The following is a 72,089-nucleotide window of genomic DNA, read 5'->3' as shown; positions in this document are numbered from 1 at the left end:
CTGGACACCACCTCGGTGCCATCCGGATCTCGGCGCGTTCGAGTCACTGTACCGCAAAAGTGACCGGAACTCAGCTGGACACGCCGTCTTTCGGCGCAGCATTGTAGGATGGCCACACCAGTGCGGCAATTTGCTGGACACCACCTCGGTGCCATCCGGATCTCGGCGCGTTCGAGTCACTGTACCGCAAGAGTGACCGCAACTCAGCTGGACACGCCATCTTTCGGCGCAGCATTGTAGGATGGCCACACCAGTGCGGCAACTTGCTGGACACCACCTCGGTGCCATCCGGATCTCGGCGCGTTGTGCTGCCTTCGGCCTACTGTAGCCGCAAGTGCGGACGCAACTCAGTTGGACGGCAAGTGAAACGCTAAGGGGCGCCCCACTGCAGCCGAGGAGCCTCCATCTTGGGGGAGACGCACAGCCCCCACTGACTGACGCGACCTCACAGGCCAACGGGGCGCCCCACGCCGACTTTCGGCGCAGCATTTTAGGATAGCCACACCAGTGCAGCAACTTGCTGGACACTAACTCTGTGCCATCCGGATCTCGGCGCGTTGTGCTGCCTTCGGCCTATTCGCACATCGGTCCGCTACTGACGCCGCCTCACGTGCCAACGGATTTTCTACGCTTTTTGTAGCCCTATGCCGCATAACAGGTCATGTGACTTGTTTATAAAACTTTTCATTGGTTCATTTTACTTTTGGTTTCCAAAAGATGGAAGGCTTGGTCATATGACCTAAAAATAACACTTTTCATTGGTTTAGAAATTTTTTTTTTCCCAAACGATGAAAGCCCCACCTTGTTTCTGGATGATTCAGACTGAAGCTGGCGTCAGCATGAGAGCACCACCATCTCGTGGCTCCGTCGTGGTCATTCCGCGAGCAATCATGGCAGCCGCTCCCCACCGGAAGCCTGCAGGAGTCGAGGGCCCCCAAGACTTTTGCAGAATCTTCACGGCTGAGGGGACGCTTTCGAGAATGGAGCCCAAGCCCTAGCAGGCAAGCGTCCGAGTTCCAAGGTGTCCCAGGGCCATTTTAGTGGACCAGGCCCAAAACCGAAGAGCCGTCCGCCATTTTAAGAGTCCTGTGGCAGCCGCCTATCGCTGCACTGCAAGAGTGGGCGGAAGACAACTACATGGTGAGCGAGACGCTGTAGCCGCAAGAGCGGGCGCAACTCAGCTGGATGGCCGCCACCTGGGGAGGCCCGTTCACGCCGCCTCCCCCACGCCCCCCCCGGGCCGCCCCACGCCAATTTTCGGAGCAGCATTGTAGGATACCAAAACCAGTGCGGCAGTTTACTGGACATCACCTGGGTGCCATCCACATCTCAGCGCGTTCTGCTGCCTTGGGACTATTCGCACAACAGACCGCTACTGACGAGGCCTCCCCCCGCACCACCCGGGACGCCCCACGCTGTTTTTCTGAGCTGCATTGTAGGAAACCAAAAACCAGTGCGGCACCCAGGTGACATCACCTGGGTGCCGTCCAGAACTCAGCACGTTGTGCTGCCTTGGGACTATTCGCACAAAAGACAGCTTCTGACCATTGTTGCTTTTTTTTATCAAAAAATGTTTAAATGTATTTACAGTTTTTGTTGCGTTCGTTATATTTAAAAGTTAATAAAGTTTTATAATCCTACTTTGTTGGAGTGCTATATATTTTTAAAAAATCGGGTGAATGGGGCCTTGAATCGGGTTATTGTCATGTGTGGGCTTTGCAAGTGTACTGCTACAGGATCGGACATTTCAAACTCAAATGCACGTTCTTTTTCTTACCTTTCCGAAGCATGGAGCGCAATAGCAGGCAGAGAAAGGGTGATGCAAGTGTTGAACACTGCCTGGCCTGGCAAGTTGCTGGCAGTGCCCCCCCCCCCTCGCCCGCTCCTGAAAGAGGGCACACACACACCGCCGCCCGAGTACTTCACAGATCTTTAAAAGACCATGCGCTTGTTCATGAGGCTTAAATGGTCTAGAGCCCCTGCATCGACCCTCTGACGTTTCCTGGAAGAATTAGCACGTAACACAATACCAAGCCCTGTCAGCTGAAACCCCCGAGGAATCGTGGGGCATATTATCAAGGGGGTTTATCTCCGCTTTTTTGGCTTTAAAAGCCAAGAAAGCGGAGATAAAATTATCTCCCTATTACCAAGCTGTGGCTAACACCAGTTAGTGACAGCTAAAAGGAGATCACGACCATCTTGGGCCCCGCTTTGCATGTCAGTGATATTTATCACTAATGACATGCAAAGTGGGCGTGCCAAGATGTTAGCGACTGGAAACAGTCCCTAACATCGCTATCTCCTATTACCAACTTTTGGAGATATTTGCGCTAAGCGCGAATATCTCCAAAAGCTAACACCTGCCCTGAGCAGTTCTTAGCCATGTTATCCAATGGGAGGTGGATAACATGGCTAAGAGCATTTGCTCGATAATGCATGAATATCGCTGACTTTTCAGCGATATTCATGCATTGCGGCCGTTTTTTATCGCATTTGCGATAAACCTTGCTAATAGCAAGGTTTATCTGCGATAAAAATCGCCGATGTGCGGCGATAATTTTTGTCTCTAAACAAGTTAGAGACAAAAATTATCGCTAGTTGTTGGTAATATGCCCCCGGGTTTTTGCTTGCAGAAATCGGGAGGCGGGAGACTAGCACTGAAATCAGTAGTCTCACGCCTGAATCGGGAGGGTTGGCATGTCTGGATTCTCTACAGCTGGGGCCATAAACTACATCCGCAGGGCTAGGTGATAGCCTGGGACCGGCCTGGCATCTAAAATGGCTGCCGTGCACGACAAAATTGTGGCATTGGAAAAAAGGCAAGATGGCGCAGACAATGTTTATCAATAAGGATTCATTTATAACAAAATATTTTATCGCACTGACAAATTGGCGGTCAACACTTCCTGAATCGAACGTTAACAGACGTCACGCAGCAAAAAAAAAAAAAAGCTCACGCACAGCCGCTGGAAGACATGTGTCAACATATATGAGCCTCCTCAGCCACCCTCAGAAAACATAAGGGTTCAGGATACGTCTCCCGCACCCCCTTATACCTAGTAATTTAATTAAAACGAAACACAAAATGGCGAATTCCCGTTTCGCTACCAGTTTGCGGCCCGGGAAGCGCTTCTACCGTGAAAAATCAATTTTTTTTCCCCACGGGACCCTTTAATAACCCCAACATCATTCCTAGGGGGTCAAGAGGGGAATACCTTGCCCCCTTTCATTAAATTCCCCCTTCGTTTTTCACCTCTTCTTCTCTCTCGATCCTACCGAGAGACAAGATGGCGCACGCACAGCCGCTGGAAGACATATATCAACATATATGAGCCTCCTCAGCCACCCTCAGAAAACATAAGGGATTAGGATACATCTCCCGCACCCCCTTATACCTAGTAATTTAATTAAAACGAAGTACAAAATGGCGAATTCCCGTTTCGCTACCAGTTTGCGGCCCAGTTCGCAGCCCGGGAAGCGCTTCTACCGTGAAAAATATTTTTTTTTTTATTTTCCCCACGGGACCCTTTAATAACCCCAACAACATTCCTAGGGGGTCAAGAGGGGTATACCTTGCCCCCTTTCATTAAATTCCCCCTTCGTTTTTCACCTCTTCTTCTCTCTCGATCCTACCGAGAGATAAGATGGCGGCCGCTCCGGACTGTTTAGAATGTTGACAGACACCGGAGAGCCAATCAGCTTCGCATCGCAAAGTTCCGTTTCGCGAAAAGTAAGCGGACCGGAGCGCAGCCCGGAGCGCTGTTACAGATATATATCTTGTTTTGAACGTTAATTTCTCAAAATCCACTGGAGCACATATATTGAGACCTAGCAAAGGCACATCGGGCTAACAGTCCCTACAATTTTGCCAAGTTTCGTGCAAATCCATTCAGCCGTTCGAGCTAAAAGTGAGGCCAACCGCCCTATGGAAATTAACATGGGGAAAACGCGTTTTGGGACCCCCCTTTTTTCTCGGCCCCCCCTTGAGGAAACCCCCCCAAAGTTTCAGGGGCTGCTCAGAAACAAAATGTGCCATTTTCCTGAAAATTTCAGCCGATTCCGTCCACAAACGCCAAAGTTATTAGACATAGAATTTTCAAAAATCCCATAGGGAAAAAATCCTAACTATATATACCTACTGGCGACACGCCAGTAGGTAATATATATATATATATATATATATATATATATATATATATATATATATATATATATATATATATATATATATATATATATATATATATATATATATATATATATATATATATATAAAAAACCTACTGGCAGACGCCAGTAGATAACTTTGGCGTCGTTTGATGACTCTTCATAAAATTTTCAAAACTAATTCTTTATTCATATCAGCTCCTATGTTTAAAGTTTGGGGGTGATTCGTCAAGTGGGGCCGAGATAAATGGGGGGTCCCAAAACGTGTGTTCTCCATGTTCATTTCCGTAGGAAACTTTAGACAAGGCTACAGGTCAAACGGGTGAACGGAATTACCCCAAATTTGTCAGGGAGGAGTGCTTTGGTCTACAAAGCACGCTTTTTTTATTTGGTGTAAATCCGTTCAGTAGATTTTTAGAAATATCAAAATTTACAGATATCGATATTTATGAATTCTGCCATCTGATTGGCTGAGGCGTTACGAGCACAAGCGTGCTGCTTATTGGCTTCAAGCGCTGCAAGTGGTTGCAACCAGGAAGTGTTGGACACCATTTTGTGATTCAGTTGAAGCGAGTAAGGGGAAAAAAAGGCAAAAAAGTTGGAAAGGAGGGTAGGAGCAGTGTAACCTATGCGGGGGAGTGTGAAGCAAAGTAGTCACTCTTACCTGTCTGAAAGTGCAGTGTTGCTCAGAGTGACATGGTGCTGATATGATATGGTGCTACACTCGGGTATGAAACCGAGAGCCTAAACCGTGAGGCCATTGCTGTAAAGAGGTGTCGCCTGGTCTTTGTAGCATACGTGTGCAAGTAGTGTTAGTAGGCGTTTATACCACACAGGGAGTGGGAAGCGAACTACTGACCGCTATTGTGCGTTTATTGTATACCGGAAGCGGGAAGTGAAGTACTCACGCTTACCGGTGTGAAGATTTGGGGATGAAACCGAGGTGATCTCTGTAAAGGGATGGGCTCTGGGCGCTGTAGTATACATGTGCAAGTAGTGTTAGTAGGCGTTTATACCATACAGGGAGTGGGAAGCGAACTACTGACCGCTACTGTGTGTTTATAGTATAGCGGAAATGGGAAGCGAAGAACTCAGCCTACCGGTGTGAAGAGTTGGGGATCAAACCGAGCTGATTGGTGTAAATTGATGGGCTCTGGGGGCTGTAGGATACTAGCTGCTGTAGTATAAGTGTGTAAGTAGTGTTAGTATGCGTTTATAGTATATAGGGAGTGGGAAGTGAACTACTCACCCCTACTGGTCTGAAGACTCAGGGATTAAACCCTGAACCTAAACTGTGAGCTCATTTCTGTAAAGTTATGTGCAATGGGTGCTGTAGCATACCTGTGGTAGTAGTGTTAGTTTGCGTTTATACGATACAGAGAGAGGGAAGCGAACTACTCACCCCTATCGGTCTCAAGACTCGTGGATGAAATCATGAGCTCATTGCTGTAAAGTCATGTGCTCAGTGTAGTATTCAAATGTAAGTCATAGTAGAATGTTAGTATGTAATTTTAATTGAATCTAAGTATGTAATGTTGGAATGAAGGGCTGTCATGAGGGGAACCTTGGGGAGTTTGTAGACGGTACTGGAGAAGACGGTTGCCTTGCTGTCAGCTCCTATTGGTGGCTGTTTCAGGTGTCTTGTTTTCCTGTAAAATATCTACTTATTGGATCCACTGCTGTCTGCCTCATCACTACATAAATTTGGTGACGAGCGGGAAAAGGTAAAAAGAAGGCTGCACTCAAAAATATTTCAAAATTGCTTGCGTTGTGCTGAAGACCCATTTTCTTTGTGTAGCTGTTTCTACTCATGCCAGGGTCGTCGGCTCATTGAACTATGTAATCCGACTACTGGTAGGATTTATATTTTTCGATTTTGCGCTTCCTCTGCTTCTTCACTACATTCTGGTCACTGTACTACATGTGTGTAACTAGCATTAGTATTCGTTTATACTAACAAATGCATCATGGTCCTAGGGAGGGCGACTTCTCAGGCGCAGCTCATACAATGTCCTATTTGTGTTTGCTATTAGAGGGTGGATGCATGGCTTCCACCCTGTGATAGCAAATCCTTGTTTGACTACTTGAAGCGAGAGGAGGAAAAACTCGTATCGCTTTAATAGAGGGGATGCGGAAACCCTTTCAGAGAGAGGTCACACACGAAATGGATCCAAAACTTCTTTAATATCATCAGCTTGCCAGCAGGCTTCCAGCACCGGTATCAACAAAGAAATTGCTTGCCAGACGCGTTTCGAGAGCTGAGCTCTCTTCTTCAGTGGCAAAGGCTACCAGTCACACAAGAAAGCCTTCAAATTACGCACATATTTAAACCTTCCTGCCCACTGGGCATGTTCCTCACAGCGGCGTTATGGGATCTGTAGTGCCACATTATATTCCAAGAGGATGCATTCTCGCATTAATAAAACCAAATCTAGTCCCAGTGGATGTGTATATATATTCCAATCCTGGATTCCTTCGTACGAAAATCTGGCGTTGACACCGTGGGAATCAAGATACCAAAGAAAAAGATTTAATCCATACGATTAGCTTGATGCATTTCGGCGGCAAAACCGCCTTCTTCCCAACATCATAACACTGAAAGTGAAGTGCATTATATACAAGTGATTGGCCTGGCAGTAGGCTACGTGGGTTGCCATGGAAACTTCCCTCATACAACAGGCATGGAAAAGGTGTGCTCTGTGACATATGGTGAGTCATGGTATGTCATGCAGTATTACTTCTAGCATTATCTACTATTTGTAATGCTGTTATTTATGTTTTGTTATTAGTGTAAAATATGTAACTTAACCAGGCAAAACAAAATAAATTGATTGTGGAACGGAAATGTTATAGGCACATTTTAAAATCCGCATTTGTGTGGAGGGAAACGTTTGAATTCTGGCATTTGTTACCTTTAAGAAAACATACGTGCAGTATATGCAATGTGCTTACTGTATTTCTTTTTACACAAAGAAGAAGAAAGATTACATTTATGCATTTACCATGGTACAACCTTTCACATATTGGAGTACTTGATATGATGTTGCATTAGATGGGTATACCCATGAATGTCGGGCCAATTACAGTACATACCAATTCATGATTAGAATGGCTAATGTTCCATGGTTACAGAGTCTCTACCTGTTTGTTGGTCTGCATCCGTCAATTTATGTGTTTGCATGGCTAGAAAATCCTCAGAGGCATGTGTGCTGCTCTTGACTATTGTTTGATGCTCGTGAATTGACTGTTGGATACACAACCAGAAGGCATGTGCGTCCCTTGTTGCCCAAGTGGACATGCGTGACACAGATGTGTCGCAGGTCAGAGACATTTGGGACATAAGTGCTGTTCAGTGTGCGGTCACTTGAGTTTTGGCATGGGAATAAGTGCATAATGTAAGGGTTTAAAAGGATTGAATTATAAAACTTAACCAAAGTAATGTTTGTTTCTGCCACCAAGCCAGAAATGGAGGATTTATTAAGAAAAAGAGTAAAATGTTTCTGTGTTTTAAGCACTTGTGTTAAAATGTTTATTGAGAAGTTAGTCCAGGGAAGGAGAGGTGTATTGGACTAATTACTATATATGAGTGTTAGGTGGGTTCCATGCGGTTTCAGAGATGGACACTCATTGCTTTTTCAGTGAAAAAAAAATATATATATATATAGTTTTTATTTATTTTTTTCACTGAAAAATCCATAGGTTTCAGGCACGTTATAGTTAGGTTGACATTTCACTCATACAAAACCAGAGAAATTCAGCTGTTATAGTTAGCTGAGCTAACTATAACTTGAGCCCCCGCATTACACTGCTGATGACATCACATATTACATCACTCATGACATGGTGAGTGACATCACTGATGACATCTCAAATGACATCACTGATGGCATCACTGATGACATCATCCAGTGACTGAGTGTTTCTAAAAACTTTAAGAATGTTATTTATAGATACGCAAAGGTGTATTGAAGAATGAGCTTGTGTATGAGTGTCTGAATGGATGATTTAGTTAGTGCGTGACTAACTGTATAAGTGAGTGATTAAACGTGTGTGAATGGGTGAATGACTAATCGGTGTGATTGTCTGTATCATTGGTGTATAAGTGGCTGCATGGGTTGGTGAGTAGCTACATATGTGTTATCGATTAGTTGTCTGAGTACCTGTATGGGTGCCTGAGTATCTGTGTGGATGGGTGGGGGTGTGTTTGACTCCCTGCACGGATGTCTGTGTGGGTGATTCACAGGGTATATGGGTTTATGAATGCATGTGTTAGGGACTGTATGGGTGAGTGAGTGTGCATATAGCTGGGTTGGTGAGTGAATGGATGCCTCAGTGTATATGTGTAAGTAACTACATATGTTAAAGGCAGTATATGTGAGTGTTGGAGTAGATAAGTGAATATATGTGACAGTGAGTGATTGTGAGAGTAGCTGCATGGATAAGTGTGTACTTATGTCAGTAGTTGTTGAAGAGAGTACGTATATAGTACTATCTATATGAATAAGTGAGGTGCTGTGTGTGTATAACTGTATAGGTGAGTACATGACAGTGTTATTGATTCTTTGGGCTACTTACTAGGTGTTTGCGTAACAGTTTGGGTGAGTGGCATTGTGTGAGTGTCTATATCGGTGTATGAGCGGATATATCAGTAGATGTATTGATGAATGACTAAGTATATGAGTGACTCTGTGGGTGAGTGAGCGGAAGTGTGTGTAGATGTATGAATCAGTGAGCGGGTATGTACAGACTGGTCTTGGTCTGTCTATGGTTTCAATATTTGTAGTCTGTATTTTAGAGTGTGTGTATAAAAGGTTATATAAGGGTGTGAGGAGGTGCATCAGATGATCACATGGAGGATGTCATCAGTGATGTCATTTGAGATGTCATCAGTGATGTCACTGACTATGTCATGAGTGATGTAATATGTGATGTCATCAGCAGTGCATTGGAGGGGCACGGGTTATAATTAGCTCACTATAACGGCCGAATTTCTCTGGTTTTGTGTGACTGAAATGTCAACCTAACTATAATGTCCCAGAATGCCACTGAAGAAAGTTTACACCTGAAACGCGTCTGGCATGATGTAGATTATATATATATATATATATATATATATATATATATATATATATATATATATATATATATATATATATATATTCACTGAAAAAACCATAGGTTTCACACCAGTTATAGTTAGGAATTAGCATTTAAAAAACCTATTAAATTCACTGACAAAACCATAGATTTCACACCATTTATAGTTAGCTGGAAATTTTACTGACATAAAACCATTGAAATTCCCACGTTATAGTTAGTTGGACTCACTATAACTTGCGCGCCTGTAATGCACTGCTGATGACGTCACATATTACATCACTCATGACATGGTCAGTGACATCACTCATGACATCACTGATGACACCATCCAGTGAATGTGTGTCTTTCTGAAAAATAAATTTGTTTTATATATGTATTTGTAAAGGTCGATGGAAGAATAAATGTTTAAATACGTGTGTAAATGGATTTTTTTTTTTGAAAAAAAAAATTGGTTGGGTAACTGGCTTATTACGTGTATCTTAGTGAATACATATATTAGCGAGTATTGTTTAAATATTTAAATGTTTGTATCAGTGTTTCTCTTTGTGTATAAGTGGCTGCAGGGGTTGGTGACTGACTCACTGTTTGTATGTGTTTTGAAGACAGCATATGTGCAGGACTGTATGGGTGGATGAGTGTGTATATGTGTGTGTTAGTGAGTGAATGACTGTCTCACTAGTGTCTTCATTAGTAACGACATATGTTTTAATCTAGTATATGTGAGTATTGATGTATATAAGTGAGTATAGTATATATAGTGAGAGATTGTAGAAGTTCCTGTTTAAATAAGTATGTGTTTCTATAAGTGATTGTTTAGGAGAGTAAGTATGGGTAAGTTTCCTTAGAAGTAAGGTGGTAGTGTGTGTATAAATGTATATGCAAATAAATGGATGTTCAATAGTTTATTTGCATGTGTGAGTATGTGTGTGAGTAACTTTTGGATGACTGCTGATGTGTAACAGGATGTATAGGTGTATCACTACATATGATGAGTGAGTATATATATGAGTGACTATATAGAACTGTTGGTGAATGAGTGGATGTGTATATAGATGGTGGAATTACTGAATTGGTTGTTGTTACTGGTTTGGGTATCTCCATTTTTTTGAAAATGTTTGTTTCTATTTTTGAATATGTGTTTCAAGCGTTACATTACACTGAAATTAGGTCTGTCACTCTGTCACAAGGATGGTGTCATCAGTGATGTCATGAGTGATGTCACTGACCATGTCATGAGTGATGTAATATGTGACGTCATCAGCAGTGCATTACAGGCGCGCAAGTTATAGTGAGTCCAACTAACTATAACGTGGGAATTTCAATGGTTTTATGTCAGTAAAATTTCCAGCTAACTATAAATGGTGTGAAATCTATGGTTTTGTCAGTGAATTTAATAGGTTTTTTAAATGCTAATTCCTAACTATAACTGGTGTGAAACCTATGGTTTTTTCAGTGAATTTCAAAGGTTTTTTAAATGCTAATTCCTAACTATAACTGGTGTGAAACCTATGGTTTTTTCAGTGAATTTCAAAGGTTTTTTTAATGCTAATTCCTAACTATATAAGACCTGAAAGCCCACCAGGAATCTCCAGTATGCGCCAGGGGACTGCATTGCAGAGAGGTGTAATGAAGCCACAACCCTTTTTACACCTCTCTGCAACGCAGCCCCCGTGCATGTTTGAAGAGGGGGAACTAATTCCCCTTGCATACTGGGGGCCCCTGGGGGCCAATTAGCCCACCTGGAACCTCCAGTATGCGCCAGGGGCTGCATTGCAGAGGTGTAATGAGACTATGCCCCTTGTTACACCTCTCTGCAACGCAGCCCACTGCCGCGTTTGCAGAGGGGGAACTAATTCCCCTTGCATACTGGGGCTCCCTGGGGTCAACTGGTCCACCAGGAGCCTCCAGTATGCGTGAGGGAGCTGCATTGCAGAGAAGTGTAATGAGGCCACACCCTTGTTACACCTCTCTGCAATGCAGGCCACTGGCGCGTTTGTAGAGGGGGGACTAATTCCCCTTGCATACTGGGGGTCCCTGGATCATATCTGCCCAAACACCGATATTCCGAACGATTGTAAATTACTTTTACTACTCTCTACTACTCACTCTACTATTCACTCTACTACTCTCTACTACTCACTCTCTGCTACTCTCTCTACTGCTCTCTACTACTCTCTACTACTCACTCTCTACTCTCTATTACTCACTCACTACTCTCTACCTCTCTACCTCTCTCTTCTTCTCTCTCTACTAATCTCTACCTCTCTACCGCTACCTCTCTACCTCTCTACCTCTACACCTCTACCTCTCTACCTCTCTCTACACGCACACATATACACATATATGCATATATATATATATGCATATGCATTTATATATATGTATGTGTATGTATAAAAAAAACAACAAAACATTTTTTTTTTAAACAGCTACTTTTAAAACTGTCATTCTTTTTCCCCATGGTAAGCTCCCCGGTACGCTTACCGGTGCGCGTACCGGGCGCTCACCCCGCGAAAATCAAAAAATTTTTAAATTTTTTTTTTGCTCCGCGGGGCCCTTTTATGGCCCCCACATCAAACCTAGGGGGTCAAGGGGGGTCTACTCTGCCCCCTTATGGTCATTTCCCTCTTTGTTTTGGCCACCTCTCGTGTCTCGATCCTACCGAGACACAAGATGGCGGCCGCTCCGGACTGTTTAGAATGTTTACAGACACCCCAGAGCCAATCAGCTTTCTGCGCGCAAGTCGCGGTAAGCGCCCGGTGCGCGTACCGGTGCGCGTACCGGAGCGCGGCTATAGATATATATATTTTTTTGAACCTTAATTACTCAAAATCCACTGGAGCACATATCTTGAGACATAGCAAAGGCACATCGGGCTACCAGTCCCTACAATTTTGCCAAGTTTGGTGTAAATCCATTCAGCCGTTCGGGCTAAAAGTGAAATCGACCGCCCTATGGAAATTAACATGGGGAAAACGCGTTTTGGGACCCCCCTTTTATCTCGGCCCCCGCTTGACGAATCCCCCCCAAACTTTCAGGGAAGGACCGGAACGCCGCGAGGCCATTTTGAGGAAATTTTGAGGCAGATTCGTCAACCGGCGCCAAAGTTATTCCAAATAGAATTTTGAGATTTAACATTGAAAAAAATCCTAACTATAACTACCTACTGGCGACCGCCAGTAGGTAATATATATATATATATATATATATATATATATATATATATATATATATATATATATATATATCAACCCAACTCCGGTATAGAAGAAGCCGTCTGCAGGGCGGTCCGTGGTCAGGGCACCGGAGCCCTGTACAATGTCACACCAACACTTCCTCACTCGAAAGAGATCACCACGGACACCTCACATGGATTGCAGAATGTTTAATCATAGACTGCACAGCAACGCGTTTCGACTTAACGTCTTGATCACGCTAAATAAGCTACACAGTAACACACTAACATATACTGTTGTGAGTAAACATCAACAACGGACTTACACCCAAGTAAAAAGATAGTTCATAGTGGTTCCGCCATTTTAGCCTAGTCAAAGAGAAAGAGCAATTCATTTGAAAAACATGCCCACAGGTGTCCGCTTCAATTATAAACAGTTTGTCACACTGAAATTTCAATGAAACAGAAAAACATTTAAAGCATTTAAAGCATAATGCCCGAGTGGGCAGTTTAGTTCTTTACACATATTCCAAACAGCAGTGGGCGGAGCGGAAGGTGTATTACGCTTAGTCCAAACAGCATTGGGCGACGCGGAAGGTCTTGCCCCAGTGGGCAAAATCTAGTACTATGTCACTGCACCCAAAGTCTTATATAGGCAAAGTCCAAACCACATGTCAACATAAATCGTGTGCCACCACCTGAAAATAAAGAAACAGTGCTCTAGTCATGTATATTATACACATATATATACAATGTTAAAAACAGAGAAACGGCAGCAGATAAAACATAAGATCTTATTGGATAGTCTTGCAGATAAGAGTATGCACAAGGGAAAATTAATGTAGGTGAATTGCTAATTCCTCACTGGAATTTAACCCCTGTGGCATCATAGTTTCCAGGTCTATGATGTATCTGGATTCCAGTTTGCGCAGGGCAAGCTTACGGTTTCCCCCCCCGATACTGTTGGGGACATCATCAATTACAACCATCCGCAACAACTTTTCGTTTTGGAAATGTTGCTCGAAAAAATGTCGGGCAACCGGATATTGCCTATTATTGTGCCTGATAGCCCTGATGTGTTCAAGAACACGTTTCTTAGCACAGTGTATGGTGCTGCCTATGTACGCCTTATCGCATGGGCATAATAAGGCGTACACACAGTACATAGTGTTGCAGTTCAGTTTTTTCTTGATGGAAAGTTCTTTTTTGGTGCCTGCCATATGGAAGATTTTACAGTTCGTGCTGTTACTACAGGCTTTGCAATTACTGCATCTCGTGTATCCCCCTGCTGATGTTCTGTTTGTTTGCTCCTGAGAGGTTATAAAACTCAGGCTTAATTGAATTGAAATAAATTTATTGAGCGCGGTTGCTGCCCAGGGGCGTCCAAGCGCTGAGGTGAGACAGAGAGACGAGACGGAGCACCGGGGTTAGAGCTCGAAGGTTTTGGCAAATAGTAATGTCTTCAGCTTTTTCCGGAATGAGAGCAGGTCTGGGTTGGAACAAAGTGAGAAGGGGAGGGTGTTCCAAAGCTTAGCGGTGTTCAGCGAGAACAGCCTACCCCCAGACCTGGCTCTCTTCACTCTAGGAACCACTGCTAGGAAAGCCTCAGTGGAGCGGAGATTCCTGTTTGGGTGGTAGGGGATAACAAGGTTGTTGTTGATTGCGGGTCCCGTTTTCCAAAAGGCCCGGTGCGCAATACACAGTGCCTTGAATGCCACTCTGTGCTTCACTGGCAACCAGTGAAGTCTTTTCAATGCAGGTCTAGCTGACTGAGCTCGCGGAATCTGCAGCAGGGTGCGTGCGGCGCAGTTTTGCACCACCTGCAGCTTCCGGAGAGTCATCTCGGGAGCCCCTACATATAGGGCATTATTTGAGTCCAGGCGGGACTGGATGAGACCTTGAACTGCCACCTTCTTGGCTTCTAGAGGCAGAAGTGGGAGGACTTTCCTCAAAGTTCTGAGTATGCCAAAGCAGGTGGCGGACAGCTTGGTGGCCTGGGTGGAAAAGGAAAGCTTCTTGTCCAGCCACACTCCTAGGCTTTTGACGCTTTCCTTGGGAGTTGGAGGGGCGCCCAGAATTTGGGGCCACAGGGAGATGAAAGGTACTGGCGAGGCTGGGCCTAGAAGCATGAGCTCTGTTTTTCCACCGTTCAGTTTGAGGGAGGAGTTGGTCATCCACTCCTTGACGTCCTTTAGGCAGTTCAGCAAACCTCCCTGGGGTTGCCTGATGTTCTCTTGGGCCAATGAAACTACTAACTGAGTATCGTCGGCGTATGACACAATTTTGATGCCGTACGGTTTGACGATCCCAGCCAGCGGTTTCATATAAACATTAAATAGTACAGGGCTTAGAGAAGAGCCCTGTGGTACTCCGCAACTAAGAGGTTTGCAGGTTGATACTGTGTCACCGTCGAAGATCTGAAAAGATCTGTTGGACAGGAAAGAGTCGAACCACCTTAAAGCGTCGCCTGAGACTCCGATGTCCTGGAGACGGTTCAGCAGGGTGGTATAGCTGACCGTGTCGAAGGCGGCGCTTAGATCAAGGAGGATCACTGCCACTGATCCTCCCTGGTCCAGAACCCTTCGAGATTCTTCGGCGACCGCTAATAAGGCGGTTTCGGTGCCGTGCTTCGGTCTAAAACCTGTCTGGGACGTATCCAATAAGGAGTGGTTTTCAATAAACTGGACCAGCTGGGCATTTATGTGTTTCTCCAGCACCTTACTAACCCAAGGGAGGAGTGAGATGGGGCGGTAATTGTAGTGGTCATCGGGGTCCAAGTTGGGTTTCTTCAACAGCGCCCACACCATAGCTTGCTTCCATGCTGTGGGGACTGAGCATGCGGATATGGACGCGTTTAGAAGTTCCAGGATTACAGGCAGGGTGGCTTCGTGTGCCTGTATCAAAACTTCTGGTGGGGCTGGATCACGTGGGGAACCCGATTTAACTTGGCGTGCAATTTTTCCAAGAGTGTCGAGGTCCAGAGGGAGGAAGTGCTCAAGGGTTGGCTGGTCTGGGAGGGGCGGGATTCTCGGAAAGGGTGGATCAGTTGCCTCCGGGATGTGACGATTGTTGGGAAGGTGGAGTAGATTTTCAGAACTTTATTGTGGAAGAATTCCGCAAGCTCATTACATTGGTCCTGAGTTTTGGTCGGCGGGGGGGCAGTAGTGACACTGGTACAATGTTTTATTATTAGAAAAATCTCCCTGGGCTTCGATTTGGCCTCCAGGATTTTGTCAGAATAGTAGGTCATCTTCGCCATTCTAACCCCTTCTTTGTAAGCTCTTAACTCGTCTCTGAGAGAATTGCATTTCTGGAATGTTATCTGAGGTTGTTGGTTCAGGTGTTTCTCAAGGTGCACATCAGTCAGCAGGACATGCCAATGCTTCTGCAATACCTTGCGAACTTGTGTGGCCTGGCCAGAAAATGTGGTAATAAACTGGAGGGTGTTAGTATCTCCTGGGGCCTCGATGTCAGGGTAAAGTAGTTTAGTTCTATCTACTGCATCTACTTTAACACAGGCTTCATTGATGGTCTTGTTATTGTACCCCCTCTCTCTGAACCGTTCAATCATAGTTTGTCTTTCCAGTTGGTAGTTCTCATCAGAGCTGCAGTTACGTCTGGCGCATAAAAGCTCACCATAGGGGATGCTGTATACCAGTTGCCTCGGATGAGAGCTAGCAGCATTCAGAATACTGTTGCCCTCAGTACTTTTGCGGAATAATTTTGTATGCAGGGTGTCATCCACAACTTCCACTAGAACATCCAAGAATTCTATCTTGGTGTGACTTATGTGTTCTGTGAAACCTAAATTGTACTCGTTATCATTAAGAAGTTTCACAAAATCCTTGGCGGATTGTAAATCGCCATCCCAAATCAAAAAAATGTCGTCTATGTACCTCAGCCACAAGACACAGCGATCATGATGTTCTAACTGGGCGGCCACCTGCTCCTCCCACCAGCCCATCACCAAATTGGCATAGCTGGGGGCAAAGCAGGTGCCCATCGCTGTGCCCTGTAGCTGGTGGTAGACAACATCATCAAACAGAAAAAAATTATTTTCCAAACAAAATTTAATCATACTCAAAATCATATTAGAATGGGACAAAAAGGCGATAGAGCGTCTTTTAAGGAAGTGTTCCACTGCTCTAAGTCCTAAATCATGTTTTATAGACGTGTATAAGCTACACACGTCTAATGTAATCAGGATGAAAGTCGGCTCCCAGTGGATGCCATCAATGATGGTAAGAAAATGAGTAGTATCCTTGAGATAACTGGGTAAGCTCACAACAAACGGTCTTAAATAGTGATCAATAAATCTAGATGTCATTTCTAACAGGGACCCAATTGATGACACGATGGGTCTCCCTGGTGGGTTTGTGGAGGACTTGTGAACTTTTGGTAACAGGTAAAGAACAGGGATTCGTGGGTATGGGCATTTCAAATAGTTATACTCTTCCCACTCCAAGAGACCCTGTGCTTGCCACTCACTCAACATTTCACCATACTTTTTCTGCGAGAGTAGAATACTTGATCTGTCCGATTTCACATAACAGTTCTCATCCGACAACTGCCTTATACCTTCATTGAGATATGCCTCTTTATCAAGTACTACTACGTTCCCTCCCTTATCAGATGAACGTATAACAATTGATGTGTCCGATTTTAAATTTTCTAAGGATACCAGCATCACCATCTCAGAAAGCGTTATATCTGATGGGAAAATTTCGGATGGGTCTACCAAATCGGCACCTGCAATCCCCAAACAAAAGAAGATGCCTAATTTTTTAGACCAGTTCCAAATGATTCATCAGGGAAGGACAGAACAACAATCTCAATATCAGGGCCAGAGCCAACAGAGAGGGGGCGGACGCGGAGGCAGAGGCAAAAACAGAGGAACAAACAAGCCAAAAAACGACACAAAAAAAGACGCAACCCCGGTGGGAATGGTTACAAGGGGCAAGAAAGTCCAAATATGACTGTGATGAACTTGTCCAAACGTGAACTGTCGGAGGAAGAAGTTGGACTACTGGGACTAGGTTTGTCTTTTTGCCCTACCTCTAATTTTAACTTTGCCCAAACACGTATTGACTTGTTCTACTTTTCTCGTAAATTAAAACTAAAAAAGTGGTTTGATACCAAACATCAATCAAATGTGGTTAAGAAAACCGAGACCCATAGTAATCTGAACTCGAATGATGTGGATCTACTTAACATCCTGACATCACAAGAGGACTCTAATGATATGGCTGATGTTGATTTGTTACAGTATGATCTGAGTGGGAATAGCAATCCGCAGAGTGGCTTTAAACCTAAATCAATATTCTTGCCACTGGTGGAATGTGATGCCATTGATGTCTTTGAAAAAGGTGTATTGAAAGATCTAAAGAGGATGAGGTATTGTCAGATACCGAAAGGTGATAGGAATCTCACACGAGAACAGTGGGAAGCCTTAGAAAATTTAAAATCGGACACATCAATTGTTATACGTTCATCTGATAAGGGAGGGAACGTAGTAGTACTTGATAAAGAGGAATATCTCAATGAAGGTATAAGGCAGTTGTCGGATGAGAACTGTTATGTGAAATCGGACAGATCAAGTATTCTACTCTCGCAGAAAAAGTATGGTGAAATGTTGAGTGAGTGGCAAGCACAGGGTCTCTTGGAGTGGGAAGAGTATAACTATTTGAAATGCCCATACCCACGAATCCCTGTTCTTTACCTGTTACCAAAAGTTCACAAGTCCTCCACAAACCCACCAGGGAGACCCATCGTGTCATCAATTGGGTCCCTGTTAGAAATGACATCTAGATTTATTGATCACTATTTAAGACCGTTTGTTGTGAGCTTACCCAGTTATCTCAAGGATACTACTCATTTTCTTACCATCATTGATGGCATCCACTGGGAGCCGACTTTCATCCTGATTACATTAGACGTGTGTAGCTTATACACGTCTATAAAACATGATTTAGGACTTAGAGCAGTGGAACACTTCCTTAAAAGACGCTCTATCGCCTTTTTGTCCCATTCTAATATGATTTTGAGTATGATTAAATTTTGTTTGGAAAATAATTTTTTTCTGTTTGCTGATGTTGTCTACCACCAGCTACAGGGCACAGCGATGGGCACCTGCTTTGCCCCCAGCTATGCCAATTTGGTGATGGGCTGGTGGGAGGAGCAGGTGGCCGCCCAGCTAGAACATCATGATCGCTGTGTCTTGTGGCTGAGGTACATAGACGACATATTTTTGATTTGGGATGGCAATTTACAATCCGCCAAGGATTTTGTGAAACTTCTTAATGATAACGAGTACAATTTAGGTTTCACAGAACATATAAGTCACACCAAGATAGAATTCTTGGATGTTCTAGTGGAAGTTGTGGATGACACCCTGCATACAAAATTATTCCACAAAAGTACTGTGGGCAACAGTATTCTGAATGCTGCTAGCTCTCATCCGAGGCAACTGGTATACAGCATCCCCTATGGCGAGCTTTTATGCGCCAGACGTAACTGCAGCTCTGATGATAACTACCAACTGGAAAGACAAACTATGATTGAACGGTTCAGAGTTTCGGGGGTACAATAACAAGACCATCAATGAAGCCTGTGTTAAAGTAGATGCAGTAGATAGAACTAAACTACTTTACCCTGACATCGAGGCCCCAGGAGATACTAACACCCTCCGGTTTATTACCAAATTTTCTGGCCAGGCCACACAAGTTCGCAAGGTACTGCAGAAGCATTGGCATGTCCTGCTGACTGATGTGCACCTTGAGAAACACCGGAACCAACAACCTCAGATAACATTCCAGAAATGCAATTCTCTCAGAGACGAGTTAAGCCCGAGTTTTATAACCTCTCAGGGGCAAACAAACAGAACGTCAGCAGGGGGATACACGAGATGCAGGAATTGCAAAGCCTGTAGTAACAGCACGGACTGTAAAATCTTACGTATGGCAGGCACCAAAAAAGAACTTTCCATCAAGAAAAAACTGAACTGCAACACTATGTACTGTGTGTACGCCTTATTATGCCCATGCGATAAGGCGTACATAGGCAGCACCATACATTGTGCTAAGAAACGTGTCCTTGAACACATCAGGGCTATCAGGCACAATAATAGGCAATATCCGGTTGCCCGACATTTTTTCGAGCAACATTTCCAAAACGAAAAGTTGTTGCGGATGGTTGTAATTGATGATGTCCCCAACAGTATCCGGGGGGGAAACCGTAAGCTTGCCCTGCGAAAACTGGAATCCAGATACATCATAGACCTGGAAACTATGATGCCACAGGGGTTAAATTCCAGTGAGGAATTAGCAATTCACCTACATTAATTTTCCCTTGTGCATACTCTTATCTGCAAGACTATCCAATAAGATCTTATGTTTTATCTGCTGCCGTTTCTCTGTTTTTAACATTGTATATATATGTGTATAATATACATGACTAGAGCACTGTTTCTTTATTTTCAGGTGGTGGCACACGATTTATGTTGACATGTGGTTTGGACTTTGCCTATATAAGACTTTGGGTGCAGTGACATAGTACTAGATTTTGCCCACTGGGGCAAGACCTTCCGCGTCGCCCAATGCTGTTTGGACTAAGCGTAATACACCTTCCGCTCCGCCCACTGCTGTTTGGAATATGTGTAAAGAACTAAACTGCCCACTCGGGCATTATGCTTTAAATGCTTTAAATGTTTTTCTGTTTCATTGAAATTTCAGTGTGACAAACTGTTTATAATTGAAGCGGACACCTGTGGGCATGTTTTTCAAATGAATTGCTCTTTCTCTTTGACTAGGCTAAAATGGCGGAACCACTATGAACTATCTTTTCACTTGGGTGTAAGTCCGTTGTTGATGTTTACTCACAACAGTATATGTTAGTGTGTTACTGTGTAGCTTCTTTAGCGTGATCAAGACGTTAAGTCGAAACGCGTTGCTGTGCAGTCTATGATTAAACTTTCTGCAATCCATGTGAGGTGTCCGTGGTGATCTCTCTCGAGTGAGGAAGTGTTGGTGTGACATATATATATATATATATATATATATATATATATATATATATATATATATATATATATATATATATATATATATATATATATATATATATTAGGGATGGACGTAGTTTGCGAAGTAGTGATTCACAAATCTACGCGAAGTGCACTTCCCACTTCCCACTACTCGAGCTACGCATAGCACTATGCGAACTGCATAGTAGCAAGTTCGCACTGTGCAAGATGCCGTTTTCAATGACTGCACAGTGCGGACAAGCATCCGGCATTGTGCAATCATAGAAAACAGCATCTTGCACAGTGCGAGCTGTAGTTTTCTGCCGCTCAAGGAGATTTTTACTCGAGCGACAGCTTTCTCAAGCGCACTGGTAGTTTCACATCGCGAGTGGTCGCGAGCATACGCGACCTCTCGCAATGAGAAACCAGACCTCCCCGCATTGAGAATCACGCAGGGAGGTTTATTTTCCACGCTCGCGATCGGCAACTTGATGTTGCTGATCGCGAACGAGGGAAAAGTCTCGCCAGGATGTCATTTTGCTTGCTCGCGGTTGCCAACTTGACGTTGAGGACCGCGAGCAAGCAAAAAATGACCGCTGCACTATGCTACGCTATGCGTGTTCGCACTGTGCTACGTGCAGTTTGCGTAGTGCGAAGTTGCGCAAACTACGCGAGTGTAGTGCTTTGCCCAGGCCTAATATATATATATATATATATATATATATATATATATATATATATATATATATTCACTGAAAAAACCATAGGTTAGAGACCATATATAGTTAGCTGGACATTTTATTGACATAAAACCAATGAAATTCCATATATAGTTAGTTGCACTAACTATATATCGCGCACCCGCAATCCACTGCTGATGATGTCACATATTACATCATTCATGACATGGTCAGTGACATCACTGATGACATCACTGATGACATCTCAAATGACATCACTGATGACATCACTGATGACATCTCAAATGACATCACTGATGGCATCATCTAGTGTCTGTGTGTTTTTGTAAAGTTTAAATATGTTTTACATATTGAAGAATGAGTGGATGTATGGAAGACTGAGTGTGTGTGTGGCTGGCTGGGAGGTGTGTGACTCTGTGCATATCAATGTGTACTTGTATCAGTGATTGTATAAGAGAGTAAGTATGTGTTAGTATATGTGTGAAAAGTATGGTGTTCTGTGTTTAACTGTATAGATGAGGAAATCGAAGTGTGATTGATTCTTCACAGGACTGACTAGGTGTATGAGTGCATATGATAGTCTTGTAATAATGAGTGACTGTATGTATGAGTGATTGTATGGGTGAATGAGTGAATGTGTGTGTAGACGTAGGAATCCGTGAGTGCGTATGTAGTAACTGGTATTGGTGTGTCATGATGTCATCAGTGATGTCATTTGAGATGTCATCAGTGATGTCATTTGAGATGTCATCAGTGATGTCATCAGTGATGTCACTGAAGTATGGTGTTCTGTGTTTAACTGTATAGATGAGGAAATGGAAGTGTGATTGATTCTTTACAGGACTGACTAGATGTGTGAGTAACTCCATGGATGAGTGGCAGTGTGTGAGTGTCTGCATAGGTGTATGAGTGCATATGATAGTGTTGTAATAATGAGTGACTGTATGTATGAGTGATTGTATGGGTGAATGAGTGAATGTGTGTGTAGACGTAGGAATCAGTGAGTGCGTATGTAGTAACTGGTATTGGTGTGTCATGATGTCATCAGTGATGTCATTTGAGATGTCATCAGTGATGTCATCAGTGATGTCATTTGAGATGTCATCAGTGATGTCATCAGTGATGTCACTGACCATGTCATGAATGATGTAATATGTGACATCATCAGCAGTGGATTGCGGGTGCGCGATATATAGTTAGTGCAACTAACTATATATGGAATTTCATTGGTTTTATGTCAATAAAATGTCCAGCTAACTATATATGGTCTCTAACCTATGGTTTTTTCAGTGAATTTTCAAGGTTTTGTAAATGCAAATTCCTAACTATATATGGTCTATAACCTATGGTTTTTTCAGTGAATTTCATTGGTTTTTTAAAAGCTAATATCTATAGCTGTAAAATATATTCTTTATTACGTGACGTATCACGTAGCCACGTGAGACGCCTCATGACGCGTCGCATAACCGTGACGTATCGGCTCTGCAGCGCAAACAAAACCCGTAACGTAAGCGTGCCGGAGCACGCTTACAGATATATATTTTTTTTTTAACCTTAATTAGACAAAATCCACACGTGCACATATCTTGAGGCCTTGCAAAGGCACATCAAACAAACAGTCCCTACAATTTTGTCAAGTTTGCTGGAAATCTTTTCCCTTAATTTTTTTTTTACTGTTTCTCTTGGTTTTCCCCTTGTTACGCTTACCGGGACGCTACCCGGTACGCGAACCGGACGCTCCAAAAACACAAGATGGCAGACTCCCGTTACGCTGCCGGTTAGCTGCCCGGTTCGCGTACCGGGAATCGCCTCTACCGCGAAAAATCGCGGGGGACTTTAATATCCCCCTCATCAATCCTAGGGGGTCAGGAGGGGTTTACCTTGCCCCCTTTCCTTCATTTCCCCCTTCTTTTTTCACCACATCTTGTCTCTGGAACCTACCGAGAGACAAGATGGCGGCCGCTCCGGACTGTTTACAATGTTGACAGCTACGCTGCCGGTTAGCTGCCCGGTTAGCTGCCCGGTGAGCTGCCCGGTTCGCGTACCGGGACGCGCCTCTACGGCGTAAAATCGCAAAAAAATTATTCTTTTTTTTTTTGCCCCGCGGGGCACTTTAATATCCCCCTCATCAATCCTAGGGGGTCAGGAGTGGTCTACCTTGCCCCCTTTCCTTCATTTCCCCCTTCGTTTTTCACCACATCTTGTCTCTCGATCGTACCGAGAGACAAGATGGCGGCCGTTCCGGACTGTTTAGAATGTTGACAGACACCGGAGAGCCAATCAGCTTCGCTTCGCGAAGTTCCGTTACGCGTCAGGTACGCAAACCGGGGCGCTAACCGGAGCGCTGTCACAGATATATATATTTTTTTTAAACGTTAATTTCTCAAAATCCACTGGAGCACATATATTGAGATATAGCAAAGGCACGTCGGGCAAACCATATCTACAATTTTGCCAAGTTTCATGTAAATCTATTCAGCCGTTCGAGCTAAAAGTGAGTCCAACCGCCCTACGGAAAAATGAATGGGAAAAACGTGTTTTGGGACCCCCCTTGTTTCTCGGCCCCCCCTTGACATAACCCCCCCAAATTTTCAGGGGCTGCTTGGAAACAAAATGTGCCATTTTCCTGAAAATTTCAGCCAATTCCGTCCACAAACGCCAAAGTTATTAGACATAGAATTTTCAGAAATCCCATAGAGAAAAAATCCTAACTATATATACCCACTGGCTATCGCCAGTAGGTAATATACATATATAAACATATATAATCTGCATATCTATATAAATATAAATGCATGCATACATTGACATATATGCATACATATGCATGTTATTTACATGAAAGTTTTAAAAACACTAATAAAAGCAAAGCTAAAAAGCAACCTCATTACAAACAGAATGGCTTTAACTTAAACGAGGGCGAGATCTATTGCATTTTCAATGCTTGTTTACTTTGGTTCTATCAAGAAGGCATTCAGATGTTTCACACATTTGCCATAAATTCTGAATGTTAGCACTCTAGTTGCTCATTAGATCACTGTAGTAAAGCTAGTGCTCACCAGGGAAGTCTGCTGCTAATCATGGTTTGCAGCCATTTTCCCGCATTTTTTATCCCGCAGACTTTCAGTCCGCATACCATTATCCCGCAAGGTCATTGACCTCGCATACCATTATCCCGCATTTTTTCAAAACGCATGTGCATTTATCGCGCATGCCTTTACAAAGAATTACGTTTTAAAGGCATGTATGGTAAATGCATTTGCGTTGTGAAAACCACGATGACGAGAGAGGTAAGTGGGTTTGTGTTAATGTTTTCGTGGGTTAGTGATTGTGTAGTGTAGTGTAGTGTTGTGTAGTGTAGTGTTGTGTTAGTGTAGTGTAGAGTTGTGGTGGTTGTTTAGTGTAGGGTCATGCTGGGGGTAGTGTTTTAGGGTTTAGGGTTGTGTTGTAGTGTTTGCGTAGTGTAGGGTCATGCTGGGGTGTAGTGTTTTAGGGTTTTGGGTAGTGTTGTAGTGTTTGCGTAGTGAAGGGTCATGCTGGGGGTAGTGTTTTAGGGTTTTGGGTAGTGTTGTAGTGTTTGCGTAGCGTAGGGTCATGCTGGGGGTAGTGTTTTAGGGTTTTGGGTAGTGTTGTAGTGTTTGCGTAGTGTAGGGTCATGCTGGGGGGTAGTGTTTTAGGGTTTTGGGTAGTGTTGTAGTGTTTGCGTAGTGTAGGGTCATGCTGGGGGTAGTGTTTTAGGGTTTTGGGTAGTGTTGTAGTGTTTGCGTAGTGTAGGGTCATGCTGGGGGTAGTGTTTTAGGGTTTAGGGTAGTGTTGTAGTGTTTGCGTAGTGTAGGGTCATGCTGGGGGTAGTGTTTTAGGGTTTAGGGTAGTGTTGTAGTGTTTGCGTAGTGTAGGGTCATGCTGGGGGTAGTGTTTTAGGGTTTAGGGTAGTGTTGTAGTGTTTGCGTGGTGTAGGGTCATGCTGGGGGTAGTGTTTTAGGGTTTAGGGTAGTGTTGCAGTGTTTGCGTAGTGTAGGGTCATGCTGGGGGTAGTGTTTTAGGGTTTAGGGTTGTGTTGTAGTGTTTGCGTAGTGTAGGGTCATGCTGGGGGTAGTGTTTTAGGGTTTAGGGTTGTGTTGTAGTGTTTGCGTAGTGTAGGGTCATGCTGGGGGTAGTGTTTTAGGGTTTAGGGTAGTGTTGTAGTGTTTGCGTAGTGTAGGGTCATGCTGTGGTATAGTGTTTTAGGGTTTTGGGTAGTGTTATAGTGTTTGCGTAGTGTAGGGTCATGCTGGGGGTAGTGTTTTAGGGTTTAGGGTAGTGTTGAACTGTTTGTGTAGTGTAGGGTCATGCTGGGGGTAGTGTTTTAGGGTTTAGGGTAGTTTAGTTGTTTAGTGTATGCTAAAGGCATATTCGTTCTAAAAGTTTTCGTTATTTTAATTTGCGGCCTAATAGTACCTGCGGGATTTTTTTTGCGGACTGATGGTATGCGGGATTTCGTCATATATTCGCTAATCATACTTTCTATGGCAAAATGAACCCCCTCATTTTGTTCCTTTTTAAATTAAATGTTTTAAGAGTTACCACTTTATTCCAATCAAGAGGGCTTCAGGTGTGCCATACCTTTGTAATAAGTAGGACTGTTAGCACTCTAGTTGTTCTTTAGAACACTCTGGGACATTCTGTCATTGGGCTATAGTTGGGCTACATCTGGCTGATATTTGGGCTACATTTGTTTTTTTTGTCTCTGGTGGCCATCTTTGGGCTACATTGGGCTACATTGGGCTACATTGGGCTACATTTGGGCTCCAACATATATATAGCCCAATGTAGCCCAATATATATTTTTCAAAGTTAATTTTCGTAAAAACCACTGGAGCCTATATCTTGAGACATAGCAAAGGCACATCGGGCTACCAGTCCCTACAATTTTGCCAAGTTTGGTGTAAATCCATTCAGCCATTCAGGCTAAAAGTGAGGCCAACCGCCCTATGGAAAATTGCATGGGAAAAACACGTTTTGGGACCCCCCTTTTTTCTCGGCCCCCCCTTGACGAAACCCCCCCAAATTTTCAGGGGCTGCTCAGAAACAAAATGTTCCATTTTCCTGAAAATTTCAGCCAATTCTGTCCTCAAATGCCAAAGTTATTCGACATAGAATTTTCAAAAATCCCATAGGAAAAAAATCCTAACTATATATACCTACTGGCTATCGCCAGTAGGTAATATATATATATATATATATATCACAACAACGATTCCTCGCTTCGAGGAAACATGGAGTCGCATAAACAAAGTCGTTAATCCACACCAGGTGAAGTTCTTATTTCTTTATTTCTTTATCCATGGGGTGTCAAAGCAAAGCAAAGGAAACCAACGCGTTTCGACAGCCTCCGCTGTCTTGATCATGGTTAGTTTGTGAAAGACATGCTCACAACTTATAGAAATCAAAGAAGTTTCAAACTGATTGTCACTCCCCCAAATGGGTGTTTACAAAACAAGGATCACGACTTCTACTGGTTTGCAGGGATTGTGGGTGATGTAGTTTGGATTTTTAAACAAGGTGGTTATCACATTTTTCACACGTTTTTACAAATCTTTTCTTCCGATTATTTTTGGGCGACATCACTTGGCTCCCATTTACGTGTTCAGTATGTGTTGTTTACTAAAACAATATAAGTGTGAAAAGACCCGCCCTCCAGTGGGCTATTAACATTGAACAACACACACTCTGTAACCTAGTTCAGTAGACAGTACTGCCCTCCAGTGGGCAATTGTTCTTGAACACAAACTATTCCATCCGGGATATTTTGTATGGAAATCTTGTTTCAAAGAGATTTCTAAGGTGTGAGCAATAGTTATTAAGGTGAGGGTGGTAAAAATGGGGGTTTACAAAAAAATTTAATTAAATTAAAAACGTGAGTTGTGTGTTAAGCCAGATTGTCTTTAGGAAATACATGGTTTGAATAATCTCATTACAATCATTACAAATGTATGTATAATTCTTCAGATTGGTTCAGGCCATACGGAGTCATTGTTCTGAAGTTTAGTATGTGCCTGGACTCTTTCTGTCACAGAAGTTTTTCTTTGTGACCTCCCCTGTCAGATAGAGACATTGTCTCCAGTCGCAAAAATCGCAATAGTTTCCAGTCTCCATTATGGTGGGCCTCCATGTGTTTTGCAACGGCATTGCTTCTATCTTTGTGTACCATTGCACGAACGTGTTCGAGAATGCGTTTTTTCAATTCACAGATGGTACTGCCGATGAATCTCAATTTGCAAGGGCATTCAATCATGTACACTGTATATTGACTCTTGCATGTTATGCATTCTCTGATTTGCCACATCTTTTTGTTGGGCATGGTTATTTCTGTTGTCGGTTTGGCAATATCACACACCTTGCAATTATAGCATTTTACAAAGCCTTTAGTTTTTAACCACAGTTTCTTCTTTGTTGTTTTTTTGAAATGGCTATGAACCAACTGGTCTTGTAGGTTTTTTGCTCTTCTGTAGGTGATCACCGGATGCTTGCCCATTTTGGGCCTCTGACTGGATCTAATTGCAAGATTTTCCATTTTTTTTCTTAGGATTTGGTTTATCTGTTTGGATTCTTGGCTGTAATTCAGGATTAATCTGATTGTTTCTCCTTCTGTCGGTATCTGATCTTGCTTCTTTTTCAAGCAGTCTGAGTCTTGTTGTTTCTGTGTGATTGTTGTTCACATATACCTCTGTGTCCAAAAAGATTGCTCTGGTTTGATTTATGGTGTAAGAGAAGCCCATAGCGGCCATGGATGTGATCTCTTTGTACACCAACATCGACAATGAAATGGGTCTGAATGCGTGCAGATACTTTTTGAAAGAACGAAACATCCATTACAAAGACCACAACGACATGCTGATGGAGATGATAAAGAACATACTAACTAACAACATATTTATGTTCGGTGACTTGTTGTACCGACAAAAGAATGGGGCCGCTATCGGCTTCTCCTTCAGCCCAAGCTATGCTTGTATAGCAATGGGATGGTGGGAGGAAACAACAGCATGGAATGATAAATATCAGAACTTCACCCAACACATTATAACCTGGAAAAGGTTCATTGACGATCTTTTCATAGTGTGGAATGGGAGTGAAGAGAAGTTTCTAGAATACTTCACAATACTGAACACCATTACCCCGTGCCTAAAATTCACTTACACCATAAATCAAACCAGAGCAATCTTTTTGGACACAGAGGTATATGTGAACAACAATCACATAGAAACAACTCTCCACCGAAAAAGTACAGCAACAAATGCGACTCTAGAAGCTACCAGCTTCCACCAATAGTCACTGATCTCTAGCATACCCTACGGAGAATTCCTTCGATTAAGAAGAATCTGCAGTGAAGAGACAGAGTGGAACAAACAAAGTAAGAATACCATCAAACGTTTTCAAAAGAGGAAATACAACAACAAAATTGTACAAAAATGTTGCGAAAAAGCAAATCAAACAACAAGATCAGACTGCTTGAAAAAGAAACAAGATCAGATACCGACAGAAGGAGAACCAATTAGATTAATCCTGAATTACAGCCAAGAATCCAAACAGATAAACCAAATCCTAAGAAAAAATTGGAAAATCTTGCAATTAGATCCAGTCATAGGCCAAAAAATGGGCAAGCATCCGGTGATCACCTACAGAAGAGCAAAAAAACCTGCAAGACCAGTTGGTTCATAGCCATTTAAAAATAACAACAAAGAAGAAACTTTGGTTACAAACTAAAGGCTTTGTAAAATGCTATAATTGCAAGGTGTGTGATATTGCCAAACCGACAACAGAAATAACCACGCCCTACAAAAAGATGTGGCAAATCAGAGAATGCATAACATGCAAGAGTCAATATACAGTGTACATGATTGAATGACCTTGCAAATTGAGATACATCGGCAGTACCATCTGTGAATTGAAAAAACGCATTCTCGAACACGTTCGTGCAACGGTACACAAAGATAGAAGCAATGCTGTTGCAAAACACATGGAGGCCCACCTTAAGGGAGACTGGAAACTATTGCGATTTTTGGGGCTGGAGACAATGTCTCTATCTGACGGGGAGGTCACAAAGAAAAACTTCTGCGACAGAAAGAGTCCAGGCACATACTAAACTTCAGAACAATGACTCCGTATGGCCTGAACCAATCCGAAGAATTATACATACATTTGTAATGACTGTAATGACATTATTCAAACCATGTATTTCCTAAAGACAATCCGGCTTAACACACAACTCACGTTTTTAATTTTATTTAATTTTATTTGTAAACCCCCATTTTTACCACCCTCACTTTGATAACTATTGCTCACACCTTGGAAATCTCTTTGAAACAAGATTTCCATACAAAATATCCCGTATGGAATAGTTTGTGTTCAAGAACAATTACCCACTGGAGGGCGGTACTGTCTATTGAACTATCTTACAGAGTGTGTGTTGTTCAATGTTAATAGCCCACTGGAGGGCGGGTCTTTTCACACTTATATTGTTTTAGTAAACAACACACATTGAACACGTAAATGGGAGCCAAGTGATGTCGCCCAAAAATAATCGGGAGAAAAGATTTGTAAAAACGTGTGAAAAATGTGATAACCACCTTGTTTAAAAATCCAAACTACATCACCCACAATCCCTGCAAACCAGTAGAAGTCATGATCCTTGTTTTGTAAACACCCATTTGGGGGAGTGACAATCAGTTTGAAACTTCTTTGATTTCTATAAGTTGTGAGCATGTCTTTCAAAAACTAACCGTGATCAAGACAGCGGAGGCTGTCGAAACGTGTTGGTTTCCTTTGCTTTGCTTTGACATCCCATGGATAAAGAAATAAAAAAATAAGAACTTCACCTGGTGTGGATTAACGACTTTGTTTATGCGACTCCATTTTTCCTCGAAGCGAGGAATTGTTGTTGTGATTGATAGCGGTTGGGCTCAACTGCAGGAGTAACGCAGCCATAATTAGCAGCGCCTATCGGGAGAGGAAAGGGAGCCATTTGGTTGAATATATAAATATATATATATATATATATATAATCTTATCTGGACGGAATTACTAACACACTCCCCGTGCAACATTGATCCCAGCAAGGTGACTTCTGGGAGTTGCAGTGCCTACAACACTGCTACGGATGGGCAGTCATGTGATAAGGGGCTCTGTCCGCTCCCAACAGTGGGAGGGTGCAGGACACTACAAAAAGCGTGGGTGGGGCAGCACCTTGAAATAACAGGCATCCGAAGAAGGCTTGAGTAACCCGAAATGCATTATTGCCACTATGCTGTTTTAATAAAAGCGCTTCTGAGGCAATTCGCTATGTGGCCTCTTTCTTTCTGCACAGGAGGGTTTGTTTTTATATGTATATATTTCTGAGAGCGTTATCGTGTGAGGACAATCGCACACAGGAGACGGAGGTCGTTCGTAGATATATATATATATATGTGATCAAGACAGTGGATACTGTCGAAACGCGTAATGGCGGGCATGCTGAGCGAGATTGAGCTGAAATAAAACGCACTTGTTTGGCACCATTCCTGTGTTCCTCTCTTCGTTTTTCCAGAGCTGTGCAGGATTTGGCAGTCTTGTGGATTGGGACGAGTTTTCTTGGATATATATATATATATATATATATATATATATATATATATATATATATATATATATATATATATATATATATTCACTGCTGGAAAAAAACAGAGGTTTCAGGGGTGTTATAGTTATCTGGACATTTCACTAATACAAAACCATTGAAATTCCTTTGTTATAGTTAGTTGTACTAACTTTAACTCGCGCACCCACAATGCACTGCTGATGATGTCACATATTACATCATTCATGACATGGTCAGTGACATCACTGATGACATATCAAATGACATCACTGATGACATCATCCACACAGTTAAATCACTATCCCATATACTTAGTGAGACACTTTAAATTAGTCACTTACACAGTCAATCACAGTGCTACTAAATCCTCCTTCCAGATACTAATACATCCACCGAGTCTTCAATGCAGATTCCTATATATATAATACTTATGTAAATATGGAACCAAACCACATTCACTGGATAATGTCATCAGTGATGTCATCAGTGAGGTCACTGACCATGTCATGAATGATGTAATATGTGGCATCATCAGCAGTGGATTGCGGGCGGGCGAGTTATAGTTAGTACAACTAATTATAACAGAGGAATTTTAATGGTTTTGTATGAGTGAAATGTCCAGCTAACTATAACATACCTGAAACCTATGGTTTTTTCAGTGAATTTAAAAGGTTTTTTAAATGCTAATTTCTAATTATATTGTTCATTAAGCACATCTGTTTTTTTCTGTCTTTTTAGATTATCATCCCATTCTCAACCTAGTAAAAACTGCAAATATCACCACTCTTCCATTGATTCCTTGCGCCAACAAAATCGCCACAAACCAGAACCACAACTAACATTAATGATATACAAACTAGGCGTTCCCGTTGAAAAAAAAACACGATAACACCACTTCCCCATATTTTCAACAACCAGCCAAATCTGCAATGCTACCTTAAAAAAACAGGCAATAGCCCCACTTGCCAGTAACAAATGAACATCAACATTTAATTGGTGTAGGGAGGCTGACTATCTATTGCGTAAATTATACCCAACTCACACCCATAACTAAAGACTAATATGTGATAGAGGTACTAATAATGCAGCTCCGACACCCAGCAAAATCACAACACCCAGCGCCACCACCTCCACAAACACCCCCCCGGACCACTCCCCCCATACTACCTCAGAGGCAGCACAAAACAGGACAACGGACCTTCTCAAAATACCATATCCCCACAACCGCACAATAGCTGAACTTGCACATCAACAATAATTTACACAATCCCAAGTGTGCTGGTTATATGCTGTACACAACTCACTATACAAACAACAAACCTTTCCGTGTGCAGATATAGTAATGATACATGTAGTGTACTGCACAGTGGACGCAACCATATTATCTCAGACACTGGGGAATATCTCGGTCATGTAGCTGTGTTGTCCCCCCCCTTGAAGGAGAAGCGGAGTGGGCTGGTCCAAAGTACGCAACTCCAGCGTAAGAGTATAAATACATAGGCCACGCCTTGGGCATGGTTCACTTGTGCGAAGACAAAAGACTCTGCCAGAGCGATGGCCCTCACCCTGCCACGTGGCTGCCGCCATGACACCGGGCCTCCTCGACACAGGCCCACTGCGAACTCAGCGCCACAGCACTGCAGACTTATGTCTGTATCGTATACTGCCTTCGATCTACACTGCAGACGGTAGGGTTCACAACTTGAATTCAGATTTGGATCTACTCTACAGACAACATTGAATATAGCCTTGATTTATTTAACGCAGACACAATTGTACTCTATGTCCTCAGATTTTGTTAAATGATGTGACAAAAAGCATTCCTCGATGTCTGTGCTGACTACTGCCTTCGATCTACACTGCGGACAGCAGGGTTCACAACTTGAATTCAGATTGGGATCTATACTAGGGACAGCATTGAATTTAGCCTTGATTTATTTAATGCAGAGACAATTGTACTCTATATACCCAGATTTTGTTAAAGGATTTGACAAAAAGCATTCCTCGATATCTGTGCTGACTACTGCCTTTGATCTACACTGCGGATAGCAGGGTTCACGATTCAGGTAGAATGGCGATTGCAGATGTAGCGGTTCAGTAGCTAAGACACATTGTTCCAGTGCGGCCCGCCCGGACCACGCATCATTGCAGGGTGTGCACACGCTGAGTTCTTCAGGTGCCACTAACTCACTGCACCACAAGTCATCGCCATGTGGCCTTATTAAGGCACAATTCTTTAGACAGAAGACATTGCTCCCAGTGCGGCCCACCCGGGACACGCATCATCGCAGGGTGCGCACACGCTAAGCGTCAGAGGTACCACTAACTCAGAGCACGATAAGTGATGGCCATATGGCCGTATTGAGGCAGAATTCAATAGACATAAGACATTGCTCCGAATGTGGCCGCCCCTGGACTATGCATCATCTCAGGGTACGTCCAAGGTGAGCGTCAAAGGTACTACTTACTCAGTGCACCTTAAGTCATCGCAAGGAAGAGTGAACAGTTTTATGTCAGCAATGAGGCATACTATCACTTGAAAATTGAATTGATGCAGAATTTAATAGACAAAAGACATTGCTCCCAGTGCGGCCCGCCCCCACCACGCATCATCGCAGGGTACATACACACTGAGCGGCAAAGGAAGTACTAACTCAGTGCACCATAAATCATTGCCATGTGGCCTTATTAAGGCAGAATTCACAAGACAAAAAACATTGCTACCAGTGTGGCCTGCCCGGACCACGCATCATCGCTGGCTCTACAGAGCCTGGTTGCTTCAGGTGCCACCAACTCAGTGCACCACTTATCATCGCTGGCTGCACACACGCTAAATTGCCAATATTGTGCAGCTCTATTCAACATCACGTGGCCGTGGGCCCTTGGTAACCGCTGCCTCCTGCCTACACTGCTGTCATCAGGGCTCACAATTAAATTGACTCGTTATTCATTTATTGTAGAGTGCAGTATGAAACTAAGTAAAACTTCCCTCAAACCTACTCAATATCCTTTTAGTACGCTTCCTTCAAGAACTTGTTCTAGGTTTAGTACAATAACCAAATTCATCCTGCAAGTCCAAACTAACACTGAATGACAGTCTACACTGCAGACAGCACAGCTCACAGTTTGAACTATAACGTCCCTGAAACCTACATATTTCGACAATGTTTTCCATACATGTTTCATCTTTTGTTCGAATCGCGATTACAGATGATGCAGTCCAGTAGGCAGCAGACAATGCTCGTAGTACGGCCCACCCAGACCACGCATCATTGCAAGTTGTGCACACGCTGAGTGCCAGACGTACCACTAACTCAGTGCACCATAAGTCATCGCCAGTGGCCTTATTAAGACAAAATTCAGTAGGCAAAAGACATTGCTACCAATACGGCCTGCCTGAACCACGCATCATCGCAGGCTCCACACAAACTAGTTGCTTCAGGTGCCACTAACTCAATGCACCATTATCATCACTTCCTGCACACACTCTTAATTACCAATACTATCCAGCTTTACTCAACGCCACATAGCCAAGGGCCCTTGCTGACCGCTGCCACCTGCCTACACTGCGGTCATCAGGGCTCACAATTAAATTAACTCTTCATTCATTAATTGCAGACTGCAGTATGAAACTAAGTATAACGTCCCTCAAACCTACACAACAACCTTTTAGTATCCATTCTTCAAGAACTTGTTTTATCATCAGTTATAGGTTTAGTACAATAACTAAATTCATCCTGCAAGTCCAAAGGAACACTGAATGGCACTCGACACTACGGACAGCACAGCTCACAATTTGAACTACAATGTCCCTGAAACCTACATTTTTTGACAATATATTGCATACATGTTTCATCTTCTGTTCGAATCGCGATTACAGATGATGTTGCAGTAGGCAACAGACAATGCTCCTAGTGCGACCCGCCCAGATCACGTATCATAGCTGGGTCCCGAGACGCTAAATGCTTCTGATGACCCTAGGTCAGTGCAGCACAACTCAAGGACCCTTTATGATAGAATGTTTTGTGTATTATTTCACATGTATTGATCCTACCTTTGTGCAGCACAAGTCATAAACCCTTTATGATCAAATATCTGTGTATGATTTGATGATTACCTTTGTACTGTTAACAACAGCAATGATTCCCGAAAGAATGGCTTATACTCACCCCACATTCACCCAGCACAGACATCACTGGACATGTGACCCTGGTAATAAAATGAGGTCGAGCACACGTGCCCGTACCCAGTTTAACTATCTATCTGTGTCTGTATATTTATTATGTTTGTAAAATGCTGCCCCTGGTCCCTACCACATTACATTGTGCTGTAAACAGCGTATGCAACCATCTTACGTCTGGCAGTAGAAAATACTTTGGTTATGCAACTTTCTCTCGCTCATTCTAAAAGTACGAACGAAGAAACTGGATCATTACAGTACTGCAAGCAAAATTTATAGTAAATTTATAAGTGCCTGCGATTGCCAGAGTTTTTGTTTTGAAGAATATTTATATAGCGCAAACTCGACCCAAAAGTATTTCTGTCAGGATCTATCTTAGCAGCGCCTGCCTGGCCTCCTAGACAACAACTCCCAGGAGGCCATGGGCGAGGATGCACGCTGTGTAAGGAGGGCAGGTCTGAATGGCGTCATGCGTTATTCTGTTGTTTGGCTGTTTCCGGGTTGTGAGTTCCAGGATGTACAAGGGCTACGATCCTGGAGCCTGTGAGGAAACCTGGTGCATCGGTATGTTTAGAGAAGACTGAATATGCTTGAGAGTTGAGAGCGTTGATGTAGGCGGACAGCCCCTCCTTCGTCTTTCTGGATACAGCGGGGAAGTTGTTTTAGAACGAGGTGAGCGGGCGCCAAGCAGAGTGCTTCTCGTCCAAAGTGATTGACTGAAAATCTGGGCATTGGTACGGCTGTACTAGTTCCTAATTACAGCGAGAGCGGAATGCTGTGGTAAATACCATGCATCACCGTTACGAAGTGGCATGAGGTGAATGTTCTTCGTGGTCCTATGAAATGTACATACCAAAGCGGGAAGCAGTGGTAGTTCTTACTACACTTCGCTGTGTTTGGGGGACTTAAAAGGATTGATAAACTATCTTCTGGGCACTGTGGATTACACATGCCAAAGCGGGAGGCAGTGGTACCAGTTACTACACCTTGCCGTATTTGGATGTTTTATTGGGGATCCCAAAATTGATACTAGTTGTAGCTTTCGGTGTGGTGGAGGAACCACATCTGGCCAAGTATTTTCTGTTCTGGGGATTCAAAGGAAGGAACTATCATTTAGACGCTCGCCAGTCTTGGGGTACAATTCCCTGCCTCATTCTTTGTTGTGATTCATTGCCTGATTTGCTGAGACTTGGGCCTTTGATTTGATATTTATTATATTAGATTTTCCAGGAATCTGAGGGGGGTAGGTCGACATCTCATCAAAGTACTATTTTAGTCGAGGTGTTCTTAAATGCAATTATTAACATATATGCTCATGTTGCATAGGTGGAGAAGTATCTTGAGTATGTTGGAATTATTGTTGAAGCAGGAATTCTAGAAGCATGCTCAAGGTGAATTAAGTTACACTAGTGAGAAATTACAAGAGTAGACTATCCTTGAATGTATATTCATTGTGTGTTCTTTCTTGCAGGTTTCCTTTTCCCCGGGGTTCCCTTCCTACCCTTCCCTCGCCGATCGCTCGAACACTCTGCATTATATATATGTCAGTGTGTTGGTGAGGTCAGGAGGTGGACCATTCTTGCTACGTCTCGATCCTGCGGAGTTCGACCTGACAGAATAACGCACCCAAGTATTACACTCCGCCTGGTCCAGTTGTGGCAGGCATGGCTTCCATGGAGAATGTGCTTCATGCGTTGGTATTGGTCCAGGAAGAGTTGGCATCCTCTAAGGCAGAAACAGCTGCATTAAAAGAGACAGTAGAGCAGCTTACGAGGAATCCTTTTACCGCCTCGTCAGCAGCATCACAATCAATCAATCAATCATGACATTTGTATAGCGCACTACTCACCCGGGAGGGTCTCAAGGCGCTGGGGGAGAGGGGTCCGCTACTGCTCGAACAGCCAGGTCTTGAGTTGCTTCCTGAAGGAGAGATGGTCCTGGGTTCTCCGTAGGTGGATGGGGAGGGAGTTACATGTCTTGGCTGCCAGGTATGAGAAGGATCTTCCTCCGGCGGTGGCTCTGCGGATGCGTGGAACGGCGGCGAGGGCGAGGCTGGTCGACCGTAGCTGGCGGGTGGGCGTGTGGAAGGTCAGGCGGTTGTTGAGGTACTTGGGGCCTTGGTCGTGGAGAGCCTTGCGTGCGTGGGTGAGGAGTCTGAACGTGATCCTCTTGCTGATGGGGAGCCAGTGCAGGTCTTTCAGGTGGCCGTAGATGTGGCTTTGTCGGGGGATGTCCAGGACGAGTCGTGCGGAGGCGTTCTGGATTTGTTGGAGTCTTTTCTGATGTTTGGCTGTGGTTCCGGCATAGAGGGTGTTTCCGTAGTCCAGTTGGCAGGTGACCAGTGCCTGGGTGACCGTCTTCCTGGTTTCGGTGGGGATCCCAGATTCAAGATCCAAGTTAATGTGCCCCCACCCATTCCATCAGCTAGCCCTGAGAGGTGTGCAGGGGATCCCTGCAAAATACAGGTGTTTTTGATGCAGGTGATGTTGCATTTCTCCTGCAAACCTGCTTCATTCCCAATCAATCACTCAAGGGTAGCGTTTGCTATTTCATATTTGGGGGGGATGCTGCCAATTGGGCAGTACCATTGGTTAAAAACAACAAAGCGGTATTGTCCGATTGGTCTGCTTTCCGAGCTGAATTTGAACGAGTATTTGACCGTCGAGCCACCACCTTTAGTGCCGATAAAGAATTACTAGAATTAAGGCAGGGGAAGGGGGATCTGATCACTTATCTAACTACTTTTAACCGTTTGGTGGCATAGGCAGAATGGCCAGAGCAGAAACGTATGTCTCTTTTTTATCAGGGGTTGCGTGAGGAATTAAACGATGTTGTGGCCCAGATTGCTCCCCAACCTACATCATGTGTAGACATGATTAATTTGACATTAAGGCTGCATAGTCAAATGAGAGAGAGGTTCTTACAGATACGACCGTCCGCCTCTCAAGGTGCTAGAAATACCTGAGAACAGTGCGGAACCGATGGCGATAGGAGCCCTCAGATCTCCTCTATCAGGAGAAGAAAGAGAAAGCAGGAGGGTGCAGGGGTTGTGTATGTATTGTGGGAAAAAGGGGATTATGTAAAAGAGTGCCCGTCCAAACCCAAGACACCTAATACATGGACAAGGAATAAAAGGGTGGCAGTATCCGCCACGGTTCATGAGGCTGAGAGAGAACCCCACCAAACCGAGGAGGAAAATAACAGACAGGCTTGGAAGCTCACCTCGCTTTCCACTTCAGGGATAGGAGAAACTGAGTCGCACATTGTGGTCTCGATGAATCTTGAATACAAGCACCAGAACCATCAGGTATTGGTCAGGCTCGATTCAGGGGCAACCAGTAACTTTATTGATGATGGTCTAGTGACCCGTTTGAGTATTAAGAGAGAATCCCGAGGAAGTATTAGCTGTAGATGGCCAGCCACTGAAGTCCGGTCGCATCACTGAAAGGACAGACAAAGTGGTCTTATCGGTTGATGTCGAGGGCGAGAGACACTCTGAGGTGCTAACATTAAACATCATAGATGCCCCTCAGTACGAGGTTATTTTAGGAATGCCGTGGCTGTGCCACCACAATCTTGCTATTGATTGGAAAACCAAGTCCTTTAGGTTCCTGTCAGAGATTTGTCAAACTCATTTAGTTCCCTGTTCCTCATCAAAGGTAGCAGCTTTGACTTTCCCTTTTCTTGCCGCTACGGCTATTGAAAAAGAAATTCCATTACCTGAACAGTATGGCTCATATGGTGATGTATTTAGTGAAACCAAAGCGGAACAATTGCCTCCTCATAGGGAGTACGATTGCCGCATAGACTTAGTGGAGGGTGCTACCATCCCTACCCGTAGAGTATACGCATTGTCAGTGTCCGAAACCACACATTTGAAAGAGTACCCAGACCACTACCTAAATATTGGGTTTATTAGGCCTTCACGTTCCCCAGCAGCCTCTCCTTTGTTTTTTATTGCTAAAGTCAATGGGGATCTGAGGGCTTGTGCGGACTATTGAATGTTGAATAAGAACACCATCCGCAATAGGTATCCTCTTCCCCTCATTTCTGTACTACTAGACCAAGTCAGGGAAGCCAAGATCTACACCCGGTTAGACCTAAGGGGGGCATACCACTTGGTTAGAATACGCAAGGGGTAAGAGTGGAAGACCGCCTTCAAGACACATTATGGTCTTTACGAGCACTTGGTTATGCCGTTCGGCCTTTGCAACGCCCCAGCGGCATTCCAATTTTTCCTAAACGATGTCTTGAAGGAATATGTGGATCACTTTGTAGTGGTCTACATTGATGATATTCTGGTGTATTCCATGGAGGAGTCATGTCACACGGCTCAGGTTTGCATGGTATTGAATAAACTGCGTGAACATCGATTGTTTGTGAAACTAAGTAATTGTGAATTTGGTGTGACAGAAGTGGAGTTTTGGGGGTGATGCTAAGTCCTGAGGGTCTGCACATGTCTGAGTGTAAGTTGCAAGCAGTGCAGGATTGGCCAGCCCCGAGAAATGTGAGGGAGGTCCAGAGTTTTCTGGGATTTGCGATTTATTATTGCAGATTTATTCTTGATTTTTCACAAGTGGCAGTCCCCATTACTAAGTTGTTAAGGAAAGGGGCACCTTTTGTTTGGTCCAGAAAGGCTGGGGAGGCATTTGACTATTTAAAGAAGTCCTTTATCACTGTTCCAATGCTCTCCCATCCAAACTTGTGGCATCCATTTGTGGTGGAAGCTGATGCTTCCGATGAAGCTATTGGGGCTTTTCTATCACAAAGGGACCAGCACACGGGGCAGCTTCATCCAGTAGCCTACTTGTCTAAGAAGTTAAGTCCTGCCGTAGCTCATTACACCATAGCCGAGAAAGAACTTCTAGCTATTAAGAGAGCGTTCCAAGAGTGGAGACATTACTTATGGGGGGCCGGTCATCCCTTCACAGTATATACTGATCACCGTAATCTTCAGTATATGAAGTCAGCCAGGCATCTTACACAGAGGCAAATGCGTTGGATGCTATTTTCTGCTGAATTTGATGTAGTGGTGACATTTAGGCCAGGCAGTGAGAATCGCAAGGCGGATGCCTTGTCTCGGCAGAAGTTACCAGCCATGCCTAGGAATGAGGATACTCATGCCATTATACCACCATCCAGGGTGGTATTTGTTATAGAAGCTGAAAACTTCTTACAAGAAGTGAGAGGCCATCTAACCCTTGATGCATGGGAGACTTGGGCAGCACAGAAGGATGTGCGGGCCATGAAGCATGGTTTGCCATTTCACAACAATAAACTATATCTGCCCTTGGCTGAGTTGCAGAAAAAGGCGTTTACATGGTGTCACGTTATACCCACGGATGGACATCCTTGCATATGCAAAACTTTGCAGTTGGTTCAGAGACATTTTTGGTGGGAAACCTTGACAAAAGATGCTGCTTTGTGGGTTACACGCTGTGAGGAATGTGCGAGAGCAAAGGGGGAAAACACTCGGAAAAGGCCAATGCCTACCCCTCAACGTCCTTGGTAGAGCATTAGCCTGGATTTCGTGTCTGGGCTACTTAATGATCAAGGTTACTTTGCTATTCTGGTGGTAGTGGACAGCCTTACGAAGATGGGGCATTTTATCATTTGTAAATCTCTTCCCACCGCGGGACAGCCTGCTCAATTGTTGGCTAGCAATGTTATTCGACTGCATGGTATCCCCAAGGTAATCGTTTCGGACAGAGGTCCACAATTTATAGCACGTTTTTGGTGGATGTGGTGTCAGGCATTACATATAGACTCAACTCGTCCACCAGTTTTCATCCTCAAACTGACGGTCAGACAGAGAGGTTGAATCAAACCTTAAAGAAGTACCTCAGGTGTTATTCCAAGGAAGCTCATGAGTCGTGGGTGGAGCTGTTGTGGATGGCTGAAATGGCCTATAACAACGACTGGCATTGCTCAACGGGGATGTCTCCCTTCAAAGCTAATTATGGGTATGATGCTAATACCCTGCCGGTTGATCTGCCTGAAGATCTCCAGAATCAACCCTCTGTGTACAGTTACTGAGGAAAGTACATAAAGGGGTACGCACACATTTGTTAAAGGCCAAGCTGGTTTACAAACAGTGAGAGGATCGTCACCGAATAACAGGGCCTCAGTTTGCAGTGGGGGACTATGTGTGGTTGTCCACTAAGAACATTCGGTTTAAACTCCGTAGTATCTTCCACCCAAGGTATATTGGCCCTTATCCAGTGGTAAAACAGATTAATCCAGTGGCCTACAAGCCGAAGTTGCCTGGGTCTTTACGCATTCACCCTGTGTTTCATGTACATCTGCTAAAACCGGCCTTTACTTCCAGAAGGAGGGCGCCTCCCCCGGTGGTGTGTGATGGTGGACTTGAGTATGAGGTGAAATGCATTCGGGACTCCAAGATTCGCAGGGGCGTGCTCTGGTACCTGGTGTCTTGGAAGGGTTATTCAGCGGAGGATGATTCCTGGGAACCTTGGAGTAATGTGCATGCCCCAAAGGCCGTTCGTGCTTTTCATCTGAGGTTCCCGGCCAACCCTGGGCCTAGGAGACGCTTGTGAGGAGGGCCTACTGTCAGAATCGAGCTTAGCGGCGCCTGCCTGGCCTCCTAGACTACAACTCCCGGGAGGCCATGGGCGAGGACGCACGCTATGTAAGGAGGTCTGGCCCGAATGGCGTTGTGCGTTATTCTGTTGTTTGGCTGTTTCCGGGTTGTGAGTTCCGGGACGTACAAGGGCTACGATCCTGGAGCCTGTGAGGAAACCTGGCGTATCGGTATGTTTAGAGAAGACTGAATACGCTGGAGAGTTGGGAGCGTTGATGCAGGCGGATGGCCCCTCTTTCGTCTTTCTGGATACAGCTGGGAAGTTGTTCTAGAACGAGGTGAGGGGGCGCGAAGCAGAGTGCTTCTCGTCCGAAGTGAGTGACTGAAGTTCTGGGCATTGGTACGGCTGTACTAGTTCCTAATTACAGTGAGAGCCGAATGCTGTGGTTAATACCATGCATCACCGTTACGAAGTGGCATGAGGTGAATGTTCTTCGTGGTCCTATGAAATGTACATACCAAAGCGGGAAGCAGTGGTAGTCCTAACTACACTTCACCGTGTTTGGGGGACTGAAAAGGATTAATAAACTATCTTCTGGGCACTGTGGATTACACATGCCAAAGCGGGAGGCAGTGGTACCAGTTACTACACCTTGCTGTATTTGGATGTTTTATTGGTTCATCCAAAATTGATACTAGTTGTAGCTTTCGATGTGGTGAAGAACCACATCTGGCCAAGTATTTTCTGTTCCGGGGATTCAAAGGAAGGAACTATTATTTAGACGCTCGCCAGTCTTGGGGTACAATTCCCTGCCTCATTCTTTGTTGTGATTTATTGCCTGATTTGCTGAGACTCTGGCCTTTGAGAAAGAGTTCCCATACTTATTATATTTGATTTTCCAGGAATCTGAGGGGGGCTAGGTCGACATCTCATCTAAGTACTATTTTATTCGAGGTGTTCTTCAATGCAATTATTAACATATATGCTTATGTTGCATAAGTGGAGAAGTATCTTGAGTATGTTGGAACTATTATTGAAGCAGGACATTCCAGAGGCGTGCTCATGGTGAATTGAATTACCCTCGCCCGATCGCTCGAACACTCTGCATTATATATATATGTCAGTGTGTTGGTGAGGTCAGAAGGTGGACCATTCATGCTACGTCTGGATCCTGCGGAGTGCGACCTGACAATTTCAGTGTTTTACATGAACACTGTATTTAAATTACACTTTCAGGCACGCGGAGATTACATGATTTGTCTACAATAACAGGATGTGGACGCGACTCCGAGGCTCGAACACTGATTTGCAGCACCAAGTTCGACAGTGTACCCGTCTGACGACATAAGTATATATGTCGGCGCTGCCTTTCTCCTACCACGAGCCTCGCTCTATTTAGCTGCCCTTCATGTGCCAAAAATGGCAACCTGAAGTTTTCATAGCCCTGTGTCGCTATAGGTACAACACTCCACTGAATGTGCAATAAACATTCATATCGACAGAAATGCGTCATGTCCACCATCTGCTATGTTTGGAACTATGGATGAATATAGAGTCAGTGATACCCCGTACCTTCCATGTTGGCCATGTTGTGGGACTTCACTGACATAATGACACATTTGCGTTTAAGATCCGGGTGACGGCAGCACTACAACACAGACACTCAAATTAGTTGTTTTCTCATATTGTAGTGTAGTTCCTATATTCCGAATAGGCTCTGCACATTGGAATAATATATCCTGTAGCTTAGATGTAGGACTGTGGTCTACTAGGTCTCTACCGGTTACATTAGACTTAATTGTGAGTGCCAGCTAGCTCAGAGGTCACTAGAAACTTTCTCGGATAAACAAGAAGGGATTAGTTTCTGACAACTGCATAAAACATGACAACTTTGTTTCCCAAGAATAAGAAATCAAATCTCTAGAGTCGCGGAAACAATAGATAACTATTTCACTCAGTCAATCGTGCATGCTTTGTTTCACCAGAGATGCAAGAGAAATAGAGAGACGGGCGTTTTCAATAAAAAGGTATTTATTGAACAGTCTTCTTTCTCAAGCATTGAGAAGGAACTGCTACAATAGTAAAGCTTACTATGAAGTACAATGCATATAATATGAACAGTATTATAAAGTAGTACTGTAAAAGCATGATATGGTTTCTAAGTAAGCATGGGCGAATTTTGCGGATCTCGCGTTCGCGAATTTTGCGGATTTGCGGATTCGCAATCCGCAAAATCCGCGAATTCCCGCGAATTTGCGGATTTTTTTTTTTTTTTGTGTTCGCCCGTGTTTCTGCCAGTTCGCGAGGGTTTTTACAATTTCGCAATTTGCGAACTTACCTGTCGGGTCGCAAGTTTTGCGAACTTGTTGTTTCTACATGTCCAGCCTGTTTGGGACACTCTTCTTCATCACTGCCACTCTCTGTCACCACTGCCACTCTCTGACTACTCATGCCACCCTCTGGCCCACCCATGCCACCCTCTGTTTCATCACCACACCCTCTGGTTGTCCAGTGTACATTATTTTCGGCAAAGCAAAGCACACCTTCCCTGCCTCAAGTGACCTGAATTAATTTGGGGCTGATTAATGTGTCACAGAATATTTTTTTAGCTGGCACCTGCTTCCTTAGTGCGCCCTGATTAGTGATCTTTTGCACTTGCTAAGTGCTTTCATTGTTGCAAAATTAGTTACAACAACTGCCCTGCCCCAACTGACAATAATGAATTAGGGGCTAATTAATGTGTCACTGAAAGAATTTAAAGTTCCAGCCTGGCACCTGCTTGTCTGCTCCTTTAGCTGTAAATCAGGACCTTTGTGGCATACAGTTAAGGTCAGAGCAGGGTCACACAATAGTTGCAAGCAGGCAACCGAATTCTGGAGGGCCCCCTCAGGAAGCAATACAAAGAATCGTTACAAATCATGAGGTTGACCTTTTGCACCTGCTCATTGCTTTTGCTTTTGCTGAAATCGTTTTGCGGTTTTTTTCGCGCTATTCGCGGGGCGCGGCGTCGTGCGAAACCGACCGCGGAAGCCGCCAATTCGTGCGAATGAGCATTTTATTTTTTTGCGGCTTGTTGTTTCGCGAGTTTTTTTGCAGTATTCGCGAGCCGCTTGCAGCGCAACACGCGAATTTACCCCAAGGTCGAGTACGGGCGCGGCCATTTTGTTTGCGTGACGTATTTCCGTTTCCGCCCGCTATGTATAATCTCGCGCAGTAAGCGCATTGCGAGTAGAGGTTCGCACGAGATCGCGCGGGAAATCTAGAGGTTCGCACGAGATCGCGAGGAAAATCTCGCGCGAACTGACTTTCGCGCTCGGAAACGGGCGCCGGCCATCTTGTTTTTCATTCATTTCCTGTGTCTGGGCATGGTGTTTAATCCTCTTGATATCTTTCCCATCCTTTGCTTGTTTTCAGTTTTTTTTTTACGATTTTGCTTCTTATCTATCCCTCTCTTTTCCTAGCTGTATATTTTTGTCTTTTCTGCTATTTTTCTTTACTTTTAAACTACTTTTGTAAACTCTTTTCTTTTCTTCTTCCCTATCCTATTCTTTCTTAATTTTCTACTTCTTCCTACCTTACCTGCCCAGACCATGGTCAAGCCAGGCGCCGTGAAGCTGCCCAGGCACTTGAGGGCCGCAGCGGCGGCGGGGAGTAGTGCTGGACCCAGTGGCAGGACAGCAGGCGTGAGATCGAGGGGGGAGCAGGTGACGCGCCGGGAGATATTCAGCCCGGAGGAAGTGGGCGCGCTGGTCTACTTCGTCCAGCGCCGCCTGCCCAGGACCATCGCGGGAGGCGGCAGGATCGCGGCCGGCGGCTATAACATGCGGGAGCGCCGGAAGCGGTGGGAGAAGGTGTGCTGGGCCATATCCCACCTCTACGGGGTCCAGCGCACCTACAGCCAGGTCACCCATCGCTGGACGGACCTCCTGGACCGCGAGCGCGACCTGCTGGACCAGCTCGGCTTGGAGATCCCCGGGCTTGGTGAGTAGTAGTAGCCATTGGCATTTAATCACTCACTACTATGATGTTTTCTCCTGCTCTGTGTTGTTGTATTGCAAATATTTGTTTTTTACATGGAGCAAGCCAATAATGCCGCTGATGACGATTACATTGTAGTTAAATTATATTTCAAAATCTTCTGTGCATTTCAGGTGCACTGCTCTCCTTCTCAGTGGGGTTGCTACTATGCTTATTTGTTTTCTATTTCGTGGTCTCATTGGCCTGAGTAACTATTATGTATGAGTGTACTTAACAGAACTGCGTAATGCTAGACACTAGGGGGCAGATTACATTTACAAGCCCCTTGCGCCACGTTTACGTTGCCTTGCGTGACGCAACAGCGGCGTAAACGTGCCGCATCCCTGCAAGTCATTTACAGCATGACGCATCTAGGGAGATGCGTCACGTTATAAAGCCATGGGCCTGCACCACAATGGGTGCGTTCCTAGTACGCAGGGTGGGCGGTCCAGCGGCTGTGCGCCTCGCAAAATTGCCTGCGTGAAATCTACAAGATTTAACGCAGGCACTTCTGCGACGCTGCTACGTCAATTCAATTCCTTATGTCTGCTCGAAGCAGGCGAAAGGACTGACACAGCATGTAAAGTATTGGGTGGCCCTGAGCATTACTGGAGTTGCATTGCGTTGGCGACGTGACTCCAGCGATGCGCCGCTCTTACGTGACGAGATGCGTCACGCAAGTGCCTACCCTTGCGCCAGGGCGCGCCGCATTGTAAATGAGGCACATCTGCCGTGTCGCAAGGGTAGTTTTGCGTGACGCATTTGATCTGGCGCATCTCTGGAGATGCGCCAGAACGCGTAAGTAAGTATGCCCCTAAGGGGCAGAATTGCAATTACCGTCGCATCCCTGCAAAGTAGCAGGGATGCGCCATTAATTGTGCGGCCCGCTACCACCACCAAACATGGTGCGCCGTATTTGCAATGCGGCTCCCCATGGGCCCAAAACGTCACCGAAGCTTTACTGCTGGAGTTGCGTCGCAACGATGGCGCAGCTCCATCAATGCTCTGGGGTACCCTATCTCCCCAATGCTGGGTCAAGCCGTACGTCTGCTTCAAGCAGGTGCAGGGTTTGTGTGACGCATCATTGTCCTAAAGGTGACTGATTGATATTTTGTAGATTTCCCTCAGCCACTATTAGGATGTGTTCCAGCGCAGGAATGCCCTCCCTTGCGCCGGAACGCCCCCTGATGGCGCAGGGCTTTATAACGGGATGCATCTCCCAAATGCGTCACGTTGTTATAATATTATACGCCGCACCATGGCGCCCTTTTTTGTTTAGCTGCTGCGTCACAAAAGTCACGCAAGAACGGCGCAAAAGAGCCGCAAGGGCTTAAATCTGCCCCTTCCTTTGTAACCCTGACAATAAGAAAAATAGTGGCGGTGGATTGATAGTTTGACTATTTAAATGACTGGTAATGTAGCAGGCAACTGTTAGTGTTGTCACTGATCTGACTGAAATCACAATGGAGTTTGTCTGTCACTTTGCGTCTTGCCTGCGGACTGCTGCCTGCCAGTCCTAGGTGAACGTTTCAGTACTTTGTTTAGTGAGTTACGTGACTTTCGAAGTCACAGGTCCGCAAATAAATAAAAAGTAACCATAATCAATATAATTTCGCGGAAATATTTTGTTATTGTTCTTTTGAAATGTTTGATTTGGTTGACATTGACAAGCAACAATCATCCATGTTTTCTGTTCTTTCTTTCATGTTGTACGTCAGCTCCCCCCAGGGGCGAGAGGAGGACACAGGAGCAGCAGGCGGCGGATGCTGTTCATCAACAGGGCCAGGATCGGGCAGGCGAGGGCTCCTCTGCTGGCCCCAGTAAGTTTTCATTTTAGACTAGTACCTATTTTTCCTAGCGTTCCTCATTTGAATTTTTTCAAAATTGTCTTTGCTCTTCTTGTAGGCTGTATCTAAATTCTTATCCTGCCTCTACTATGACTCCCTGTGGTATTACTAGATTATTCTTATTAGTCTGTCTGTGTAGCTAACTAAGATTGCACGGTTGGCGAAACTCCCATGATTCTAGTCAGCAATAGCTCTATCAACTTAGTGCAGTCCTCTGGGATTGTCCATAATGTCTTTTGAAGTGTTCTATCTGGACTCATGCTTGCAAAAATTGCAAAACCTTTCGTTCAGTCACTCTAGTCTGGAGGACCAAAAAACACAGATTGTATTTAAATTTAAAAGCTTTATTAAAAGTAAACACATTTATTAAAATGAAGTCATAATAAAACTAAACGTTTAACTGATAATGGAAAAGTGGTTAGTGCTGACGATTAATTGAAGACATTTCTTGTGGTCGAGCCGAGCTCTCACCTGGTTTCAACTTGATCTTGTTGTTAGAAGTCCATCTTCTGTCTGTGTGGAGAAAAATGGTGCGTGTTAAAAAATCAGCCTTCATCAGTTGTGCCAAAAAGTGCAGCAAGACAACCTTCCCTGGAAAAAGGGACATTTTTTTTAACTTTAACGTAGACAGTCACAAATTACATTGTTTTCACATGTCTTCATTCCTAGACCAAATACTAGTGACTAGTGAGTGCTTTATTCTAAGATTCTTAAATGTACTTTGTAGGTGGAACATCTGGTGGCGGGGCCAGTGTGGTGGTGGTGCTCGACACGGAGGCGGAGGGCAATTCATCATCAGGGGAGGAGGCGGCGGCGGCGGCTGTGAGAGTTGAGACGGTGGTGGCGGCCAGAGGTAAGCTCTTATATATTCCTTACTTATTGAGATTGAAGACTAGCTGGGAAGGCAAGAATATGAGATGCATGGCTGGGTGAATGATGAAGCAATGATGGGTGGAAGGACAACAGCCTGGGTGGGTGACACAGAAACTGTATGTGTCCATATACCTGGATCATGCTACTATCTGACTCTTAGATAGCATATGTGTATCTAGAGCAGGGGTACTCATAGTACGGCCCGCGGGCCGGTGGTGGCCCGGCAAGCCTTCCTTGGCGGTGCGCAGACCTTGCAGACAATCACTGCTCCCCCGGCCCCCACAGAGCAGAGGCTTTTTTGTATTTCACCTGTTAGCGCCCCTGCATCTCCACTCTGACAATCACTGCTCCCCCGGCCCCCACAGAGCAGAGTGGAGATGCAAGGCCACAAAGAGGTGAAATAGAACAAAGCCTCTGCTCTGTGGGGCCGGGCAAGCAGTGATTGTCAGGGTGGAGAAGCAGGGGCGCTAAAACAAACAAAGCCTCAATAATATGTTAATGGTCTTTTAAAGACCTGTTAAGTACTTTGGTGTTGTTGTCTGTGTGTGCGCGTTGAGGAAGCGGTCTCAACCCGGGCTGAAGGCTGACACAGATAGACACACACACAGTGAGATGACAGAGGGAGAGGGAGGGCAGGAGGGAGAGAGAGATGGAGGGAGGGCAGGAGGGACAGCAGGAGGGAGAGAGATGTATGTAAATGCTGGGTCTGGTGGCTCAGTGGATGAGGGCATCTGCTGCAGGGACCTGTGTGCAACCTCATGGTCACAAGTTATCGTTTTGCTTTAGCCCCGCCCCCTCTGACTCCGCCCCCACCAGTGCGGCCCTCGGCCACAAACTACACTGTAAATGTAGCCCCTGAGAGAAAGTTTGTGAGTACCCATGATCTAGAGAGAGTAGATGGTCAGTGGATGAACTAAGTGTAACTTTGAAGAGCATGTAACACTGCACCCGCACGTCCGTTCCAGTGTAGGAAAGGCAAGGAAAAGAACTTTTAATTTTGTCCAAATACTACCATAAGTAGTAGCAGTAGTTTGTATTGCAAGCACTGCATAGATCCGGTTATTATGGTGGCCACTCCCTACCTCTCTTAATAAGTTTAGTAGTACTCAGTCATTCATGTGTGGATGTATCACTGCCTGTCACTCAATAAAAAGCAAAGCACCTAAAGTCATCCCATATATAAGCAAAAACATCCCATGTGAAGTGATAGATAATCAGATTATTTATCTTCTTCAATTTTCCATTTCTAGTACTCATTTCCACTGTAGGGTGAAAGTTAAATTAATTAAGCAGTAGCCCTTGAGTTGTAACAGAGTATTCTCAGTGCCACCCGTAATAGAAAAGTAAGAGATTCACCACCTGCATGTACTGGACGGGTACAGTAACGCAACGGCAACGCAAGTCTAGGTCACTCCTCATGGCGTGCGTCTCTTTTTCTCGGGTGCAAGTTTACCGCGCTGGCATTATGCCGGCTTGCAGAAAATAACGTACCAATTTTCCAAAACAAGAGACAAGAAGAAGAATAAGACTGGTGTACTTTCATAGTCGACTCCAATGGAAGTCCACAGTGCTCATAGAATTTGTTCCTTAAACTCCCACTAATGTTAGAGCAAGGATGAAGAAGTGTGAGGTTAGATAGATACTGGCCTCAATAGTTATGTAATGCGCTTGCAAGTTGCTAGTTGTACTGCAGCACACATTTCTGCTGAATGATTGAGTTAATCTTAAAGAGCATTGGTTACAGACTATGTCTTTCTTTCTTCATATAGGTTCTCCTTCCAAACGAACAAGGAGGAAGGAGCTGGCTAGAGCGGCCCGGCAACGGAGAATCGAGGCCACTGTTGCGGAATATCGGCGGCTGGTGGCCCTGGAGGACGAGGAAAGTGTGCGGTCGACAACAACGACAACGTCGTCCTCCGTGGCCTCACCGGCTGCCACCGTGACCCAGCACAGTGGTCCACCGAGACTGAGCCGGGCTGCCAAAGGCAAACGCCACCGCCGAGCAGCAAGGCCAACAGCTGCTTCTCACAGGCCTTGCACCTGCAAGGCAGTGAAGGCACGCCTGCGCCGCACTACCCTGATGGTGTCCCGCCTTCAGCAGGAGCTCGCCTTGCTCCGCGAGGAGCATGATGCCCTGGCCCAAAAAGTTAACAGCATCCACCCATAGTGTCCCTTGCCCCTTTTTTAGAGACTTTTGGGGGGTGGGAATTGGGAGTTGGGTTTTTGGGGACTTTTGAAGGACAATCGTTGGGGTTAGGGAGGGTCTTGCGGGAGATTATTTTGTTAGGGATATAAATATACTTTTTCAAACTTTATCTGAGCATACCTGTTTTTTACTGCTTGCCTGGTGGGTGGGGGTTTAACGTTGACTGTTTTCCTGAAAGTTTAGTTCCATTTTCTTCCTTTAAGTGTAAATGCCCAAATGTTTTCAACACTAAGTGCCTCTCACAGACTAAGTGAAGTGAATCCAAGAGTCCTAGGACTTTAGTAGTACTACCTTCAGGCTCTCGTCTCTCGTACTAATACTCCATTATACCCCCAAACCACCAAACGCTTATCTTACCTGTAATTTGTGTTTGAAAGTAGGGCTAGGCCCAGGGCTGGCTCCACGGGAAACACCAAATAACGTTGGCAATCTTGGTCGGATAAAATTTCCTCATAGCGGTGGTAGTAGTGGTGTGACACAGTGGCAGTTGCATGCCTATGAAAAAAAAGAAAATGAAATCTGGTTTGTCCTCCTGAGCAATTCAACGGTACAACTGAGAATATAGCAGGTGACAGAAGTACAGTAGAGCAGTGCCACATTGTAGCCTAACAAATGGTAAAGTATAACTACTAATTCGGTTGAAGTTCTTTCACATTAGCAATGGTTCTTTGTCAAGCAGAGTAAGAATATATCATCGACAACTGTGGAAAGAAAGAATGCGACAGTACAGGGCCTGTGTGGAATTATTGATAACTATATTCAACATAAGGTCTCTGTAGCCAGATACCCGAGAGCCTTGCTGGTCACTATAAATCCATTCACAACAACACTCAATGGGGTTGGTCTGGAAGGTGTCACGTTTACTCCCCGTGATCCAGTCGATGCAAATATGGTTCCACCTCCAAATGTCACCAACACCCAGAAGTGTAAACACAGGGTGTTCGAGGCATTAGGCGAGGGAGAAAAATAACAAACTAAAATAAAAAATGTGGGATGGGTAAAGGTAGGGTCAGCAGGGAAAGGATACCTGTAAGAGAAGACAAGACAGGCATCAGTGAAGTGATGTCCTAACATACAAGGGTACTCTCATATAGTCTCACTAAATAGTCTGCAAGTCTCCCGCCTACTCATGGGAAATGTAGTTTCATAGTACGGTAGGCGCTTAGGGGCTGCGTAACCTGACAGAAGGTATAGTAGATAGAAAAGGAGAAATTGCTTTTTTTCTAGGTGTCCCCTCACTCACCAGGGTTGCCCCTTGGTGACATGCTTCATCATTGGGGCCATCCCAGTCCTCTACGGCCTGGGGCGTGCTGCGACTTGCGAATTACGTAGGAGCACTTACAAATGACTATGTGTGGTGCAGATAGTGGAGTGGACTAAGTGATGTGTTAAGGGATCAATGTAGAAGCCGAGAGAGAGCAAAGAAATGCAGTCACAGTCAGAGAAAAAGGCAAGGGATACTGTATCTATGTGGTTGTAGTGGTCCTGTTGGAAGTGGTAAGTAAGTTGCCCGCAGAAAAAAAATCCTCCTATTAGCGGCACTCCTCCATTGCAGCCGACGCTTCGTCCACCGATGTTGGTCACCAGAAGACACCCTGTCCACTGCCTGCCTGATGCTGAATTGTGGCTCGCTACTGTGAAGCCTGACTCCATCCTTTTTTCCCCATTGCAGAGACTGAAACCCGGCCTGTAATTATTCAACGAAAAACAGGAAGTGATATAATATTACAACACCACTGATAAATAAATATAAGGTATGTAGGCTGTGGAGTGCAAAAAGTCACAATTTGTTTTTCCTAGTAGACAGACAGTACAATGTTTTTGAAAGTGCGTACTCTGAGTCACCTTTTGAAGGATAAGTAAGTATGGGCAAATTAATGTAGCGGATCTTGCCCCTCAAGCTAGGTGTACTGTAAACTGTGTTTTAGAACAAAAATAGATCTTCCTAGCAGTGCTCCCACCCAAAAAACGAGGCCTAGCAGAAAACTGGAGACAAAACTTACTTTGAAAGTAAAAGTAGGCCGAAGTACCCTAATTACCCATTACCCCCCGTGGATTGTATTCAAACCACTTGCAAGCAACCAAGCAAAAGTAGCCATAGCCAGCATCGCTCCAAGACTCGAAATCCCCCCCACTCAAACACATGCAATAGAAATACTGCTAACCCTAACGAACCCTAAGTTAAGAATAGTGGCAAAGGCTTTCTTTAACTATGCCAAATCCCCCCTTTCCCACCATGGATTTTCTTCAAATGACTTGCAACCAAAATTACACATTCTCACGAGTGCTCTAAGACCCCAGAACTCAGTTTGAAAAATCTAGAACACCCCGATACACATGCAATCCTGCTGCTAGGGCTAACCCTAACGAACCCTAAGTTACAAAAAGTGCCAAAACTAAAGGCTTTTCCGCGCGGATTTTGTCCCAACCACTTCTACCCGGTATTAGACCTTCCCAGGAATGCCCCAAGACCCGGCAACCCACCCGCCAAGAAGCATAACACCCCCAAACAGGCCAAAAGCAAAATCTCATACTTGCAATATTTCTGGGCCTTCGGTCCAAACGCGCTGCGTAGCTAGGCCATAAGTCGGGGTTGGCACGACGGATTTCCTGAAAAGCAAATGCAATCAAGATTAGAGTGTCCCAGCAGTGCTCCCAGACCACGAAACTCACCCACAAACACCAGGAAGCCCCCCAAACAGGCCCCCGAAAACGCTACATAGAGCAAAATGTCAGAAATAGCCCAAAAAAAAAATCGGCCTGGATTTTGTCCCAACCACTTCTACCCGGTATTAGACCTTCCCAGGAATGCCCCAAGACCCGGCAACCCACCCGCCAAGAAGCATAACACCCCCAAACAGGCCAAAAGCAAAATCTCATACTTGCAATATTTCTGGGCCTTCGGTCCAAACGCGCTGCGTAGCTAGGCCATAAGTCGGGGTTGGCACGACGGATTTCCTGAAAAGCAAATGCAATCAAGATTAGAGTGTCCCAGCAGTGCTCCCAGACCACGAAACTCACCCGCAAACAGACGGAACCCCCCCTAAGAGCACCTCAAAGGCAAGCAAGTCATCAAAAACACAAAAAAAATTCCGCCTGGGATTTGGTCCAAAACACTTTTATCCGGTATTAGAGCTTCCCAGCAATGGCCCCAGAGCCGTCAACCCAGGAGAAAACGAGTAGAAGACCCCCAAACAGCCAAAGAGCAAAAGTACAAAAATGGGGACTTAGTCACTTTTTCACAAATTTCCCAAATCACTCCGCGCGCGCTCTGCAGCTAGGCCCTAAGTCCCCTCAGCCACCATGGATTTGCTTCAAACCTCTTGCAAAGTAAAGTATATATAGCCAGCAGTGCTCCCACACCACGAAACTCACCCGCAAACACCAGGAAGCCCCCCAAACAGGCCCCCGAAAACGCTACATAGAGCAAAATGTCAGAAATAGCCCAAAAAAAAATCGGCCTGGATTTTGTCCCAACCACTTCTACCCGGTATTAGACCTTCCCAGGAATGCCCCAAGACCCGGCAACCCACCCGCCAAGAAGCATAACACCCCCAAACAGGCCAAAAGCAAAATCTCATACTTGCAATATTTCTGGGCCTTCGGTCCAAACGCGCTGCGTAGCTAGGCCATAAGTCGGGGTTGGCACGACGGATTTCCTGAAAAGCAAATGCAATCAAGATTAGAGTGTCCCAGCAGTGCTCCCAGACCACGAAACTCACCCGCAAACACCAGCAAGCCCCCCAAACAGGCCCCCGAAAACGCTACATAGAGCAAAATGTCTGAAATAGCCCAAAAAAAATCGGCCTGGATTTTGTCCCAACCACTTCTACCCGGTATTAGACCTTCCCAGGAATGCCCCAAGACCCGGCAACCCACCCGCCAAGAAGCATAACACCCCCAAACAGGCCAAAAGCAAAATCTCATACTTGCAATATTTCTGGGCCTTCGGTCCAAACGCGCTGCGTAGCTAGGCCATAAGTCGGGGTTGGCACGACGGATTTCCTGAAAAGCAAATGCAATCAAGATTAGAGTGTCCCAGCAGTGCTCCCAGACCACGAAACTCACCCGCAAACACCAGGAAGCCCCCCAAACAGGCCCCCGAAAACGCTACATAGAGCAAAATGTCTGAAATAGCCCAAAAAAAATCGGCCTGGATTTTGTCCCAACCACTTCTACCCGGTATTAGACCTTCCCAGGAATGCCCCAAGACCCGGCAACCCACCCGCCAAGAAGCATAACACCCCCAAACAGGCCAAAAGCAAAATCTCATACTTGCAATATTTCTGGGCCTTCGGTCCAAACGCGCTGCGTAGCTAGGCCATAAGTCGGGGTTGGCACGACGGATTTCCTGAAAAGCAAATGCAATCAAGATTAGAGTGTCCCAGCAATGCTCTCAGACCACGAAACTCACCCACAAACAGACGGAACCCCCCCTAAGAGCACCTCAAAGGCAAGCAAGTCATCAAAAACACAAAAAAATTTCCGCCTCGGATTTGGCACAAACCACTTTTAGTGCTTCCCAGCAATGGCCCCAGACCCGTCAACTCACCTGCAAAGAGGTAGAACAACACCCCCACAAGTGCTGAGTCTTTCTTCATTGGGCGTAAACCAGCCCTCTGCTTTGATGGAAATAGGAGTCTGGAGGAGGAGGATAGAGGAGCATGTTCTTCTGAACTTGTGAACCTGAGGAATGCAGACTGCGGCACCTTCAAATAAATTAGCAAACAAGTGAAGACAGTTCTGCTGATGGGCTTGTCTTTGTGATAATCTGATTAAAGTTTGAATTATATTAACTGTGCACAACAAAGAAAGACAGACACACAGGAATAAAAGTGAATAAGGATGAAAAAGAAAGTTATTGATTCGTTGTCTCATTTTCAGGGCTCGAAGTCGGAATCACGGTCCAGGAATAAGAATAAGGCTTCGTCATCATACTCTGCGAATTCAGCCCGGGTGAGGTCAGTGCCACCTGACAGAGTAGAAATTCCCTCATCTATGGTGCTGGCCACCTCCTCTTCATCCGGCACGCTCTCTCGTACTCTTATATCTGGTGGTATGAGGTGCTGATTCATCTTGATCATTGTTAACCTCTCCACATTTTTGGGCGAGAGGCGGCTCCGTTTGGGAGTTACAATCCCACCAGCCGCACTGAAAACCCGTTCAGAAGACACACTTGCGAGTGGGCAAGACAAGTAGTTTAAAGCCAGGTTGGTGAGCTGTGGCCACAATTCTTTTTTCCCATGCCAATACGCCAATGGGTCAGAATTAACATAGACCTCTGTGGAGTCATTCAGATAGTCCTTCACCATCGACTCAAGGTCCTCCTCCAAGGTTCCTCCACTTTGCGTAGCTCTTGCTGTGCCTCTGGCCTTTTGAGAACCAAACCCACGCAGAGCTAGCCAATCCTCTTCAGCCTCCAATGTTTCTGCTGTCTTTCGTGCAGATGATGCGGTTGCCGGTGTCTTTAACGGCTGAGAGGTCACTTGTGCCACAGCCACAGGTGCAGAAGTGGATTGTTTTGACTGGGGATGGCCTGCTGATGTACTGCCATTTCCTTCAATTTCCAGCCGTTCTGTTTCAAACTTCTTGGCTGACAAGGCTAGCCAACGTTTGTACTTTGTAACATCTTCATCAGCAAAAGGAAAGAATGCTCTGCCTGCCAGCGCCTTTTTGTAGCGTGGATCCAGAATAGTAGCACAAATGTAATGCTGTTCTGAGTGGATCTTTTGAAGACGTTCATCACCTTGTAGGAGCTCTAATAATTGCTCAGCCAGAAGCAAAGAAGAGTCTTTCTTTTTGTCATCTTTTCGAAACACAGAACACACCTCCTTCAGTTGGTCCTCCAGCATGTACAACAATGGGATAGCTTTTCCCAAATTAGAGTCCTCCTTGCTGACTGCACGCGTGAAGACCTCAAAAGGACGAAGCATGCGTGTTAGGCTTTCAACTATGTTCCATTGCGGCCCACCCATCCTCAGCTCCTCTATACCCTCTTTCAAGAAATATTGATCGAGTTGCGTATACTGCTCATACAGACGCTCAAGCATGTAGAAGGTTGAGTTCCAACGTGTTACCACCTCCTGGATGAGTGCTTTCACTGGCATTTGACATTGATATAGCATGCTCCTCAGCTGCTTGCGGGCCTTAAAAGAATGCCTGAAATGCTTGCAAATTTTTCGGCAGTTCTCCAATACACTGTACGCTGCACTGAGTTTATTACCCAAGAATTTTTGGACAACCAGGTTTATACAGTGCGCCAAACACGGCACTCTGAAATAGTAACCGTCCCTCATGGCCTTAACTATATTGGAGCCATTGTCCGTGGAAACATAACCAACCTTGCGTTTTAGTGGGGACAGACAGTTAAGGACCTTTGTGTTAAAGACATCCAAAATGTTTTCTGCTGTGTGACGTTTCTCCAAACCAAACATGGCTAGTGTTGCATGTTTCCGAGCACCTTTAAAAACAATGTTAGTGTCAACACCTGAGTTTAGCTTTGCTTTAGCCCCTGAAAAAGAGACCCAGTGTGCAGTGATGCACATGTAATCAGCGCCTGCGCCACTGGTCCACATGTCTGTTGTCAGATGTATAGTGTGAACAGCACTCTTCTGCAAAGCTGCCCCAATCGCCTTCAGAACATCTTCATGTAGTGCTGGAACCGCAACTCGGGCAAAATAGAACCGGCTAGGAACCTTCCATTTAGGGCAGAGCACTGCCACTAATTCTAGAAAACCAACCCCTTCGACAAAAGAAAAAGGGAGAAGGTCCAGAGCTAGCATTTTAGCCAGCTTAGTGTTATACAGACGGGTCATTGGGTGGTTGCGTTCATATTGCGCTTCTGTAAACAACATCTTTTTAATGTTGCCCTGGACCAATGATTTACGGGATGATGATCTCTTCGACCCAGTTACGCTCGCTGATGAACTTTTCCGCATTGATGTCTCACTCTCTCCCACACTCTTAGTGTGGCTCCCATGGGGTGTGCTGCTGACATGGGAACTGGGTGTAAGTGAAGTGTTTGGATCGTCTTCTTCTACCTCCTCGTCATCAGCAGATGACAAATCAACGTTTTCATTACGTGCAATTCCGGCTTTCTTGACCGCCTCTAGGTGCGGAAACCATTCGACAGGGTGCCTTCTCTCAAGATGACCTCTCTGGCCTCCGGTACCATAGTTAGAACCAAGCTTACCACGACTATATCGAAGCTTACAAAGGCTACAAATGGCTACGTTTTCCTTTTTTGGGCAAACACTAAAGAAGTCCCAAACTGGAGACTTGAAATGTCTTCGGGGGCCGCCGCCGGAGGAGGCGTCGATACTGGTGGTGGTGGTCCTGCTGCTAATGACAGATGAAGTGGAGGATGTGGATTGCCGAACTTCAGTACGTTTTGCACTTTCACCACCACGAATTGAGGTCGAGGACGAGGTGGGTACCTTCTTGCGAGGAAGAAATATGGAAGCGGTAGGTTTTGGTGTACTACTTAACTCCAAATCTAATGATTCCATTTCCATTGCCTCCTCGCCGACATCATCATCACGCTCAGCAGCTTCTCGGGATAGGGTCAAAATGTCTCTTTGCTGCATGCCCGGTGGGGCTGCAGTGACCTTTGTGATGACTGGCTCGTCGTCATCGTGAGAGGCTTCATCACCAGCAGTATCTGTCACTTCTTGTTGAGCCTCATCACACTCCATAGGTTTGAGTTTTTGGACGACCTTCCTTTTACGCTTAGGTACCGGTGGCAGATCATGGTGTGCCTCTGCCTCACTGTCAGACCGCAGTTGTCGTGGTTCCCAAGACAGATCACTTGCACCAGAACGAGGTGGGCTTGAAGAAGATGTAGACACCCCCCTTGATCTTTTCCTTGCTAGGGATGTGGAAGACAATGAATGATCATCAGGAGGAGTGGCTTCCAATGATACCTCAGCTTCATTGTCGATTTCCAAATGTGCCCCTACTTCGGGAGGAACAACTATTGTGGGCACTTGTGAACGTCCATGCACCTTTGCTTGCGCATCTCCTTTTGCTGCCTCTCCTTCCACATGTACTTGGGCGTGTACTTGCACATGGTGTTGTTGTTGCGGCTGTGGTTGTTCAACACTTGTCAGATGAGTTACAACAACCTGTGTTGATTCAGGGACATTGCTGCTACTTTCTTGCGATGAGCCAACATCACTGGTCGATGGTGATTGGAGAAGTACACTGACTGCCTCTGAAGCACTCAAGGGCTTTGACTTAAGTTGGCGTGGTGGTGGAGGCACTGAACCCAATGGAGCAGGGGTGCTGCTCTCAGGTTGGTCCCCAGCAGATCCTGCTGCTGCAGGCGTACTTTTTTTTTTGCTCCCAAAAAAAGTGGCGGGTGACACACCAGCCTCCTTGGTAACTTGCTTCTTCTGCTCCTTACTAGCAACTTTCTTGCTAGAGGAGCTACGGAGAACTTTCTTTGGGCCCATCTTCTTCAGAGCAGGTCAGACAGCAGGCCGCAGTTGCACGAATTGTAGAGTTGTCTGAGGCCAGACGTGACGTCGCGTGACGTTATGCTGCACACACACACCGCTGCAGGACTTCTTCCTGGCACTGGTGGTTCTCTTGAGTCTTGTGCACCTAAAAAAAATGGAAGACAGAGGAACATCAGTTCAGTTATAGAGCACAAAAAAATCGAAAAACACTGCAAAATCAGCACAATCCCAATCCATCCATGCCCTCCATAATGTTTAAATTCAAGACAACCCACAGAAAGACTAGGCCCATGCAAGACTCACTACCCCTGGGCATAAATAAAGGTTGAAAAGTAGGCAAAATGGTTGGAGGCCTAACAACAAAGCCTGCATTCAAAATGGCCACTTGCCTGCCAGCACATGGCCAGTGCCTGTAGCTGCACTCAAAATGGCCACCAGCCACATGGCATGTCCCTCCCCATGAACACCCCCAAAAATCGAAAAACACTGCAAAATCAGCACAATCCCATTCCATCCATGATGTTTAAATTCAAGACAGCCCACAGAAAGACTAGGCCCCATGCACCACTCACTACCCCTGGTCAAGGCCCCAACAACAGGTCAAAAATCGAAAAACACAAAATTTTACAAAAAAAAAAAAATCGAAAAACACAGAAAAATCAGCACAATCCCAATTCATCTATGGCCTCCATGATGTTTAAATTCAAGACAACCCACAGAAATACTAGGCCCATGCAAGACTCACTACCCCTGGCATAAATAAAGGTTGAAAAGTAGGCAAAATGGTTGGAGGCCTAACAACAAAGCCTGCATTCAAAATGGCCACTTGCCTGCCAGCACATGGCCAGTGCCTGTAGCTGCACTCAAAATGGCCACCAGCCACATGGCATGTCCCTCCCCATGAACACCCCCAAAAATCGAAAAACACTGCAAAATCAGCACAATCCCATTCCATCCATGATGTTTAAATTCAAGACAGCCCACAGAAAGACTAGGCCCCATGCACCACTCACTACCCCTGGTCAAGGCCCCAACAACAGGTCAAAAATCGAAAAACACAAAATTTTACAAAAAAAAAATTCGAAAAACACAGAAAAATCAGCACAATCCCAATTCATCTATGGCCTCCATGATGTTTAAATTCAAGACAACCCACAGAAATACTAGGCCCATGCAAGACTCACTACCCCTGGCATAAATAAAGGTTGAAAAGTAGGCAAAATGGTTGGAGGCCTAACAACAAAGCCTGCATTCAAAATGGCCACTTGCCTGCCAGCACATGGCCAGTGCCTGTAGCTGCACTCAAAATGGCCACCAGCCACATGGCATGTCCCTCCCCATGAACACCCCCAAAAATCGAAAAACACTGCAAAATCAGCACAATCCCATTCCATCCATGATGTTTAAATTCAAGACAGCCCACAGAAAGACTAGGCCCCATGCACCACTCACTACCCCTGGTCAAGGCCCCAACAACAGGTCAAAAATCGAAAAACACAACATTTTACAAAAAAAAAATTCGAAAAACACAGAAAAATCAGCACAATCCCAATTCATCTATGGCCTCCATGATGTTTAAATTCAAGACAACCCACAGAAATACTAGGCCCATGCAAGACTCACTACCCCTGGCATAAATAAAGGTTGAAAAGTAGGCAAAATGGTTGGAGGCCTAACAACAAAGCCTGCATTCAAAATGGCCACTTGCCTGCCAGCACATGGCCAGTGCCTGTAGCTGCACTCAAAATGGCCACCAGCCACATGGCATGTCCCTCCCCATGAACACCCCCAAAAATCGAAAAACACTGCAAAATCAGCACAATCCCATTCCATCCATGATGTTTAAATTCAAGACAGCCCACAGAAAGACTAGGCCCCATGCACCACTCACTACCCCTGGTCAAGGCCCCAACAACAGGTCAAAAATCGAAAAACACAAAATTTTACAAAAAAAAAAAATCGAAAAACACAGAAAAATCAGCACAATCCCAATTCATCTATGGCCTCCATGATGTTTAAATTCAAGACAACCCACAGAAATACTAGGCCCATGCAAGACTCACTACCCCTGGCATAAATAAAGGTTGAAAAGTAGGCAAAATGGTTGGAGGCCTAACAACAAAGCCTGCATTCAAAATGGCCACTTGCCTGCCAGCACATGGCAAGTGCCTGTAGCTGCACTCAAAATGGCCACCAGCCACATGGCATGTCCCTCCCCATGAACACCCCCAAAAATCGAAAAACACTGCAAAATCAGCACAATCCCATTCCATCCATGGCCTCCATGATGTTTAAATTCAAGACAACCCACAGAAATACTAGGCCCATGCAAGACTCACTACCCCTGGCATAAATAAAGGTTGAAAAGTAGGCAAAATGGTTGGAGGCCTAACAACAAAGCCTGCATTCAAAATGGCCACTTGCCTGCCAGCACATGGCAAGTGCCTGTAGCTGCACTCAAAATGGCCACCAGCCACATGGCATGTCCCTCCCCATGAACACCCCCAAAAATCGAAAAACACTGCAAAATCAGCACAATCCCATTCCATCCATGGCCTCCATGATGTTTAAATTCAAGACAGCCCACAGAAAGACTAGGCCCATGCTAGACTCAAATACCCCTGGTGAAAAGGCCACAAGTACAGGCCCAAAAATCGAAAAACACTGCAAAATCAGCACAATCCCATTCCATCCATGGCCTCTCCATGATGTTTAAATTCAAGACAGCCCACAGAAAGACTAGGCCCATGCTAGACTCAAATACCCCTGGTGAAAAGGCCACAAGTACAGGCCCAAAAATCGAAAAACACTGCAAAATCATCACAATCCCATTCAATCCATGGCCTCCATGATGTTTAAATTCAAGACAACCCACAGAAATACTAGGCCCATGCAAGACTCACTACCCCTGGCATAAATAAAGGTTGAAAAGTAGGCAAAATGGTTGGAGGCCTAACAACAAAGCCTGCATTCAAAATGGCCACTTGCCTGCCAGCACATGGCCAGTGCCTGTAGCTGCACTCAAAATGGCCACCAGCCACATGGCATGTCCCTCCCCATGAACACCCCCAAAAATCGAAAAACACTGCAAAATCAGCACAATCCCATTCCATCCATGGCCTCCATGATGTTTAAATTCAAGACAGCCCACAGAAAGACTAGGCCCATGCTAGACTCAAATACCCCTGGTCAAGGCCCCAACAACAGGTCAAAAATCGAAAAACACAAAATTTTACAAAAAAAAAAAATCGAAAAACACAGAAAAATCAGCACAATCCCAATTCATCTATGGCCTCCATGATGTTTAAGTTCAAGACAACCCACAGAAAGAATCAGTCCACCCACCACTGAGTACCCCTGGGAAAAGGCCCCAAAACAGCCCAAAAATCGAAAATCCCAAAATTTTAGTTGCAGCAACTGTAATGCCCCAAACAAACTTACTTGTAAAATTTCTAATCCAACAGTGATCCAAAGAAAGTCAAAAAGGCCTCAAATCCAAAGATCCAGCAGCATCCACAAAAGGTAATCCTTCCAGGTCCACATCCGAATGAAAAGTGACCAGGAGATGGACAAAGCACTGGGAGGAGCCTGCTGAACAGGAACAGGAAGTTGAAGACTATGGGGCACTTCCTTCCTCCCACCCCCCTGCCCCCCTCCCCAAAATGGACTCCTCGCTAAAAAAGTGCAGGCAAATGTCAAACTAAGGAGTTATTCACATAAAAATCATCATTTCTAGAAGGTTTATGCTGCTTGCTGGTGGATTTCTTGTGCAGAATTGCAAATTTATATTTTCGCGCGCCGCATCTCAAATCTCGCAATTGCGAAGTACCGCGAGACGTGATCTCGCCGTACTCGCGTTGACAAACTCTCGCTGGCAAGCCGCGATGACGTAATCGCGCTCGCCAATTCCCGCGGGATCACACAGCAAGATCCAAAATGGCGCAGCACTCGCAAACTATCGAAAAAAACAACTCGGCAAACGATGATAAACGCCGCGCGCCGCAAAAATTGTATCACCAACGCCGCGCGCCGCCAAAAAAATCCGCTGCGTGCGAATTTGCGGATTTTGCGGGAAATCCGCAAATCTCGCGGATTGCGGATTTCCCGAAAATCCGCAAAATCCGCGAGCGGAACGGATTTTCCGCCCATGCTTATTTCTAAGCCATAAAGTGCATAAAATGTATAAAATACATAAAATACATACAACGATAAAAGGATGACAAAAATACTCAACTGGTGCTTCTAGAATACGCCTACCCCGGTGTACCTAACCTAAGTCTGGTAAGAGGGAGGGAGTATAAGAGGAGGAGTTTAAGTCTAGGAGTTCTCTCCCAGGAATCTGATTCCGATAATTCTCTAAGAGGTCTAATCAGCTCCGTACCTTTGTTCTAGAATGAAGGAGGTCTTGTATCTCGTTCTCGGTACTCGATTTTACAGATACCCGCAAGGTTAGCCTGGAAACACTGGAGCTGGATTTCTCGGCAGGAGAAATGACAGAGTCTCGCAGTGCGTCTGCTGGAGGGTCGGCTTCCTTCGGCACTTGCTGCTGCAGGGCGTTGGGCAAGTAGATAGTCGATCTGCTCCAAACCACAGTGTGTTTGTTTAGGCAAATCAAGGCATATTTATACTTTGAAGGTGCCGAGTTTGACGCATGTTTGGACTTAATAACGTCATTCAAAGGCTCATTTCTTGGAAAACGCCGGGAGTTCTAGGAGAACTTAATATTCAAGCAGGGGGAAGTCCCGAGCTGCTGAAGGCGGGTTTTTCCAAGAAAACGTTGTTAATTCTTGGAGCTTAGTGGAAGTATCCATGCCGTATTTGGGCTGTATGGTTTAGGCCAAATATGGTAATGATTTCTATGCCTATATAAGGAAATGATAAAGTATACCTATATAAGGGCATGAATCAAGAAATTTATACTAGGGTCCGAGATTCATTTACAACAATATAGCTCACCACGGAGCCTCGCCCATAGCTCCGGAGTCATTCTTCACAGCCTCACACAACACTGGAATACGTCAGGCCAACCCACTCCGCTTACACTTACAGGAAAAGACAACAACGCTACATGGCCCAGATTTTTATTGTAGTGATCTGCTGGTCACAGGTCTAGTAGTCAGAATCCGACAGCCACTCCCTCATGGCTGGTATATACCCACATCACACCCATCTAGGCGTCACAAGACAGGTGACCCTACCAATAAAAAAGACCTGGCACAAGTGCTCTATGCCATTTTAGAGTTGCTCCCATCCCATGCGCTGTGATGGCCCGTCCTGGTGGTCCGGACACCTCCTGTAGGCCCGAACCATCGAACAGGGGGACCCACCAACACGTGCGTGCCTTCTTAGGTCACTGAATTACTGGTACCGCAAGGACTGAGCGGGTGAGCATCCTGGGATGATAATCGGTGCACGAGTATGTCCTTTGCCATAGTGATATCACGACTCAGCACCAAATGGGAGACTTCTTGGTGGCAGAGCAGGATTGCATGATTTAGAAGGTGCCCTGTCCGCGAACAGGTGAGCAGTGAGGCCTGGATGCGCAGCGGAGGGTGTAGATGGGGTGCAGCAGACTGGATACAAAAAGGCGACACAGCAATATAGGCGTACACAGTCCTATATACCGTCTTATTGCATTTTGATTTTTTTTCCAATAGCAGGACACTTTTTATAGTCAGCCGAATGTGGGTCGCTCCCACATCTGTAGCAATGTAGATAAGTATTTTTTTTATACTATGTACCCTTAAATTTGCCGTCTTATTTTGACAACCATTCCTTTCTCAGTTCTTTTAGGACTCACGCCTGTGTTGCTGTACGCAGTAATACTCATGCCTTTGTTGCAGTGCGCAGCACGAGATATTTTGTAAGTGAAAAAACAGAGATTTAAACCTAACCAAGGAATCACACACGGTTGTGCATGTGCGTTTCCTTCCGTGCTACCCCATTGGCCTTTGCGTGTGACTTATTCTAAAAGACTACACGCAATTTGCCAGAGGCGGGTGCATTGCTCCGCCCATGGCCTATTGGTGTCTATTGCGTGCTTCCTGCGCGTAATGGACACCAATAGTACATGGGGTTTCAATTATCATTCCCAGACATGGGCATGATAATTGAAACCACGCTGCGCACCACTTGTTTCCTATAACCGGATGGAAAACATTACTACTTCTGGTAATTGTTGCTAAATCGAAGCCCATTAAAATACTTGGGACCATGCAGATGGTTATGATTTTAATGGGGGGGGGGAGTGGTGCAAGAGGGCAGTGTTATTATACTCCACATTAAGATAGTGGCAATTACCAGTCATGACATCTTCCTTTGTGTTATTCCTGTTAAAGAATCAGTGTCATACATAATAGTTTCTGCAATATCATTTTAAGTTGAACTCTATCATAGAACAAGCACTTGCAATGCAATAAGTTTCGCATTATTAAAGTTTGAGCTATTGGCATTGTTAAATAATGCAACACCAATGGCTCAAACTTTAATAATGCGAGACTTATGGCATTGCAAATGCTTGTTTTTAAGGAGGTAAGGTGTATAACGAGCATCGAAGTATGGACACCCGAGCGTGACATTCTTGTCACAACTCGTGGCTGCTTTGCGCCGCTTTCGGAATGTTATGTTTTAAGTATGAAAAGGTTGAGAAGTAGAAATTAACGACTGTTCAGTCATTCTTGCTTTAAATGTGTTGCATACAAGACATGTTCTGATGATCAATTTACATGAACAGAATTACCGTCTCTGTCTTTTCATTCCTGCATACTGGACTTTTCTACAATCACTAATTCTCTACTATCTTTTAGATGTGGAGCTTCAGGGTGTACTATGTCCCGGTACATGGTGAGAGACACAGCGGTGACAGAAAGGTGAGCTGCGAATATTCTCTTCAGTGTCACTCTCTCACTCGCCCTCTTCTTTTCTCTTTTGATGTACGAATGACGCACAATCTTATCTTCCTTTCTATCTAACAGGTTGTGTTTCACAAATTGGCGTCCCCCCCAACACCACCAGAGCTCAACACCTGTGGAATCTGGGATGATGCGTGGCCATCCTAACAATGCCTGAGATGGTTGCTTCGGCACGTGGTGGACCCTCTTCAAAACACTGCAGTGGCAGACGTGAGCAGAGAAGCTTCTTTCCGCAGCAGGGAGAAGTCACCTCTGAGCAGTTCGAGTGGATAATGTGCAGCAACCTGACTGCGTAGGAATGGACAATCACCTCCGGGCAGTGGGAGTGCATGGGGTGCAGCAGTCTGGGTGCGCAGTAACGGACACTCACCTCCGGGCACTGGGAGTGGATGAGGTGCAGAATGGGAAGTCACCACTATGCAGAGGGAGTGGATGGGATACAGCACCCTGGGATGAAAGAGCGCACAAACACCTCCTTGCAGGGGACGTTGATGGAATACAGCAGCCTGGGTGCGCAGAGGCGTAACATAGAAATATGCATGTGCAGTTGTATGTAGTCTCCAATTACTAATTGTATACTATATTTCAGATCACTAAACTTGAGGGGGCACAATTTCCCGGCGCGTGGTTGGACACGCCGGTGCAGAAAGGTGAGCTGCAATAGATTTTCTCCAGTGTCAACACTCCCTCTCCTGCTCCATCTCTTCCTTTCTCTCTCTCACACTTTCTCTATTTCTCTGTCTCTTCCTCTCTCTGTCTCATTCTTTCTTTCTCTCTCTTCCTCTCTCTCACTCTTTCTCTCTTTCTCTTCCACGCTCTCACACTGTTTCTCTTTCTATTTTCAAGTTGTGAACCCTGCTGTCCACAGTGCAGATTGATAAATCATGGCTCAATTCAAATCTGTCTGCAGTGTAAATCCAAAGCAGAATTCAGGTTGTTAGCTCTGTTGACTGTAGTGTTTGCAGCAGGTAAGCAGAGCGGCCTAGGTGCACAGGGCCTCCAATTGAACTCAAGAGGAGTGAGATGCATCAGCGTCACTACGCAGATGCGAAAAAAATATATTGCTGTGCATAATGATGTGATCTCTCACCTCATTCAGTCTCATCTCTGTCGCATTTTAAAGACCTGCTGGACCATAATGTAGGCCTGAGCCAGCGAGCAGCGCGGCCATACAGACACCTCTTCGGGGCAGTGTTGCGAGAGGGGTGGGATGCATCTGGCAGAGTGCGCACATGCGAATAAGCAATATTGCCAAGTGTTATGTTGTGATCTTTGACCTCATTAAGGGCCAGATGTAGGAGCCCTAATACCGGTCGTAAACGGCAGATTTCGGCCGTTTCCGACCGGTATTAGGGTTTTCAGATGTAGGGGCATGTATTTTAAGAATCGGTAATTTTACCGATTCGGTAAATATACCGATTCTGTAAAATACCGAATTGGTATATTTACCGAAACGGTAAATCCATATGTAGGTGACACTCCTAAGAGTGCCACAGGCCCTTAAGAGTCGGTATTTTACCACACAATCCTATTGTGTGGTAAAATACCGAATTCAGGTGTGCATGCACATCTGTGCATGCACACCTGTGCAATGTGACACACAGACATGCCCTTAGGGCATGTCTGTGTGCCACATGGCACAAATGCCTGTATTTGGGGTGCTAGAGGGTGTCAAAGTGACACCCCCTGCACCCTTGCTGGAATCGGTATTTACCGAATCGGTAAATATTGATTCGGTAATGCCCATTGATTCCTATGGGCATCAATGCCCATAGGGATCAATGGGCATTACCGAATCGGTATTTACAGAATCGGTAAAGACCGAATCTTAATGATTCGGTACTTACAGATTCTGTAATACCTACACCCCCCCCCTCTATTTTACCACTTCTTAAATACCGAATCGGTAAAATTTGGTATTTAAGAAGTGGTAAAAGAAAATTACCTATATCTAGGCCTAAGTCACATAGGTCTAATTTTATGGACTTACTGGACTGTACTATAGACCTGAGCCAGCCGGCAGCGCTGCCCTACAGACATGTGGCGTTGGCTTTTAGGACATTGTAGTTAGCTCCTTACTGAGTGTACATGCACACAGGCTCCCGCCACTCCATTACACGCGTACATTAAGCTTCTACCATGCGCTCTATTCCTTTCTATGTAAACTTTACCATAACATATTATTATTGAACCTTGTGTATTCTCGTGCATTCCAACTCCTCTTTGAACCACGATTACCACTAACGGTTGATCGTATTTTAAAAACGAAGGATGCACTCAACTCCTATTTTCTATCATGATTAAAATAAATCTTCATTTACCTCCAGGCGTTTCCACCATTAAATTATTTCTCCCTTTACAGAAATTCATTGATTGGCTGAAAGGGGCTGAGCAGGAACTCTCTCCTGCAATGATGCCCTGAGCATTCTAACACCTTCCATGGCATTATCAAGACACTGTTCCATTATGGAGACCTGCTCTTCCATACACATGTATCACGGAGATTGCACCAACACGTCATGGGACACACCAGTGGTGGCAGGTGAGCTGTGAAGCCTCAGTGTGGAAGACCTACAATGGAGCACATTGCAGGGGAAGGGACTGGGGTGCAGCACTCTGGGTGCATAGGTGAATGCAAGCGGTTTTCCAGTAAATAATAATGTAGGACTATATTATCAAAGAACGGTGAGAATATTATCGCCACTTTACAGACAGGAAACTGCTGCTAAAGTGATGATAAGGGGTTGATAATATGCCCTTGTGAATTCCCATAGAATCCCAGGTTCACACCAAAACCTGTACTTCTAAGGGAATTCACAACAGCATATTATGAACCTCTTATTGCCGCTTTAGCAGCAGTTTCCTGCTGCTAAAATGGCGATAATGTTATCTCCCTTCCTTCATAATATGGCCCATAATCTCCGCCTTCATGTATTTCATTTTAAGGACTTCTTAAACCACACTCTATCTCGCAGATTTCTGCGTCCTAGACAAACGGGTGACGGAGGATAAAGAGCAGGGGCTGAGTGCAATAGGCCGACGCTCTATCTCCTCCTGCCTCTCTTCTTTTAACTCTCCCTCCCCTTCTCACTTCCACCCACTGCCCCGCCCTTCCATTTTCACTATGGTCCTTTCATTCGAACTAGCTTTCTTTACCTTTTCCACATAGCACACCTACTTATATTTCATTTTTATCTTGCAGGTTACCTACGCTGCTTCCACTGGGGTCCAACCCACCTTTTTTTTTATTATACTTTTCTGTTAAAGTTACATTTCTATTTATTTCTGTTTTAATAAAGGTTACTTTAAAAAAAAATAATAATAACTGAGCGTATATGTCTTCTTTTTGTGACAACACTTGACTATTATTTATTGTGATAATCATCTATTTATAGAATTTTTTTAAATCAATACTATTTAACATGACAGTGCACCTACAAAAAATAATGTAACTAACTGTTAGGCACATAAATCCTGGGTAATTATACAACTGCAAGACTTTTATGAATGCATTACTTTATAACACCATAAGTACTGCCCATGTGATTTACAAAACAAATAAGGCACTGCCTAGCACCACCGAGGCTTCAGGGACTGCTGAGGCACAACCTGCATATTTGAATAAAATTCTGAGTATAACGTTCCCCGGACTTAAGTTAGCCTCGAACTCCTCAAACAATTAGTAAATAATACCCGGGAAGGTGGCACTCTCCTAGACTGCAAAACGTCTCTGTACCCTTACGTGCCCAATTCACATGTGACATTAAGACAATACTTAATTTGTAAAAGAATAAGCGCCGGGCTCAAAGTTTTGCTACTAAAAGAATGGTATTTATGACAGGAAGTGTAATACCCGGGCTGACTCTTTAGCAGTTCTTCTACCTTTTCAGAGGTGCTGGCTATAGGGAAGCCGTCATATTTACCCAGGGGCCTCTACATGACAGAGGTGAGATCAAACAGAGATGGAGCGCTGCGTACATAAGGAACAAAAGAAGTACACAACTCTTCCAATTAACCACAAGAGAGGGCGTGAGCAGCAGCCACTGGTGTTACAAAACTCATGTACAATTTGCCTACTCTATACTCAGCAGTGGGCCATTCGATCACAATCAGACACTGCTGTTTCATGTTTTGTGAAACACTTCACAGTGTGAGCTTCACTAAATACTTTGTGGCAATTTAAGTGGGAGACGGGATTGTCGATATTCCAAAACTTGAAGACTCCATAAACAAAATTACCACCTACCACTAATTTTTATTCTCCCCGGGGACCCCATCCCCAGGGGCCTATAGTCAACGTTAGGGACTGTGGGGGGAGCCCCAATGCCCCCATGGTCCCAGCCTACTCCCTGCATCCTTCGGAAGCTGGCATTGCTTTTCCACACAGGGAACTGGTAACATGCAGCTCCAGTGGGGAAAAGCAATCTGCTTTTCATTTTGAAAGAGAGAGCACTTTCCCTGTTCTCTCTTTCAAAAATCCAAACCAAGTTTGCTATGGCAGGGCGGGAGCCTCAGCTCCTACCCTGCCATAGCAAACAGCAGTGTCCCAAGGTGGACATCTGGAGACACTGCAGAAGCTGCCCCTGGGGGGTGGCGGTCCCCAGGGCCCTCGACAGCTCCAAGATGGAAGTCACGCGGCCCCCCTCCCAAAATAAAAAAGCCCTGGGGGGTGCTGATTCCCGAGGCTTAGGGGGCCTTTGAGCCCCCCCACCCATTTCTTTGAAAGCCCCGGGGAGTAGCGGTCCCCAGGGCTGGGGCGCCATTGAGCCCCCACCCATGTATTTTACGGGAGGAGTGGCCTTTGAGCCCCCCCCACCCATTTATTTTGTAGCCCGAGGGATGGCAGTCCCCATCAAATGTAATATTTTAGCCCCCGGGAGGGGGCTAAAATATTTTTACGGAGGATCCACGCACCCTGCGCACATTTTCCCATTTTTAAAAAATAAAAAAATAAAAAATTAGGCCCCTGGGGCACCTTGTGGGACCCCCTAAGCAGGTCTAGAGGGTCAGGAATATTTCTACCCTGCCGCTTTATACAATTTGCACACTTGTTCCACTGATTTCTTGAGCCTCGATTATACCGAGGCACAAAATGGCTGCCAACACTTCCTAGTTTGAAATGTTAACAAACAGTTGACAGCCAAATAAAATGCAGCTCGTGATCGTAAGGGTGCGCTCAGGTTGCGCAGATCGTCCGCGGCCATAGATATATCTATGATTTTACTTTAGATTTTCTCAGCAATTACTGAACTAATTCACAATGCCAAAAGGCACAAGTCTGAACCAAGGTCTACCTCTTTGCCAAATTTGGTGTAATCCGTTCAGCAGGTCAGGCTGTAGTTGCCATTAACGGTTCCATTGGAAAATTGCATGGGGAAAACACATTTTGGGACTCCCCTTTTTTGTCAGCTCCCGCTTGACAAATCACCCCCGGACTTTCAGGGTATATATCATCTAGGTTTTGGCGAGTTTCCCTCTTGGCTGCCAGAACGCTGGTGGTGCTGTTTAAGACAGTGCTTTACCACATGCTGTTAAAAATGAAAGAAAGGCTCCAAGCAGCAATAAATGGACCCCACAGCACTCATGTGCAGTTGTAAAGTAGTTTATTCCATGCTATGGCAGTGGCAGAAGCGCCAAAGCATTTCGGTGCAAAGCATGCACCTTGGTCACGATGATGACCATGTTTTCACATCCAAAGAGCTCTTTGTTCATCTCTAGACCACCTTGCTGCAAAGTCTAAGATCATGTTGTTTTTAAATAGTGGTTCAATATTTAGATTTTTGTTTCAGGCCTTGAATGAACTTTTGTTTAAAGAAGTTTGTTTTTTATAGGATTTTTTACAGGAGGATTCACAGACTAGAAAAGCAATAAGGGGCAACCTGGTAGTGGTATCAACCATGGGCGGGGCTAAGCATGTAGAGGGAGGCGAGCCCCGGAGCTCCTCCGCGGTCGCCCTCCATAAACATCGATCCTGGCCAGCAATCCTGGAACCCAGCGCCACAGTCTGCGCATGAAGGTCCGGTGCCCCTTTTAAGAGGGTCGACGGAGCCTGGAAGGGCCTAGAAGGGCCGAAAATTGGGGTTCTTACCTCTCTCCCTGCTCGTGAGATCTGCAGGCGACAAGATGGCGCCCGCGACTGTCGAGGCTGGCGTCAGGCAGTAAGGGGACCCTTCGAGGCTGGCGGCAGCACTGGGGAAGCTGGAACCCAGCCGCTGGGACCGGAAGAAAGATTGCTGCTCCCGTTCACGATAGCGGTGAGGAGGTATCGCATGCCG

At 45.0% G+C, this 72,089-nt stretch overlaps 1 protein-coding gene across 1 annotated transcript; it reads left to right on the top strand.

Moving 5' to 3' along the window:
- Nucleotides 1-17,414: 17,414 nt before the first annotated feature.
- Nucleotides 17,415-50,436, top strand: LOC147703119 (uncharacterized). Its single transcript, XM_086929471.1, has 4 exons — nt 17,415-18,061; nt 47,190-47,338; nt 48,093-48,218; nt 50,008-50,436. The coding sequence occupies exons 1-4, from the start codon at nt 17,415-17,417 to the stop codon at nt 50,403-50,405; spliced, it is 1,320 nt and encodes a 439-aa protein (XP_086785597.1). The 3' UTR covers nt 50,406-50,436.
- Nucleotides 50,437-72,089: the final 21,653 nt, after the last annotated feature.

The sequence above is a fragment of the Lissotriton vulgaris genome, chromosome 7 (assembly GCF_964263255.1).
Source record: "Lissotriton vulgaris chromosome 7, aLisVul1.2, whole genome shotgun sequence".
NCBI lineage: Eukaryota > Metazoa > Chordata > Amphibia > Caudata > Salamandridae > Lissotriton > Lissotriton vulgaris.
Note: the sequence above shows the minus strand (reverse complement) of the source record. Positions and strands in the feature narration are given on the sequence as shown.

Bases quoted from the DNA above. Each gene is read 5' to 3' on its own strand.
- LOC147703119 (XM_086929471.1), top strand. From the start codon at position 17,415: ATGACTGTGATGAACTTGTCCAAACGTGAACTGTCGGAGGAAGAAGTT. The intron at 18,062-47,189 runs GTATGGTGAAAT...GACATTGACAAG, and splicing joins ATTCTACTCTCGCAGAAAAA to CAACAATCATCCATGTTTTC. The intron at 48,219-50,007 runs GTAAGCTCTTAT...TTCTTCATATAG, and splicing joins GACGGTGGTGGCGGCCAGAG to GTTCTCCTTCCAAACGAACA.